A 72,089-nucleotide genomic window follows, 5' to 3' on the forward strand; every position below is an offset into this window, starting at 1 on the left:
GTACCTGTGGCATTTCATTTTCAGGAATCTCATCCAACACCACATATTCTTGTTTGTCATGTTCATGCTTCTTTTCCTGCATCTGTGCTTTATACATAACCTTCTCATTGAATATAACATCTCTACTTCTAATTATTTTCTTATTTTCAAAATCTCATAACCGATAGCCATATTCATCTATCCCATATCCAATGAAGGTACATTTCTGAGATTTGGCATCAAGCTTGGTTCTGTTTTCTTTATCAACATGGACAAAAGCTTCGCAACCAAAAGTTTTTAGAAAAGAATAATTTACCTTTTTACCAGTCCATGCCTCCTCTGGAATACCACCATCCAAAGGGGTTGAAGGTCCTCTATTTATCAAATAGATAGCAGTATGTACAACATCTGCCCAAAAATGTAAGGGCAATCCAGCATGCAATCTCATGCTCCTCGCACGTTCCATGATGGTCCTATTCATTCTCTCTGACACACCATTTTCCTGTGGAGTTCCTGTAACTATCTTCTGCTTTCGAATCCCATTTAAGGAACAGTAATCTTCAAATGCTTTGCTGCAATACTCACCTCCATTATCCGATCTGAGACACTTCAACTTTTTTCTTGTCTCATTCTCAACCAAAGCTTTCCATTTCTTAAAAGTTTCAAAAATATCTGATTTTTGTTTTAGGAAATATACCCATGTTTTTCTGGTTGAGTCATCAATAAAAATAACATAATAACAAGAGCCACCAAGAGATGATACCTGAGCCGGTCCCCATACATCTGAATGTACAAGCTCTAACTTCTCACTCTTCTTCTCTTTCCCAACCTTGAGAAATCTGACTCTTTTCTGTTTACCATAAACACAGTTTTCACAGAACTCTAAATCAATCTTCTTTAGTCCTGGCAATAGATTTTTGGAGTGAAGGATTTTCATCCCTTTCTCACTCATGTGCCCAAGCCTATGGTGCCACATTATTGAATCTGTTCTTGCAACATTTATTGTTGTTGTCCCTGCAGTAACTTTATTTGTAGCAGCTAAGGTAGAGTAAGTGTTACCAGTACACAGATATAATGTGCCTACCTTCGCACCTTTAGCTACTACTAATGATCCTTTAGTGACCTTCCACATACTGTCTGAGAAGGTAACTATGCAACCTTCACTACCTAGTTGTCCTGCAGAAATTAAATTTCTTCTTAAATTAGGAACATGTCTTACCTCTTGCAGAAACCAGTCATTACCATTCTGCAACTTGATCTTTATCTTTCCTTTTCCAACAATTTGACAGGGCTCATCATCACCCAAATATACTTGTCCAAAATCACCTTGAACATAATCTAGAAAATATTTTCTATGGGGTGTAGCATGAAATGAAGCTCCAGAATCTATTACCTAGGAATCATTAACATTATCCAAACATAAAATTAAAGCATCTTGTAAAGTATTACTTGCAATATTAGCTTCCTTACTGTCATTTTCATTTTTGTCTCCTTTGTTTTTCCGAGACCAACAATCTTTCTTTAGATGACCAGGCTTTCCGCAGTACCAGCAATCTTTCTTTCCTCTAGATTGAGAGCGTCCTTTCTTTGACTTCCCTCGTGACTTCTCATTCCCAGGGCCTTTTCCTCTTTCCTTTGATCTCCCTCTATTCTCCACATTCAAAACACTAACCGATGATGTTGGAGTCTCACCTGTGCTTTTCCTTCGCATTTCCTCGCTTAGGATAACACCAACAATATCATCAAATACCAAAGTATTTTTACCAGAGACAGAGTTACTTACAGCCATAACCAAGCTATTTCAGCTTTCTGGCAAAGAACATAAAATCAAGAGAGCCCTAACCTCTTCTGCAAATGTAATTTTTACCGAAGACAATTGACTGGTAATTGTATTAAGTTCATTTAAGTGCTCCGCTACAGATCCTCCCTCACTCATTTTCAAATTAAACAAACTCTTCATAAGAAATACCTTATTCGAAGCCGAGGGTTTCTCATACATCTTAGCCAATGTTGCCATCAAATCTACACTCGTTTTTGCTTCTGTTATATTGAATGCTACAGACGCCGCAAGGCACAATCGAATGGATCCCAATGCCTTTCTATCTAAAATGTCCCACTCTTCATCTGATATTGTGGTCGGTTTCTTTGCCTTTCCTTCCAATGGCCGCCACAAATCCTTTTGATACAGGTAATCCTCCATCTGCATTTTCCATAACTGATAATTCTGGCCATTAAACTTTTCGACCTTGAATTTGGAATCCTCCATTGCTCTCACTCAAATCTGAAAGTTCTGCCAATTTACAGAAAACCTCGCTCTGATACCAATTGTTAGGGTTTCAAGCAGATCCGAAGCAAATATGAACTAACAATTATATGTAGATTTAAATACAAAAGATAAAAAAATAAAACAGGACACAGATAACATAGAGATTTAAAGTGGTTCACCCAGAATGGGTTACGTCCACCATACACAGCCGTCCAATCTTTCTTATTATCCAGCAAAAAATAGTACATCAACATTACAATGCCTTAAGCATCCCAGCCGCTTATAACATGCGTTTTTAGGGCAACAAACAAAGTCGGCCTTTTTTAGGGTGTTATTACAATGTCGGTTTTCATCAACAAAAAATGGCAAAAAAAATTTTCTCGGGGGCTGCCGCCCCCGAACCCCTGCCCGAGGCCCAGCCCGACCCCAAACCCCCGCGAGGATACGTGCTGAGTGTATAGTACTTTGCTGATCAATCGCCACATTTCAACAAAAAGGAGGTCGTATGAGCTCAAACAAGGCCTTTGAAGTTGCAGAATTAAGGATTGGACAAGTACAGCTGAGAGAATCTAAAAATTACGAAAAACCTGTGCACAAAAACAAAAAAATAATCACACCACTGCGAAGAGCACAAAAAATTATCCCAAATCAAAAAAAATTGCACCCAAAAAAGAGCAAAATTGAGCAAGTTATGGGCCTCAAAAGTTGACCAAAAAATCCAAACTGCTCAACAGAGAGGGGTCTAAAAATTTCCAAAGAAAATGTTGATTGGGCGCTGACTGGGTGCTGCTGACTGGGCAGAAGGTACAGATCCCAAAACTAGTTTTCAATTTTTTTTATTTTTTTTTTCAAAAAAAAATTTTCAAACTGGAAAATAATTTTTTTCTTTTTTTTTGAAAAAAATCCGAAAATTTCGTACCGTACCGCCCGAATTGGACAGAAAATTTCCTCCACACCCAAAAATCGATTTTTGCCAAAATAGGTCGAATTTATACTCAATTTTTATGGAAATGGCCTCCCGGATGCAATGGTGAGGTCAAAAATGCTCCAAGATGCCTCCAAAAAGTGCAGTTCCTCAGATCCAAAAATAGAAGCCTTCTACGATGTCTCCAAAAACCAATCAATGAAGCCCCAATGGCTCAAATACCATGTGAGATTTTGCTAAGATCAAGGGCATAATGAAAAGTATTAAAATAGAGACAAAAGAATGACAAGAACAAATTGTATTCTCATCAATATGAAAATGATCAACTGGATTCACCAATACAATGAATATAGGCCTGCTTATATAGGCAAAGCCATATGGATGTACGAGCACACAATCATGACATGTGGCTCAATGAGAAACAAGGGTAGGTAAGAAATACTAGGGGTAGGTAGGAGAAATAATATAATATTCCACAAGAGGTGGATGACCCACCGAATGTGGAGTGTAACAGCAAAATAAGACCACAAAAGGTGGAATTTCTCCTACAACCTCTATCTCTATGTGCACACTTTCCTAAGTGTCTCAAATCCAAACTACGAAGAGATGCATTATCCTAAGTTAACTTAAGTAAAGTGTAATAATATCCATAATGAATATTTATTTACACCAACAATCTATATTTTCAAAAATAACTCTAAAAACTCTAACTCCAAACCCTTTCCAAATAAGATACTCACAAGGTGTGCTACGACAAGGAGCTTCATCATACAAATATGGCAATAAATCACACTCATTAAGATGAATGATTATAAAATCATGCCATTATTGATAATTTCCCTTTTCCAAAATAATTAAAAGAACCATGTTGACAACTATAATAATTCTTCAAAAAATCAAAGATAGTGCCATCAAAAATAACTTCCCCCAAAAAAAGATAGCCTATAAGACTAAGAAACCTAATTTTGCAGAAAAATATAGGGCCTTTTAAGGGCGAAGCACGACGCATGATATGATTGGCAAGCAAGCCACACCAATAAGCCAACACACCAAGAGCCCACGATCAAGGGCTCAATTTAGGCACAATATGATTCAGGAGACAATATAAGCCACCAATTACAGTTGCAATAAAATGGTCCCCACACTAATCGTGCTAGTCTCTGAATGGTAGATCTTGTATAAGACAATTCAATGTCGATGAGTAAAAAAAATGCAAGCGGGAATGACCCTACACTACAACGGTTCGCTGCAAGCCTCCTACATGAAAGGTCTTAAGTTCAAATCTCAAGAAAGCATTGTTCAATATAAAACAAAAAAAATTAAAATTTGGCAAGCAATCTTTGACGAGCCCACCACTCCTTTCCACGATGCAAGAAAAACCTAAATCGCAGATAGTTGGAAAAACTCCATAATGGTATAAAGTTTGCAAAGAGAAAATAGAAATCCACGGTACCCAAAACATAGATCTGCTGGAATAGATGGAGTTGTCAAAGAATCAAGCTAGATTGTCTTCCAAACACTGCATGAGATCAACAAACCAAGGCGCTAGAGAAGTCGATGCCACGACTACAAAGGAATCATGCAAAGAATGCACTAGATCTACTACAGAAAACAGCAACACAAACCACAGCAAGTGCGTAGCCTACAAATAAAGATGCATACAGATTTGGGTCTGCTAAATATAATACACAATGGAACTCAAGCCGAATACCTCCCTCAAAAATGCCAACAACGAACAATACAACTGGCCACCAAAACAATACTTCTATCAAAAAGCAATATGGTCAAACTTGAGAGTGCGTTGTCCAGATAAATAAAGCATTGTCCAAGATCTCGATCAAGACAAGGAAAAATACGTGAATGGAAAGAGCGATGAGTGGGCGCCAGTAAAATGGTGCACCACACAATCAAATCAATACCAAAAGTATCCACAATCTACAATAAAATAGGGTGGTGAGCTTTGATTATGCTATCCAAAACTTCTATCAATGAAAATAATGCGGATACCATTCACAACCGTTCCAACCTGTGATAAAGATGATCATGCACAGTACAAGGCACAAAAGAAAGATCCAAGATATCAAAAAGAATGTCGATCAATGAAACAATCTTGTCATAGCCAAGAGACTCATGCGAGCCAACTCAATCTTAGACCCTCTGCCACCAGTGAGGTACAAGGAAGGCTAGGGCCAATTCACCACGGCCCATGCATATAAAGATAGCCTACTGCCAGAAATGCAACCCACGTTGTGCACCTATACACAATGGAGTGCTGATTGAAACTATGGCAAAGAATCCGCAGAATGGACAATCTTTGTCCTGATATAGATGTGTTCAACAAAATCTATCAGTAAATACTAACTGATCCAATATCAATGATCCCTCAAGACTACTTCAAAAGTCTCTAATCTGCAAACCATGCAAAGATAGCGATTAACAAATCAAGATATATCGGACAATGAAAAGCCAATACGAGTCATGTACAATCATTGGCAGGGACAAATAAAATCCACAATCTGCAGCGAAGAGAACACGGTCACCCAAAAAAGAATGCAAAATTTGTTGTTAATCAATAGAACAACAAATGAAATAGGCCAATTTTAGAATTGATGCTCCACTTAAAGTGCAACAATCTTTACAGCCAAAAAGTTGATTACGGACTGAGAATCTTTCAAGATATATGCAAGTTGCAACTTTTGCAAACTAATATGGTGTCTCCCAAACCCTAAATTGCCCGATCCAGAGGAAAATTGATCTGCACGCAGAATATCTCATTGGTCAATTGAAAATCACTCACAGGAATTAGACACAGGTTCACGATCTGGCACAGATGCAAAGAAATAAAGATCGTGTTATAATTGAATCGGTCAATCAAGGAAACAATGCTAAAATTCGCCTCCTAAGGTTGCTCACAACACAGTTGACAATAATGTCAATAATGTTGACTTAAAAAAGCATCAATCAAGGCTATTATATGCCCGATTTGGATGAGACCGCCAACCTATGCAAAATAATATAAGCCGAATAGACTTGCTAAGCACAGATCAGTACCTAAATCACTCCAATCACAATGAGCACGAAAATCATCATACCAAGTAATCAATATCAATCCAATCTATTGATGTTGATAGACCAAGCCCTCAAACTGGAAATGAGCTAGACAAGAAAATGATTTTGCTAAAATGGCAAATTAAAGAAGATTTTTCCATTTGTATGTGAATTTCATGATGGTTGCTATTTATCATCTCATTGAGAAGAAGATTTTATTTAACTTTCCAGAAGATGTTCCGATTAATGCATGCCTTGTTGTTTGTTTTCGCCGCCTTAACCACCACCAATGTGTACATCAGGGCTAACAATGCCTATATGTTTCCAATTTCCTGGCAGATTGTACTTATGTGGCCTTTAAATTGTTTTCAGCTATTTTTCATCTTTTGGATTGACGCATGGATTGGTCGACTAAGGTAAGTGGTCGTGGCATTCTACAGTTATGTTCGCTAATGACACAATCCATTCGGTAGGTTGATTCTGGAGCATCATACTGAGTTTTCCAAACAAAGTAAAAGTTTAGATATTTGAAGTTCAGATAACAAAATCAAATTATAATCAATACAATTAAAATCTTTTGATCTTTATTGAATGTAAAATTGTCCTCAATTTCATCCTCTCCTTTACAAGTTCTTTCCTATTGCTGTACTTTTTTTCTTGGCCTTTCTTTACAAGACATGATCAAGTTCCTTTCCTTGTGTAGTATTTTACATCTCTTTGTGTAATATTTTATGTCATCTTGTTATGTGCTTTATTTTAATCATTTGTCTTTGAGGGTCAGTCTTAAATCACATACAACATATTAAGCCTAAAAAATGTCAGTCAACTATAAATGTTTAACACTTTTAAGCCTAAAAGTATAAGCTTAGTGTGTGTGGTTTAAGCCGTTCCATCTTTGAGCATATGTCTTTGCTTGAAAGCTCTGCTCATGCTGCACATTTTTTAACCCCAAGTTGGGTCTGCACACTCGATCCAAACACAATTGACTCTGTCTCTCCCTATGCCACCAAGACCTTTCTTTTTGTTCCTCTACGCCTGGTAACTTATCTCCTCTCACACTCAACACTCCTCTCAGCCTCCAGTTATAGTTCTGGTCTCTTACTAAGGTTTTTTTTTTCTTCAGCAACCTCTACCCAGAGCCCAGAATTTACCATTAAACATGTTTAATAATTAATTGAAAAAAAAAAACTAATTATATTTTAATTTTAAATGATTTAAAAAACACGATCAAATGATAAGTCTGAGTGCTCCATAGACAATAACCAATTCTTCTCCCTTAAGTTTCTACCTATATCTGCGCTTCTTATCTTTTGTAATCATCTTTTAATAATCTCAATGTTGATTCTATCATTTCATCTTTTGAATTCCAACCGATGGCTCTGGCTTTTCGGTTTTAAGCTTGGGTACTTGTCATCTCTTTTGCATTTGTCCATTTTGTGCAGGTTTAGTCGCAACATACCTCTCGCTATCTGATGCAGCCCCCCAACCATTGGTATTCGACTCTCATCCCACCCTTTTTTGAAAAATATCCTTTGTAATAAAACTAGAATTTTTTTCTGCGATAGCTTGATGGTTTTGTTCTGTGAACTTGTGATTTGGCAAATGCATTTGTGCCAAGGTATCTAAAGCCTTACTAACAATTTCATTTCCTCCAATGAATGTAGTCCATGGCACAACATTTCTTTGAGGCATTTTGTCAAATAGTTCACGAATCCTGTCCATGCTACCAAGACATTTAGGCCGCGGTATAAGAGGATTGGTTTCACACCAATCAGCTATATTTGATTTTGCACATAGTTCATGAGCCTTGTCTATGTTTCCACTCTAAACTCTCGTCAAAATAATATGGAAAAAATAATTACATATTTAAGAGGTTTAGGTGCTGAGGAGAGATGTTTATTGAAAAGAAATTTAAACCAAAAATTCAAGAAATAAACTGAAAATCTTTTTGATGTTACAGATCATCCATTCACCCATGTGCTCCTGCACCATAATATGACTGCTAAATTACTGAGATCTATTGGAATCTATGTTTGTTGACCATTGGAGATTTTTTATTTTTTTGGAAATGAATAGGGTCATCACTGTTCAATATATCTATTATTAGTTCATTAACTATAGAAAAAATAATAATGGTCCAGTTCATTAACTGTAGAAAGCCCTAGTTGTACCTCACGTATCAATAGATGCAGATCTAGCTTCTCACAAGGTTAAAAGTCATCTTTACTACTATGTAAATCATATGTATGTTGGTTGTGCATTATATCAAGTCACTTAGTAAAAAATAGTTTTATGAGCCTAAATTAATAGAGACTCTAATTGGGTGGTATATAAGTTTGAGATTGGATGTTTAATAATTGTTTGATATTTAATATTTTTATTATAAAGGTTGTAAAGATCCGGCTTCTAGATTTTTGAATCAATTAGATTTCAAATCTACTTTTTGTTTATTGTGAATATATTGGAACAAAAGTTGTAAGCAGCCTTGGTTTTGGTTTGTTTCATTTCAAAATATTTTTCTTTTATAAGGTTTTGTTATATTTTCTTGCAAACTCTATCCATTTTTCAGTAGTTGTAGGGAGCTTGGTTTCGGTTTGTTTCATTTAAAAATATTTTATAAACTCTATCCATTTTTTCTCATCAGCATTGTTGAAAGAAAAATATTGAGGTAAGTCCCTTACCATGATTTCAATGAGTTTTTTGGGGATTCATTTCATTCACTATTGTCTTTCTAATTTTTTTCCTTCACTTAAACTAGGACATCTTCTTTATAAAGAGAATCTATTTCTATTGAAACTTTTAAGAGTACATCTTTGCATATCCTAAAGCAACAAGGTGTTTGGCTCCATCAATGGCAGTAGCTATACCCACAACACCAACTGCAACAATACCCACATGAAAGTACATGGTCACTTCATATAAATTTAAAATAGAAAAGAACAATAGCAATGTTCCATTGCAACGTCTAGATTTCAGTTCCAAATCAAAATCTTGTTCTACCAATGTACATTTCAATGTCAGTAGCCAATATTTGCCTTCAACACATTTTCTTTTGGAGAAATATAATATCAATTCTACTAAGGCATCTAGAAAAAAATGTATAAGAAATGTGAGAAAATATTTATCTATAGAGACTCAAATAATGATTGAAAATAGGTAAGCCAATGTAGAAACAATTATGAGAACAATTGAGCTCATCTTCTGGATAGATGAGTTAATTCCCTTGGTCTTTTGATAGTTTACGTTTTGTGAGTTTAATGCATTTATGCTATGTTTGCCATGGTACTCAATGGTGTAGCTTTATATGTAATCACTTTTTGTATGTCAATCACACTAGAAGAGATTTGGGCTCACTTCCTTTACTTAAATGGTGTTCTTGGGTACTGCTTTAATTGCCTTGCTTATATATTTATATGGATACTTATATCAAAAGAAAGAAAAAAAGAATCAAGAGAGACTTGTAGGGATCCATTCTATTAATGGTCTATTCTTCAGTAAATAATTTACTTTGACATATGTTATTAATACTCTACAAACATCATATATCATTTAAAGTCAATGAGAATCTGTTTAACATAAGTTATAACATGATAATAACTATCTAGCGAACCATCACAATTTCATAATTAACATTGTAGATTGAAATTTATTTATAACATTTGATATTTCTAGAATATGTGAAATTCAAATCTTAAATTAAGCCAAAGATTTATTTTTTACTCTTTTTGTTTTAGCTTTGAAAGTATGCACACTCTACATGGAGCTATCTCATACATAATCATGTGCTTCCAAAGAGCTTATTCATGAGCTATCTCATTCATAAACATGTGCTTCCTCATGAAATACAAACATTTTATGGAAGATTTGTTGTTGAACGTGCTCGTTATTTAACTTTTTTCATATATATTTGTTTCTCCATTTTGTGTAAAGGCAAAATTTAATGTTTGTTTGAGAATAACATTGGTATTAAAGATAGTAAAATGTACTAGGTAGAGATAAAATGAGTCAATCACTCATGGATTTTAATTAGATGTCAGATCAATCATGTAGTCTGATAAGAAACTTTGTGACTAGATCCAAATTAGAAACCTGGCTTAAATAACATTATCTTGGTTTTACAAGTTTGATAATATTTATCATAAAAAAGATTAAAATGCTATAAATCAATTCCAATATGTGATGTTAGTTATGAAATTGCGATAATTAGCCAAAAAATGTTAACAAGTTATAACTTAATTTAATACAAAAGTTGTGGAGTCAACTAATAAGATATGTCAAACTAAATTGTTTCCTGAAGAATAGAATATTAAAATAATATATCTTTACATGTGTTCCTCTTGTTTTTTCTTTTTTTCCTTTTGATGACTAAATCATATAATATTGTCAATACACACACCTTTGCCTTAATATTTTCTTCTCCCTAAAAATTGCCAACTAATCTTGGTCATTTTTTGGGTCTCATTCAAATTTACACATTAACATAATTTAGTTTTGTTTCTAACAATATATCTTCTTGAATGGTCAAATGAAAAATCTTGTGTTCTTCCTAAGAAAGCTCATGTTATGATCAAATTTCACCCATCGTTGTTTATTGTTGCAATAGTCTACACAGCTCAATGTGCTTTGAAGAAGGCGCCAATTCGAAATGATATACTTACATAGTATATAAGCTACTTTGAAGCAGACCTCTTGTGATTGTTTTTGTTCCTTGCCTTGTTTTCTAAGGGAATGCACAAAATTGATGGTTCAATTTCACCATAATTCAATAGAAGGCTCTCACAAAGTAGTTCACAAGAAGTACTCTTCACTCCAATTTGGTTGTGTAGCATTTATAAGTCTTACAAAGCAACCAGTGTAGGTTTGATTTGAATTTGTAGAAAAAGAAGCTATCAAGTAATAACATAGAAGTTACTCATCTCATTGCAACTTCAAGAATTGATGATTATTATGATGAGAGTTAAAGATGATCTCCATCCTTAATAATACTTTTGTAAATTTTATTTACATTGTAAATAGTATCAGAATTAAGAAGCATAATGCTATAAAATATAACAAGTTTTCAAAATTTGAATCTTCATGCTTCTTCATCATATATTTTCATTTGATTTTTGACATAGATGTCCTCACTTGTCTAACAACCAGACTTTTGGTGATCATAATAATTTGGTATGTGAAGCTTGGAAATTTGATATCATTTCTTCTTAAAAGGATGTCTAAAGAGAATAATGTTATTTTAAAAAAAGCATATTGTAGGTACTTTTTATTTTCCTCTAAAATATTATATTAGTGTGGGAAGAATGCCAACGTGTCTACTTTTCAACTTGAATAGAGTGAAACTTTCCTAACTACAAAGGATGGAAGCCTTGGAAATACTAGAACCTGCAACTTTTCACCATAAAAGAAACCCAAAGTTTAACAACATTGGAACTCCATGATATTGGAATTATCGGAATGATTAGATTTTCTTTGTGCATTTTAGTATAAATAGTATGCAAGAAAGATTATAAAATTCTCATATTGCCTAAACAAAAATGCAAAGAACAACCATACTATCATATATCCTAATCAACATAAGCACGAGAGTATGAATATAAACAATAATGCTAGATTTAGAAGAATAGTATTATATAAACAAATTCTAATTTTAATTTTCACCCTTAAATTTTAAGATCATTTTTCAAATTAAATTTTCCACATAATACCAATCATTGCTTTCAACAACAAAAATCTTTAAATAAAATAATTAATCTTAGCTTGAAATTCATTGTGTCACACCTCTTGCAAAACCAAGATTTCCTCAAATCATCCTGCATGACCCACAAAAGTGTGAGAAAGAACTATTAAGAGCAGTTACAATATTAGTAATTCTAAATATTGTATTGACTCAATTTGCAAAACTCAAATTTGAGCAAAAGATCTCTTTCTCAAGCAAAAGAAATAAAATTGCAAAATTCAATGCAAAAAGAAATATTGCCATCTGCATATGCAAATTCTATTGCTTTCATGTAATATTACTAATTGTACACATCTAAAAATAAATAAAACTCAATGTTAAATGACATATATATTGATATTGATGTTAGAGCTTGAAATTAAACAATTTTAATTAGCACTCCAAATATTTTCTCTATCGTTCCAAAATAGAAAACTTGTACCAAATAGATTTCAAACAAGAGTTGCATACAGCTGGAGTCCTTGCCTTTTGCCGAGATGGGAGATTGGTCTATGTGATATGCATTTTCTATCAAAGTTGTTCAATGCTTGCCATGGTTCTTGCAAGTTTTATGCAGAGATGGTTATGGTTTTGGCAATACTATTTTAACTTTCCTCCATCTAACTGCTACACTTGCCACAAAAGAAGATGGTCTCAAATTATGAATTTTGACTTGTCATTGTGCAAACAAAGTACCACTAGTCATAGCTTGTAGTGGACAATTTGAACTTTTTCTTGCACAAAAAATTGTTGGTCATATTTTGTGGTGGACTATCTACACTTTTTCTTCACCAAAATTTTCTTGCATATCTACATATCACAAACTATTCATGTGCAAGACTCGGATATCACAAGAGCCATACTAGCCCTCAACAACTCCTTTACATCAATTCTTTTCATGCCCTATTATTTGGACAATACTATCAAAACTCAACACATTGCCCTTGGTCTAAAGGAGACACATATAGATTTTGGTGTGCTTAAAAGACTCTTAAACATGTTTGTAATAGGAGAATGAGTGTGCAATGCTATCCTCCAGGAATTCATGGGAGTTTTGTTCATAATCTAGATGATTCTAGTGATACCTTTATATATTTTTTTCATGTTTAAAATTCATAGAGCCATAACACATGTAGATTTGAGTATTGTGAGTATACTAATGTTGGTGCTCATTAAATTTTAGGTAGATAGCTCTCAATAAGTAACATAGGATACAATATAAGGAGACACAGTAAATATAATCTACACTATGTAGTTTGCAAGAAATTGGAGCACATAAAAATAAAATGACCTTGCAAAACATGTGGGGAAAATATCTACTCATCTCATATAGTGGTGTATCAATGTTAAGACTAGATGGAAATGACTCATTAGTAATTACTTGTTCAATTATTGCATGTAACCAGGTAAGAAGACACCCCTCAGTAAGTAAGTAGACACCTATCAATAAGCATTCACATACAGATTTTGGTGTGCTTAAAAGACTCTTAAACATGTTTGTAATAGGAGAATGAGTGTGCAATGTTATCCACCAGGAATTCATGGGACTTTTGTTCATAATCTAGATGATTCTAGTGATACCTTTATATATTTTTTTCATGTTTAAAATTCGTAGAGCCATAACACATGTAGATTTGAGTACTGTGACTATACTAATGTTGGTGCTCGTTAAATTTTAGGCAGATAGCTCTCAATAAGTAACATAGGATACAATATAAGGAGACACAATAAATATAATCTACACTATGTAGTTTGCAAGAAATTGGAGCACATAAAAATAAAATGACCTTGCAAAATATGTGGGGAAAATATCTACTCATCTCATATAGTGGTGCATCAATGTTAAGACTAGATGGAAATGACTCATTAGTAATTACTTGTTCAATTATTGCATGTAACCAGGTAAGAAGACACCTCTCAGTAAGTAAGTAGACACCTATCAATAAGCATTCACATATAGATTTTGGTGTGCTTAAAAGACTCTTAAACATGTTTGTACTAGGAGAATGAGTGTGCAATGCTATCCACCAGGAATTCATGGGAGTTTTGTTCATAATCTAGATGATTCTAGTGATACCTTTATATTTTTTTTTCATGTTTAAAATTCGTAGAGCCATAACACATGTAGATTTGAGTACTGTGACTATACTAATGTTGGTGCTTGTTAAATTTTAGGCAGATAGCTCTCAATAAGTAACATAGGATACAATATAAGGAGACACAGTAAATATAATCTACACTATGTAGTTTGCAAGAAATTGGAGCACATAAAAATAAAATGACCTTGCAAAACACGTGGGGAAAATATCTACTCATCTCATATAGTGGTGTATCAATGTTAAGACTAGATGGAAATGACTCATTAGTAATTACTTGTTCAATTATTGCATGTAACCAGGTAAGAAGACACCTCTTAGTAAGTAAGAAGACACCTATCAATAAGCATTAGAATAACTGTAGTATTATGTCAATGAGTAACATAGGAGAAGACAACAATAGGAGATATAGTAAATAGAATGTGCTTTCAACTACTTTCAGGAATACATTATAGTTGAAGCAAACTTTAAAGAGAATTTCTAGACAGAGATTAAACAAACAATTCCATTAATAATACTCATGAGCCTTACAAAATCTTGTATATTTGTAATGTATTTAGGTAAAGAAGTATGTAAAAAATATTGATGTGGGTACAAGATGTCATATCGAAAACAGTATGATACAATTTCAAAATAGCACACAATTGAAGGTCTTCATGTGCAAGCAATACAACTGGAGGTCTTCATTATCAAAGATATGGTGTGTTTCAACTAGAAGCTCCATGTATCTACAAGTAACTATTGAATCAAGAGAATGAACGGCTTAACCTACTAAACCATATGTAGAGGGGGGGATTTGCTGTACTGTTTCTTGACAACAACTTAATCTCCTACAATTGTTGTTGTGAACAATTCCTTTGACGTTTGTATCTACAATTGACAACTAAAAATGATGAGTATAGTAGAAATTGAAAAGTGAGTACAAAAGTTGTCTTGTATTATCTCTTTCATCGGATATCTTAAGCATTTGTCTCTATTATACTAATATAGAGTGATTCTTATTACCTTGTTATAGATAATTGATTGTGGTCTATGAAAGTTACTTGGGTCAAAATAGAGGTTTGATATTGATTGTCATTCTACTTCCTTTTTAGTGTGAGTTGGCAAGGCTCGTGTTCAAACAAAAATTTATCTATAACTTGCTTGACTTCAATTTTAGTTGTACAAGTTTTCAACAAGGATCATGCACAAGTAATCATTGATGGAGGATCCCGGTGAGTTAGGAAATATTCCACATAGAAAGAGAAAATACCTCAATTTTACATAATAAGACTCTAATAGTAACTATGCATACTTGATGGCTAAATATACCCTTCTTAATCTTATGTAGACACTATCACTAGAAGAGAATATAACACAAGAGGTTCAAAATAGCTTTGTCTCTTAGCTTTACAAACTTAATTTATATTTTAATTATAGAATTTTTTTAACAATTAATTAAATATTGATACAAATTTTGGATAACAGATGTATTCAATATAGATTTGGGGCTCTTTCGAAATTCTTTTACAATTTATAACTGCCTTCAAAAAGCTTTTATCTAATAAAAAAAACATGATTATTTTTTCCAATTTACAAACTCCTTTGTAAATGTTATGTTTAGATAATATTATTTGCTATTGAGATGAGGCTTAAAATTTCATCAATTCAAAACCTTTTCTGTTATTACAGAGATGGTGCTTTGGAATACAATAACATTTACATTAGAAAATAAACAACAAAAATGAATTCTCTCAACTATTAGGAAGAAAATATGGATCAACATAAATGATTGAGAACAAAGGAAATCAACACCCAAAAATTATTGCATATTTAATAAATCAAATTAATAATATACCCTAAAAAAATTGATTCACAAGCACTGAAAGCTACCTTATACCTTGGCTTGGAGCGCATGCGAGATTCCTTACATCTGTGAGCACCCACTATCAAATGCGATGCAGTCATCTCCTGCACATTAAATTTTCCGAGACAATAAAATCCGCTACAACCTTCATTATTAAGACAATATGCATATGAGAGATGATAGATGAACATGCACTGATAATGTCGTCAGTTACTCTAAAAAATTTATAGTCGCCCAGCTCAATTCTATCAGTGTTCCATCAATGTTTGGACTGTCTTCAAGTAAGCTGATTTTGATGGCACGTACTGTAATATTTTGTATGTATTGTTTAGTTGTTTAAAATGAAAATAAAACAAGAAAAATAATCAAAAAAATAGAATGAACATAGATAAAACTATAACAGTAATCAAGAAAATAGAACAATCATTGAGCTTCATGCTATGCTAATTTGCTTAGTAAAAGCTAAAAGAACAGGATTGAGTCAGAGTAGTGTTTGCCAAGTCCATTCCAATCAATTGCTTGTTTTAAAATGTTATTTTCAGATAAACATATTGATATACAAAAACCATGAGACCTAAAAAAGTAAACATTCATTTCAGAAAAAGCAGAAATCAAATATCCCTAATAACTCGCCCAGAAGTTCATTAGGGTAGCCCAAAAAAAAATTTAAAATAAATAAATGCCACATTCATTATATTGACAGGAATCACATAAAAACCTGGATAAGATTACCCCTGTTTGGCCCTTCATATGGATTTGATTAAAATTTCTTTAAAAACACAGTTTTGAAAAAGAGCTTTGATCTCCTCAATTCTCTGGAGAATACTTGGTCATTTCACATCTTCAGGAACAGTGTTTTCATCAATAGTAGCATCCAGGCCATGTGATTCATGGTCATGGATTTCTCTCTCTTGTATTTCTTTAGACAGATTTGACGTTCCACTCCTTTCCTGTATACCCAAATAAAAGAAAACAAAGATTTAGGGCTAAAAATATCACAAGAGACAGAACATTGAAAAAAACTCAACGTACACGGTTAAGCTTTGAACAATAAGATACCATTTTTTTGCATTTGCTTGCACACCGCAAACCATATTTCCTCCAAAAACGTGTTTCCCTGTAATAAATTTAGATACAGTTCTAACTCATCGAAGTAAAAAGTAAATGATGGAAGCATAAGAAACAAACTCAGATTTGAATGGACATAAAAATATTGATATAGCAATGATTAATTCATGTTGTTTATATTCTGATTTGCCAGTTGTTTGATTAGCGAAGTTGTATATCACTACCGGTTATAATTCGGCCTTGTTTAAAATGGTTTTTCAGAAAAAAAAATAATGCAACTAGAAAGCAAGTGGTGGAATTATGTACATCGAGTTAATTGTAGACAGTATATCAGACGACTTTAAAAATAAAATAATTATTTGAAAACTTAAATAAATTTAAAATTTGTGGGGCAGTAGCTAAAGCACTCCGGAGATGCCAAAAATTTCATGTTTCCTTCCTCCAAAAGAATTGGAAAGTCATTTTGGGATACCTAAGGGTTTGAAGCTCCTGTGTCAAAATTGTTTCTAAAAGTTTCCAAGGATTTTAGGGTTGCAAGACAAGCTTCCTTTTAGTTAACCTGGAAGGAGTCTGGAGCAGGAAAATAAATGCAGATATTCATAAAAACACGTTTGGTAATTCTCGGTTTGTTTCATCTTAATCTACTCAATTTTTTTGGAATGAAATTATTTGTAAGGTAACCTAGTGTTGCTTATTTGTGTCTGTTAACTGATAATGCAAAGACAATGACAAAACAAAAGAAGCCAAGAATAACACAAATGTAGGTGTTGAAACAAACCTACCTCAAAATCTCTTCCAGAAGTGCCCATGTTTGTTGACCGTATAGCATGCATGTATGCAAAATGTGGAAGCAGAAGCAGAGACAGGACATGTGAATTGTTTTGGGGCTGCCACGTACTGAATAGTGCCAACTTTTTTCCCTGTCCATAAAAATGAATAGAAAATCATTGATTTTCTTCTGTTTGTTGTTGATTTACCATGGAAATTGAAAAAAACCGTTGGGAAAAATACAAGGGACTAATCAGAAAAAAATGAAAAAGAAGAGAAAATTCACTTTAATTTTGTTTCTTTCAAGTTGACTAGTTTATGTCTATCAATTTTCATAGTCTATTGTAATTCTTATTTTTTTGCTTGTGGATTCCATTGTGTAGGACTTTTTTTCATCGTTCAAATAAATATATTATTGAGACTTCTCTATAAAAGGGATTAGTTTGTGTCTTTACTTTAAAAATATTTATTTTATCACTTAAAATATATTATGTAATGTATATTTCTATTGTAGTGTGTAAGTTTATTGTAATATATATCAATATAACAAGTATCAAAGAAGTACCATAACAAAAAACTAATATGTTTGGACTCTTTAAACACTTCTAAAGTAATTTATTTGAGTTTCACCTTTTATGTACTTTTATTGTGAAAGTCTTGATTTTGATGTTTATTCTTGAATTGTATACAATGGTCCAATAAGCTAAACTACACTCTTCCGACTGCCACACAAAAGCAATAGTTCTTAAAGTCTAGGGACCTTGGTCTAGAAGAGGGGAAAAACATGGTGGAAACCAGAAGAGATAACTTAGAAAACATCATAGATTTGAATGAATCAATGTCTTTGGATTTGATTTCCTTCTTCACAAGTTTTTTTATTAATACATGCATTGTTGTTCATAACCATGATTTTTCTATTATTTTTGTTAATCACCACACAAATCGTAGATAAGTTTACTAGGTTTCTAATGTGTATTGATCAATCCATCAATGCGATATAGAGTAGAATGCCTATGGAATTAGGAAATTTGAATCACAATTAGTTTCTATTACTACATTTTCTTTTAATATGTAACAAAAAAAATGTATTTTTTTTAATTCATTTCCATAATAGATCTTTGATTAAATTTTTATCTTTAATTTCTTATCCACATTTCTCTTGAACCTCCAAGGTGCAAGTGCTAGTGATATTTTTATGGATAAATATAAATAAATATTATATTATTTACCATCTTAAACAATAAAATACACCACATACACTAATAATTACTTTTGACAAATGGATTAAAATGGGTCCAAAGGATTGCATTTTTCACCATAATAAGAATTATAACCTATCTATTATAACCCAGACCTCAAAAGTTGCAGATTTTTTTATTATTTTTGTTAATCACCACACAAATTGTAGATAAGTACACCAGGTTTCTAATGTGTATTGGTCAATCCATCAATGCGATATAGAGTAGAATACTTATGGAATTAGGACATTTGAATCACAATTAGATTCTATTACTACTTTTTCTTTAATATATAACAAACAAAAAAATGTATTTTTTTGAATTCATTTCCATAATAGATCTTTGATTAAATTTTTATCTTTAATTTCCTATCCACATTTCTCTTGAACCTCCCAAGATGCAAGTGACAGTGATATTTTTATAGATAATTATAAATAAAAATCATATTATTTGAATGTATACTTTTGGATTCGATTGTGTGAGAATTGATACAAAAATTTTCACACAATAGAATCTAGAAACATACACTCAATCCAATGAATTATAAACAATAAAATACACCACATACACTAATCATTCATTACTTTAGACAAATGGATTAAAATGGGTCCAAAGATTGCATTTTTCACCGTAATAAGAATTATAACCTAGCATAACCCGGACCTCAAAAGTTGGAAAACTGTATTTCATATTCAGCGTACTTTTTGACCTATTGGCTGCTTTCTGCATCACGCCAATTGTCGTCATTCCTTCACAGATCAAACTTATTCCATCCCAATTTATCAGAAACATATATTTCCTCTCATGCCCACATAGTTTTCTTTAGAATCTACCTAGTATACAAGAACTCAAAAGCGATCAAGAGAGATGATTTCATTTGGTAAGGCCTTTTACAATGTGGGGTTTTGGGTTCGGGAGACAGGGCAAGCACTCGATCGACTGGGTTGTCGCCTTCAAGGAAATTACGTGTTCCAGGAACAATGTATGTATAAACAAAGAGTCCCATCTATCCTCTTTTTTGTCTTTGTCGTCTACTTGTCGTGGTTTTGATCTTTCTGTATTTTCTAACTTTTGGATGCGGGTTAGGGTATCTGCAATTTAGGCGAGCAGTGATATTGTTTTTTGTTTGCAGTTTTTGGGAAGGAATTTTGTTATGTGTATTAATGTAAATTAATTTGAGTTGGAATGTACTTTAGATCGTATGCATACTAAGGTCAACGAATCCACATTCTTCTGTTTTTGCAATTAGTAATTTTGAACCCATTTTTAATCGTCTGTGTTGGGAAGATGCCATGGGGCACTCCCAGTATGCAACCTTGGGCACCCTAAATATTTAGTTTTTAACTGTTTTAAATTTTCAGCTGTGCAATTTCTGTTTAAGTTATGGGCAACCTTCACTGTGGTGGAGGGGATGCTTAAACTCATACTTGACAAAATTGTACTCGTCAAAACCTAGCAGACCCAAAATCTTTCAAAATTCGACCAAAACTTTGGGACAATGCTCGGGAAAATCTCGGGAAAAAACTTGGCAAAATTCCCAAACATTCAAAAGCACAAATGAGTAAAGTAATCTTTAGAAAACATGCATAAAACTGAATTTTCAAAGGGTATAAGTGGGTTTTTTTTTCCATTTTTTTGATAAAAACAAGTTCAATTCATGTCACGATGTCATATGATTATCAATATTAGTGTTTTTCTGCGAGTTACTTGCTGAGTCTAGGGACTCACAACTGCGAGTCACTTGCTGAGTCTAGGCGACCCGCAAGTACTTGTGAGTCAGGCAAGTTTTTGTTGAGTTTGTCAACAACGTGTAGATTACATTCTTAAGATTCGTTAAACATGGATTTCCCCACAGCTTGCTCACATCTCTTTTGTTGAGCCCTACAATCATTATTTAATTTGTCCATTGAAGTATCTAGAGTATGGTTTTATTCCTCGGTATTCTGTAGACACCAAGGGATACACTCAAAATGCACTCATATGGCCTAAATATGTATTTATAAAAAATGATTGAAACTCTTGTTATGACAATGACCCCTGATACACTTGAATAGAGGTAAATATTAAACTTCTTATCTGACAGAATGACTGACATGCCTCTTGGTTGCAAGACCTTGCTCATGGAAACACGTGTACTTTTCCTTTTTATATTTTACATGTATTTGTCAAATTTAATATTTATAGAATTTTGACCTGAAAAATATCAGACATTGCCAAACTATCTATCTCAGGAGCGCAAAATGCATGGGGAATATTTCATTAGGTTTAACCCTTATTTTTGTTGTGGTTGAAGCGATGAACATGCCTTATGAGACTTGAATCTGGGTCGTCACCATTTTAATGACTCTGCCTTACCACTTATCATTGAATGCATTTTGTTGTCTTCATGTTCTTCCTCTGATTTGTTTGTATATTGGTTGGCTTACCATTGTAATAGCATTTTCTTACTTGAACATCAGCTTGGAGTTCTGGGAATTTTCCTTTATTTATTTAAATGCAAATGTAACTATTTTGGGAATTTAAAATTTGATGTCTCAGGTCACATAACTGAAACCATAATTAGTGAAATACCTGAGTCATTCTTGATTGAGATTTTTTATTACATCCTTACCTATAAACATCGTGACTAAGAGGAAGATGGAGTCAGCTTATTAATTTCTCAAACTACTACTGTCATTGACCACAGCCTGTTTTGCTTAATTGATTATTTTATTTTGGAATATTGGCTGGTCTAACCAATACGGCTACCCTTACAGGAGCAGAGGATCTCATAAACACCTTTCTTAAGCTTATGCTTGAGATGGCCTTTGCCTTTGGCACTTCTAAGGTCGTTTCTTTATTTTTCTTGTGATTTTATTTGTTCTACATTTTTCTTTTAATTATATTTTCATGTGGACTTCTGCCCCTTGTAATTTGCAGCATTGTTATACAATGCTTTCCTTCATAATTGATTTGATTTTTTTTTATATTTGTTTATGTTGGAGTAGTGCCCCTCACAAATTGTTGAACTTAATGTATCCGTCTTTCGAGCAACTGTCACACTTGCAAAGATCTGCATATAACTTTCCCTTAGTCTTTAATGTGCATATATGAATATTTCATTTGGATCAATTTCACCAAGGGCACACACCCGGTATTTTATCCCCTTAATTGACTGCATACTACTGACCATATTTTAGTCCAGCTTGAGACTTCAGAGTGGAGTTCTTAACATTGAAACAGCATCATGATCTGTTCTTACAGTGAAGTTATCCTTGATGTTGTTCTTTTGAAACAGCATCATGATCTGTTCTTACAGTGAAGTTATCCTTGATGTTGTTCTTTCGGGTCTTTGCATCTTAAAAATTCTCAATTATGATGTTTGTGACTGTCAAATTAATCACTGGCAATGCAGTTTTACTTGTTACCTCATACCAATGCCATGCAGATGTGACAGTGTTACCCTGAACATGGTCCCATAAATATTTAAGTGAAAACATGTTTTTCATGCCATGTTTCCATGCCCCCAAAAGCTTCCATATTAGAAATATTTTTTTGAAAATCATGCTTTAAAGGTTTCTGAGAATTGCCATTAGGAAAGATACAAGCAAATTAAGAAAAGTAACTACGGGCTTTTAAATCAGTTTTATATGTTAGTAGTTGTTTCAGGGACAGGGTGGAGTGGGGACAGGGGAATGAGTTATGGGTGTGGGGACAGGAGAGAGCCATTCTTTTGGGGACACCAGGGAACGGCTATTTTAAAACTAGGGAAAATTTTAAAATTATAGAAAATTTCAGATTCATATGACAGCATTCATAAGATAATCGTCATATACATCATAGAACCTTAGCACATTATATTGGAGTTCAATTGTTATTGTCATTACATTAATTGACAAAAGTCACAATGACAAAACAGTAAACATATGATAATAATTTTATATCTATTTTCTTTTGTTCTTCCCCGTTGGTCATCCATGGACATTAATATAATTTCTTTCTTTCACTCATTCTAAAGCTATAATATAATTTTGTATCTATTTTATTTTGCTCTTCCCCTTTTGGCCATCCGTGGACATTAATATAATTTCTTTCTTTCATTCATTCTAAATATAAAACTATAACATAAAAAAAGCACTTATTGAAGTTGAAAATCTGAAATTTACATTCCTGATGTCTTTGTTGTAAAATCAACTCCAAAAATGCAATAACGAAACATGAGTAAAATATAATACCTTAAATGCCATAAATTTTGGATTTAAGAGAAATCTGGCTTGAAATATGGGCAATTTTATTTTTTTCTTTTAGATATTTTTGGGTGTAAAATCTGAAATGAAGTGCAATATTTGGATGACAAAAGGAAAAATTTCAAATTCAAAACACAAGCCAAAGAGAATTACATTGCATATCAGAAAGTATTTACCAAAAACAAACAAATGTAGGGAGCTTTCACAAAAAGGTATGGATACCAACTCAGGCCCAATCCAAGAGCATATTTTTTATTTTTTTAAAACAAAAAGGAACTTTTTAACTCCTGTGCTATCGGTGATGGCTAGGGGGTGACAAGCTGTCTTCGGATGTTTTTGTGCTTTTTGCAAATGTATTCAGAAACGGGCAGGAATGTTTTTGAGGCATTTCCATTTCATCCCTTAGACATTTCCATTTCGGGACGACCCTTTTTTGGCCAGGTACGCGTCCCTGGGTTACGTAGGTTTTTATGTATCTGTTGGAAGGTAGAGAGGATTATTTAATTCCTTAGCTCTGCACAATTATAGTAGACATGTATAGATGGTTATTAAATTTGTGAGATGAGTTGATTCTTCTCCTACATCTATGTAGATGAGGCATATGGTGTTAAAACTGTTGATTGTGTGATCTCTGAATCTCTAATAATATGGGGAGCTGGTTGGGCTCAATCCAAGAAAGGTCTATTGCCCCTTTACCTTGTTTGCAAAAAATTAAGGAAAGTAGAGAAAAACAATAATTTGGGTTTGCTCGTGTAGCCACAACCTCTCAGTGTTCATGGTTCATATTTTCAAATAGGGTTACAAAATATTAGATATAATTAATTCACTAATATATTTAAGTTCTTTCAATGCAATTTATAATGAGTCAACACACATGTATATGGTATATGGATTTCTAATCGTGGTGGGTGCTTGCCTCTTGTGTAACAATTGAGGAATAAGAGCACAATTTGATGCCTTCATTACTTTGTTAAGAGTTAAACTGTAAATTCCATTTATTACATCAGGTAAACATTAATTCTAACAAGATTATCAGTGATAGAACACTCAACTTACACAGATTCCTCCGTTTAACTTTGTTAAATGAATAATTCATGGTTTTTAATGCCAAAGGTATATACGTGCAAGATGATTGCAACATTTGGACCCGTTAGATCATTTTCCACACAAATTATGGTAAACCAAAGATTCAAACGCTAATCACAATCCAACACCTTCAACCTATGCACGTTTAGGAAGAATTTGATGTTCTTGTAGAACTTAGATAAATCGTTATGCATACATTTGACTAAGCAACCAAGTCGGCCCACAAACCACCTAATTTAAAAATATTCATCGTGTTGCTTGAATACAAAGATAAAGGATTAGTGTTTCTTTGTAGAGGTGGAAGGGCAAAAGAGGAAATTAATTTAGTAATCCCATCTTACGGTATTCTTGAAGATATTTAATAGGTTTGCTTACCCTTTTATAACAGGCATTTATTGTCTTATTATAGTTGTAGTTGCACGCTCTCTTTATTTCTTCAGTTTGCTCATCTTTTTAAAATGAAATTTACCATCACCTCTTAATTAGGGTAATGAAAGGAGGTTTCGTTATTTTAGGAGATTAAGATGCAAAATTGGTAATAACCTACTTGATTGTTGTTTTTTTCTTTCCCTTATCCTTCATCCGACTCTTTCAAAGAATAGTGCTTTAGTGTTGGGAAATAAACATTCAATTGAATAAGTCATGAATCTCAACACTCTCACATCCTCCACGGAGTAAAAAGACAAGAACAAAAAAAAATCTCCAAAAAAGACCTTTGCATCGGAAGTTCTAAAAAGTGGACACAATTGACTTAAATTGTACTCACATGCATGTAACACATGTAAACGTGTCCAACAATCAAAATACCAACCCCAATTCTCCTTGAGTTAAATGGTAAAGTCAAGATTTAATATTGTTCACTAGTAGAGAATAATTGCTAGCAAATGATGTTATTTGTGCAACAAAGTTCTCAATGGAGTAGTGATAGCTTCAAATCAACCATGTATCCACTTAAAAGAATTCAAACACGACTAAAGCAAAACCTTTGAATCGGGATGATAATAGAGGTCTATGAAGAGAGAGAGAGAGAGAGAGAGAGAGAGAGAGAGAGAGAGAGAGAGAGAGAGAGAGAGAGAGAGAGAGAGAGAGATTGCAAAGCTTTAAGCAAAAAAAACAAAGACCAGCACCCATCTACTAGGAATCCTCCTTGGATCTTTTTAATATTTTATCCTATTTTGCGAGCAAGCTTCTGCCATTTGAACACGGGCAAAGCAATATCTACATCTGAAGGTAATTCTCTCATAATCCATTTGTTGCTTACAAATACGATCACCAACCTTGAGCCAAATCTCCTCAAGCAAAATCCTCAGGAAGTCCATTTAATGAGCAGGCAGGCAAAGCTAGGAAGAGAGTGTGAGATCATATCCCAAGAGATAGAAATAAGCTTTCCCAAGGAATCAATATTAGATGACAGGCTAGGGGAGAGCCAAAACTGCAGGTGGAGATTTGGCAGCCTAGCTCAAACTGGAATTGCTGAGGGCTTCATAAGAGGGATTGAACTCAGGATGCCTTGGCTTCAAACAGAGAGAAGTGTTGCCCCAAGCCCAGGGACCCATCTTAAGGGGGAATGCCCAATCAACCTTCAGCTAAACAAACAACAATGATATAATTGTGTTTGCACGGATAAATGACTAAATCTGATGAAAGTAAGGGATTTCAATGCTTAGAGATCTGGTCATGGAGATCAGCAAGGCATAGCCAGAAATTGTGAAACCTGCAGATTCTCCCTAAATCAACATAGCACTCTCTTTTTCCAAAACTTCTGGCACCAGCTTAAAAAAGAGAAATTTTAACAAATTTCAAAACCAAACTCAAGCAGAATTGCCCTCAGCTCCCTTGGACACAATGCCTGGGCATGAAACATGAACAAAATCAGAAGAAAGAGGGATAGGATCCTGAACATTGAATTACAACTGTCAATAGCAGAAACAAGGAATCCCCAGACCTAGGGGAGTACTGAGAGGAAACACCAAATCTTTCATTTCAAGACGTTATGATCCTGGTTTGAGTGAGCAGATGTTGACAAAACAAGCAACAAACATACAAGTGTTAAAATCAAGAGCATATCTACATGGTGCTCTGTTGGAGATTTGCATTGGAATTAGATTAATGAATTTTAAATATTGTTTTTGATTCTGCAAAATTTGGTCAAACTAATTCCTGGTTTGCCAAGGTTTGCCCAAGATTTATCTGGGAAAAAACTTGCAGAGGAAATGGTGTCCTGTTAGGGCCCTTGCAAAGACCAACCTGGAATCGAAACTGGGTTCAGATCTGGAGATTGCAGGGCAATAACTGGCTACTTAGGAAATTGATTTACTATGTAGAGTTTTTTTGAAGTAGCAAAAATGTCTTGAAGTCAATTAGATTCATATTTTTCTCCTTCACTCTAACATCTAATTTAAGCATCACTTTTTAACTTAATCCATATTTCTGATGTGTTGTATATGGAACCTGATTTGTTTCATCATGCTCCTCTATGTTGGAAAATTAATGCTGATAATTATCTTGCCAATTAATGAATCTTGGAGTATAGCGATGTTAACTTTAAGGGTTCAGATTTGATTGCTATCAGACTAACACAGACTTTCTTTTATTTGCAGTATCAAGGCATCGCCCTCTTATGAATCTCTATGACAAAGTTCCAAATGTAGCCAAAGATGTGTTTGTGGCTCCCAGTGCATCTTTGGTTGGAGATGTGAAAGTTGGGCAAGGGTCATCTATTTGGTATGGGTGCATTCTTAGAGGTAGGTTTGTATTGGCATGGAATGCATTCAAAATGTTTTTTGATTTCTATTTTCAGAGTAGTTCAGTTACAATATTGCCTAGAAAAATGTGTTAATACAAGATGTCATGGGAGCATTTAATGAAATGTTTGGTTTTAGATTTTGTCTTTTTATTTGAAGAGTAGACTTCGATTTTCATACTATCAATTTTCTTTTATGCCTCTATGTGATTTTAACTAATGAAATACAAACTTCTTGTGGTTGCAAACATGAATATGATTTATGTGTACATTTCCAGTTTGGATATGTGCAAATCAGTCTAGCTACTGACTGCAAGATGTAATGAAACACCCTTACAGGTGAGCATTGGTGGGTTTTGTGGAGAATTGGTATACTGTCTTTTTATCATTGTTTCAATGACTGTACCATCCTTGGCTAAACCAGCTGTTTGAATGAGGAAAGAAATGGTTCTTTTGGTGAGGGCAGCTCTTTTGTATTCCAGGAATGGTGTTTGGACTTTTCAAGGGGTGCCTTAGAACAGAAAGATCATTACCAAAGGAGGATGAGCTCTCACTGTCTTGGACATAAACTTCTGCATCCCTTCAACAGCCTCCGTCAGACCCATGGAAAAAGCCTTCAGCTCTCTGAATGAGGTGATTGAGACTAGACTGCATACTTTATACCCAGATGCAGTGGATGATGCCCAGAATGGGCCTCGGCAAATTCTAATGCAGCGTCTAAACCACCTCTAAAGTCCTCATAAATTTTAAACTCAGATAAAGCCTTAACCATTGTCATATCTTTTGTAGAGTCAAATTCAAAACAAACATTGAAGCAATGTCAGCATTTACTCTGTGGCAAACCTCTACTTCCAAAGAATTTGATTTGATTACCTCTTTAATGGAGTTCATCGCAGCCGAAAAAAAATACCTTTTCCAAGCGCTGGTTGAATTTGGACTGAGAAATGGCATCTGCGTTTTCAATGGATTAAGATGAAACATTGGTTCCGTATTTGCCTAAACAGTGGTCTCACCAGGGGTTCTGCTCGAATCAAGACAAAATCACAATGAAAATTCCATCTAATGCAAGCTGCAGAAGAAGCTGCTTTGGATGTGCCAAATTTAAGGATGGGAAGGACAGTCTATGTCACCAGTTTGAGGCACATTGAACAATGATGGCTGAATCAATGCCCAAGCCCTCCCAATTAAAAATGTTATTACTTTGAATCACACTGTCTATGTGGTCTATTACATAGTTGGCTAAGTAAACCTTGCCATTAGCCTCACGGTAACAATGTTGGAATGAATGTCATAATAGGTTGTCATGTCCCTTCCCAGCTAGGTCAGCCCAGCAGTGAAATAAAAGGTGTTTTTACACCATTATACATAAATAAGTTAATAAATATTTAAAAATAAAATAATAAAAATATAAATAAAATAGAATAAAGTTAAATGTTTGAATTTCAAAATTAGATACCGGTTTTTGGGCCCTAGTGCCCTTCATCCAACAGGTATTGATGCTGCTGCTGTGTGCTGGGCGACAGATATGGAAGTTTTTAATATGATTTTGGAATTGTTTTCCAAGTTTTTGCTGCCAGGATGCAAACCCTAGCAGACATCAAGGTTGGGATGAAACCCTTGACCTTATCCCATCAAATCTTTCTTTCGTAGTTGCATTTTCTGTTTGCAAAGTTTTCTCTTTTTAGTCTAGCTGTGATTAATATCCCAGAGAATTTATTGAATCTTTCTTTCATAGTTGCATTTTCTGATTGCAAAGTTTTCTCTTTTTAGTCTCGCTGTGAGTTTGTTAGGGTTCCTAATCAACTTAAGCGCCAAGAGTGGAGAGGTTTTTTATCAATATTCCAGAGCATTTATTGACTCTTTCTTTCATAGTTGCATTTTCTGATTGCAAAGTTTTTTCTTTTTAGGCTAGCTGTGAATTTGTTAGGTTTCCTATTCAACTTAAGTGCCAAGAGTGGAGAGGTTTTTTTATCAATATTCCAGAGCATTTATTTGAGCTGCGACTAAGGTTGCTATTATGAATGCCATTTGCTGGAGCTGCGCCTAGGGTTCGCTGGTACGGGTGCCATTTTTGGAGCAGCGCCTAGGGTTCTTAGACTTAATCAGCTTGGGAAGACAGAAATAACTCATTGAGAGGGCGAAACAAACCCCAAGGAACCAGTCTGACCACCAGGTCTGCACTTACACCTTTCACAGCCACACACCCCTGCTACAGGGTCATACAAACCCAGATCAGAGCTGCACCAGGTGATGAATACTAAGAGGCGGGGGCTGAATTAGTATACCAAAAAATACTGAACTCAAACTCTTAAACAGTTTAGTAGATAACTGGTATAACAAATTCACTAATAAACCGGTTAAGATAAATGCAAACCAAATAGCAAATAAAGCATTCACCCACAAAACCACAATCACCATAACACAAGATATTTGACGTGGAAACCCAAATGGGAAAAACCACGGTGAGCAGAAACTCATAAGTAACTCTCTGCAGAATAGAAACCAGACCGGTTAAGGTCATACAATGTTCTTCACCAGAACAGATCCTGTTAGGAATCTAGATCTCTGTTAGGAGATAAGTCCTGTTAAAGACTACCTTGTTAAAGGATTTCAGATCCACAGTTGTGAACCACCTTGTTAGAGGATTTACAAAGGTTTTGTTGGGCCTACCCGGTTAAGGGTTTCAGACTTGTCGAAGATGTGAGTAATCAACAATTGAGTGATCTAGATACTAGCACAGTATGCTTGGTTAGATCCTTGATAGCTCATTGTTAATACATTTCAACATTACTTCAGTCTTCAATATCTCCACACTCTATCTCTTCACACAGACCTAATCTTCTCTGCAAAGATCGCACATAACCTTCTCATACATCATACATCTCTCACATATGCAAACCCTAGACATGATGTCCTTATAAAGGAAACTGATTTCATGTTGGTCCAATAGGATTAAACTACAAGTTCCTAAGTTCAGTGCATCTAGACACATTTGATAACACGGCACAAAATCACCGCCAAAGTGTCAGTGGATGATAACTCATCACAGAAATACTGGTTGGTAACTCATCATAGAGTAATACCGGTTCATACAATATACCAATTACCGGTTGTCAAAAATGAAGACTGGAAAATGTTAACTACCGCTTTGTTCCTTCGTACCGCTTGAGATCCTCGAAACGCTTGAGGTCTTCATGCCGCTTTGTGACCGGTAAACATCTTCTGCAAAACACCAATAGTCTAAAGACTATAATACATAATACCGGTTGGAACAATTACCGGTTGAGCATAACTCATACATCAAGAAAGTGTGTGTCCATCAATGACAATCAAAACATCATCAAAATGCCAACACCAGGCGGATAAACTATAAAATATTAAGAAGTCACCAATCAGGCCTGCATTTCATGCACAGAATGTTACTATCAGAATTGTTGGAATTTCGAGGCTTCACTTCATTAGGGACTCTTTGTACAGGGGTGATTTGGGTCAGTCATATACCTGTAACAGATTGTACAGATCCTCTATTATTGTCGACCATTACAGACCGTATGTGAGCTTTTATGCAGCTAAAGTTAAGAATGTTGGTGCTATAAAATTCTGATCTGTATCTTGTTCTTGTGCATTTTATATCTCAATTCAGATCTACAAATTTGTTTATGAAATGATCATCTTTACCAGTCAATAAGGGTGTTCTAGTGGCATACATATCATTAACTGCAGATCATATGTTTGAAAATTCTCCGTGCTTTCATTGAAATTGGTTGAGTTAACCAGAAAATTGAGATCCTAGTGGAAAGGATATTTCATAGGCTGTCCAATAAGGGCTATATGTTATCAATTTTTTTCCAGCTGTGAAGGATTTCTTATTTCTAATTACATAAAAAATAACTATCAAATCACCCTCTATAATGATAGAGGATATTTTGAGATTGGTGATCATCTGAAGACCCATTAAGGGGTGCCTGGGCCTTGTTTTTGATTCCCTTAATTAGTTTCTTAGATACTGTGTGTATCAATGCCCCATAAGAGTTTCTCATAATGCAGACAGCCTTAGATAACCTAGGGTTTCCTCTATAAACTAGGGATTCTTTGAGAAACCCCGCTGAAGTTCAATTTAGAAGATCTAGTTGGGGGTGGCATCAATTTGGGGGTTCTATCATTAATATCCCCAAAGGAATATATTATATGATATTTGCCCAAATTTCAATCCACTTCGATAAATTCTCAGGATTAGCTTAGTAATCAAATTTAATATTATTGAATGCTATTTAGTTGTAAATTGTAATTAAATTATGTATACAGCAGTTATGGAAATAATATGATTTAGTCTGAAGTGGCAGATTAAGGAATAGCACTCAATGATATGATATGAATCCACAGCCAGAAATTACAGTCAATTCCACATTCTCTTGTGCTGCATTCTTTATGCATTTCCTTCCCTTTATATGCCACCAAATACGAGGTGGCTGTTATACAAGAGGCTGCAATTAAAACTGGTATAAACCTTCAGCAATCACTAACAGCAGAAATCATGGTATGATATAGATTCATTACATCTTGCAGTAAGTTATTGCTTGAAGACTCAAATGCAATTGTTATGCACAAGGGTTTCTATGTATGTTGCGCCAAATGTATTGGATCTGCGATTATTCTTGGAATTTATTACTACTTTCCTAATATGAATTTGTTTATCCACTTCAGATATAGCGATCAGATTTGCTAATGAATAGCAAATGTTATTAACTCAAAGTCTTTATTGATATCAGCTGGAAAATCAATCAATTCTGCACAAGGGTGATTGTTGTGTGAAATCATTCCAATTGTGAGTTTTTGGCCTCCAATTGCAGTCCTAGAGGGCTTTTGTCCTCTTGTTAATTGAACCAAGGTTCTATACTCCAACTAGGAGTAAAATGCTTGATCAATATGCTTTCCTCTCCTTGCTTTGCCTCTCTTAAATAGAGTTTTCCTCCAAAAGACAATCGTTCAAATTTCTTTGATGACCCTTGATTCATTATATAGAGGAATTATTTAAAACAAACTTTAATTATAAAAGACCTCTATGTTACACATTTTAACTTTACTCGAGGCACTCCTTATGATACTTTTATTTAATAATATCACATAGTTACAAGAATCTGCCAGAATCGCTGAGTCTTGCCGATTCCCGAGGTGAGGCAGTCTTGTAGAGTCTAGGAGCCTCGAGACTTGGATTCGCTGAGTCTAACCAATGCTAGCAGAGTCTCAGCAAACTTGCTGGGTCTGACCAAGACTAGCAGAGTCTCAGAGTTTGACTGTGGGTGCATGAAACAAGTTTTAAACTCTGTTCCAGGGGGACACATCCTCGGGCATGGAACCTCCACGCTGTACTGTAGACAGAATGGGGATGAATTTTCACCATCTATTGTCCTTTTCCCATCCGTTAAAAATAAGGGACGTTTCCTGTAGGGTTCGGTAGACATTTTTGAGCTTCTGGGGCTAGACGTTCCTGAGCTTCTAGGATGCAGATGTCTTTTGCCCTATTGATGTTTGTTAGCTTCCTTCTACAATTGACAAATTTTCAAAGTTACCCCGAGTTTCCGGAACGGGGACGGGGACGGCGGGGGACAGTGGGACGCGTTTCCGGGACGGCAAATTTTTTTGCCAAATTTGGGGACGGTAGGGGACGGCAAAGGGGACGGCTATATAAAATATAGGAAAAATTTAAAATATATAGGAAAATTTTGAAATTCTAAATGTTCATATGAAAACATGGATAAAGCATGCATATATACATTATATTCATATGAAAACAATAAAACATGGGTATAGCATGTGTATGATACTATGAAAAGTTGAAAACATTTTAGAATGTAAATTCTGAATATACAACATTGTTAATACTCAATAGACAATATGCAATTATGCATTCATAAATCAGAATTTCAATTCATTCACATTGTCAATATGCATATCAATAGAAATTTTCCCTACTTCTATCGACGCAGTTTCCCCCAATATTTTTCAATGGGGGTTTGGGGGCAGCGCCCCCAAGGTGGGGTCAAGTGGCATCGCCGAGTTTGGAGATTTTCTAATCTTAGTGTCAAAATGCCCAAAGGCTACACTACTGCCATAATTATGAATGAAATTAATAAATTTAAAATTTAATTAATGTTATCTTTTAATTTTTTTTATTTTTAATAACAATTTGAATTAACAAAGGGCCTCTATTAGAAAATTAAAAATACAACTTTTTAACTTTTTTTAATATTTTTTAAGGGCCTTAGAATGGGGGATGTCTGGCCATCCCCGGGACGGATTGGGGACGCCCCAATCGTCCCCGAGACGTACGAACGTCCCCCAGAGCTAGGGCAGGTGTCCCCCCATTTCGGGGACGTCCCCTCAAAAAACAAGGCAATTTGGGGACGAGGGAAACGTCCCCTAGCCGTCCCCAAGTCCTCGAAACGTCCCTAAGAGAGGGAAGGGGGTTTTCAAGTCGGGGACGCGTCCCCAGGTAACTCTGCAAATTTTGCCCATTTTTGTCCATGGGTTTGAGCTATTCACTGACTCTGTTCACGGATAGGGTATGAATTCAGAAATATACAAGTGAGGAAGTATCACTGTATTGCGGGTGGATTTATTTTATGTTCCATTCAGTTTTTAGATCTTTTTTTTTTTTTCTTTTTAGGTTTTATTTTAATTTTAATTTTGTGTTTTTTCATTTTATTTTACATATTAGAAATTAACGAGTTAAACATTGTTTTTATAGTGTGTTGGGATTTAATATTTTAAAATATTTAATTTAGATAATTAATTATTAATATATTAAATTTAATATTTTAAAATAATAATTTTAATTATAATTATTTAATATATTAAATTGAATATATTCAATATTTAAATTATAATTATTTATATTTTAGTATTTTTTAAATTTATATAAAGCAGTTTTTTTTTTAAATTTTATTGTTGTCGAACATGAACAAAAATTTGAACCTTGTGACGTAGATTGAATAGAGAAGACCTTTCTAAATATTCCTCTCCTACACACAGTAGCTGGGAACACGTATCCCCATATCCGTTCCCATTTCCAAAACGGATATGTATCCGATATAGCCCAGATACACGTCGAATATTGTACCCAAGCATGCCCAAAAAACCTTGATTTCCAACCATGCTAGATACTATGTGATTTGATTTTTTAAAAAAATTGATGTAAATCTTCCTAAATTTAATTTAAAAAAACTTCATTAATGCATTTTTTAAAAAAAAAATTGATATTAACAAAACCTACACCAAATGAGAAAGACAAATGAAATGTTTTTCTATTTCAGTGACCCATTTTTAGGGTTATCTTCCAATGCAACTCTATTATTTTTGCATATTGTAAAATGTTAATTCAACTTATCATTATTTATGTAGCAATTATGTGTCTATATTGCTTTTGAAGTAATGAAAATCTCCTCGAACAACTTTGAAAATTGTGTTAAATATATGTGTATGTGTTTTTTATGAATGACATATCCAGCCGTATCCATATTGGGGGTCTTAAAAAATGGCCGTATCCGTATCCGATACAGTATCCGTATTTGTATGCGTATCCATGTCCATTCAACTTTGCCTACACATGAAAACAGAGAAGACTTTACTCATCCCCCTATTTTTTTAACAGCCATCCCCTAAAAATGGCCCAAAAGTACCCTTGTACCAGAAACACGTCTTGCTGTGCCATGTCGTCCCAACCCCGAAACTCCATGGAACATAGGTTTTAAATCCTTAAAAATCCCTGAATTTCTTGGGTTTTTGAATTTGCCTAGTTTGGGCACTGAGTTTGAGTCCAAGTCCAAAATTAGTTTTCCAAGTCCGAGGTGAGTCCGAGTCTTGTAACACTGTAATATCATATGGTGACACTATTCCTAATTTATTATTAAAATCCCATTTCCCTAGTGCAAAATTCCCAAAACCCATGGAAAATGTATGAAGGGCATTTTAGGTTTTACTTTGGTTTAATTTCAAATCAGTACATCAACCATCTCTATGCTTGGCATAACCACTTCGGAGAGCCATTACCAATTTTACCAAAAACACATCTTCAGTGAGTGCCTTATCTTGAGAAATTCATTTGGTTTTCTCTTTCCAAATGTGCCTGATTAATAGCAAGGGCCTTGTTGTATAGCTGGCTTGCTTTTGAAAACATCTAACATGGTGTCTAGAAGGGCCCCGACCAATTCAAATTTGTACACAATTATGACCAACGCTTAACTGTAAAGAAATATCCTAGTTAGTTGATTCTTTCGCTTCAAGGCAAAGGCAACTTGAGGGGCCAACAATACCATTTTTTCTTGAGTTTGTCAGTTTTAAGAACATTTCTGTGCAATGTTGGCTAAATAAGGGTGCCAACTTTGGGGAGATTTTTGAAGTAAGCCAATATCATATACCATTAGGAAGGGGGAGTAGAAGCAATTGTAAATCATAGCTTTGTTGAATATCTTTTTTTTTCCTTATAGCAAGCCCATCTAGTCAAATTGTTGCCCACCCTGACAGAAAATTTAAATTTTCTTTTGAGAACTTATTCCTTGAGTAAGTGTTTTGGGGTTCTCAAGAAACAATTTCAACCTCAAACCCATTGATCAATTCAAAGTTCAGAAAAATCTCTAATGTTTGTTCCCCAAATAATAGAATGCATATTGTATCCCTATATCCGGGGTCACTTCATTACCTTTATGCTGGTTTGCAATATTTAGGGTCAAGTGCCTAATTAAAGCAAATAAATTAAAAATAATCTGTCCCATGAAACATGTAAATGTGACTTTGGATAGCTCTTGTTGCTGTTGTACATATTTAGATATGGCATTGAGTAAAACTTACTTCAAGACACAATTGTAATGGTGGTGAAAAATAGGATTCACTAGCTTAGCTATGTAAACAATTGAATTTACCTATTTCCAAGAAACATTACATTAAGGAGAGATGGGATCAATGGATTCAATCCCAAATGTGTGAAAAGGGCTGAATGCTGATTGGACTCCACCTCTCTTTGTTTGAGTTGAAATGGATATTGCAAAGATGTAAATTGAATGCTAGATTTAGGGCTAAAGATGGAAAATTGACATAAATTAACATGAACAGATAGATACAGATTTGATATGAAGACATGGATACAGATCTGGAATGAGGAAGATGAATAGAACCTGTGATTGGTATCTGAGCTTGAAAATACAGGACAAGGATACTCCGAACAGCCCTGGTTTTCTTAAGAGAGTGGCAGTTATAAGGCGTTTCAGAGGTTTATAATTTGCGAAGGTTCTGGTGTCTTACGGTGATAACACCCTTTCAAATTTTTCATGGAGGTGGTGTTACATGTGAGATCAATTGAATGCTTTTAGGGATAAAGAAGGGTTTTGTGTTTGAAAAAAAAATGGAGATGAGGTTCATCTTTAACTTGTTGATAAGTCTGACGAAGCTGTTGTTTTAGATTTGTAATATCACATCATCAATCCCATTAACAAATGAGGAGAAAGTTGTGCTCCAAATGTCTGGGCATTCGTTTGCTAAACTTTTTGCCAATATGTGGACCTAAGGAAGATTTTTTATGTGGTGATTGAGAGCGAGGAGATATGAAAGATTCAAGAGAGATTTCTGACTCTTGGAGCTGTTATCAAGGAGGCTCATATATGGTTGCTAATTTCTTCTGATGCTTTTTAGACTGTGTAACCAAATATTTTTTGTTAAAGATGATGCAGGCTCTTGGCATTTCAGAGCTCCTTAATACTATTGCCATGCTTTATGTTGTTGGTGGGTTTCAGTTTCTCTGGAGACTGAAGTTGGGGCTCTGTCTCTCATCATGTTCTAGTTATTGTACTACTACTTTTAGACTTTTAGTTATTGTTGACAATGTTTCCCTCTCATTCTCTAGACGGTTTGCAGGGACCATTAGATGCTCTTGCTTGTTTTTGCAAGCTTTGCCAAGTAGTGGTTAACCTTGGTAAAACTAAAGATGTGGTCTTTAAAACCACTAGTTTCCCTAGAAAGGTGAACCAATAGATATTACAGCTGCCTATACCTACTTGGGGCTCAGTTTTTAGTAGAGCTTTCCAATTTAAATCCTACTTTTATGGTCCTGAATTTGTAAAGGATATGCTTCTCCCTTTGTTTCTGAAAATCGGTTCTTTCAGGTACATATCTAGGGTATCTCTATAAATGTACATCCCTTCAATGTAGCAATTAGAGCTGTTGTTCTTTAAGGATCAGAAGGTTGTGCTATAGTCCAGGGTCTGATGTCAGATATACATAAGAGGGTACAAACCATCTTGCTGTAATTTATGATCCGTTGTAATCTGACAATCCCTGGATTTATTGTCCAAGCTGAATTTGTTGACCATCATCTCTGTCTTTAAACTCATTTTTTTTCTTAATAATTATTTTACTTGGTGATACAACTTCTGGTTAGGAGAGATCTCCATGTTTATGTCTTTGTTATTCAGGGAGGTTTGCCTTTACTTTACTTAATAATTGCAATTGTTGGTATCTCTCTGTTTACTTGTTTATTGGCATCTCCATAAACCATCTTCCTCTATTCAGATTTTCCTTGGACGTTCCTCCTTGCCTTGTTCCCATAAAGTGTGAGTGAGGTTAATAGACTTTTCAAGAACATTTATCCACAATAGGTGTGAGCCACTTTTGGATTATCCATTCTACACTGTGTTTCAATTGATGCACATCAATAATGAATATTGTAAGATACTTAAGATGATAAAGGACAAAGGTCTGTCTGGTTGCAGGTATGTGAGAAAATGCTTGAAGTTAATGTATTTATACTATCAACCAAATAATGTGCGAGGGGAACTTAGTTTTGAGTCTACCATGTGGCAAATGTTTCATACCCTCTTTGCATTGCAAACTTAAAAGAAATAAATGCACATCTTTGCAGATTGGACAACATGGTGATTAAATATTTTCCACCATCTTGCACAAATGACTGGCCTATATAGAGGTGCCTTTAATTATTTAAAAGTAGCATAAGGTGAAGCCCACATGTTCTCTCATGGTTTGCCATAAAAACATTCAGTTAAAAACCCATTACTCACAAAAGTAGGCTGTCATGCAAATGCTGTGGAAATGTTGCAGAATACAAATATATAAATACCAACATTCTATATATTTTGATTGGTGTTTTGCAATATCATGTGTAGGGGAACCTATAAGACTCTTTGTTAACTGAATAACAATATACTAGTGTGGAGTAGGGCAATAAACCATATTATTTGATGGTAACATAAATAACAAGCAAATAGTTGTTTCCAACCATCATAACCTGAAGACTTGTTATGTTTTGGTTCTTATACAAGCAGATTCACCTTGAGTTTGGAAGCATAGTAGGCAGAGTAGAGTCGCATCTTCCTATGGAATCATTTAGTCTTTTTTATTCTTTACATGTTTATCCTATCTCTCTTTATGTGAATGTTATGAAACCTTACTGTACAAAAGGCATATGCCTCAAAACAACTAAATGATAAATGTTTGATAAATTGATACTATACTTGTATATATGCACAAAAATGGTATAAAATATGAGATAACATAGTAAATCATATCAGTCTTCATCAATTTGGGAATCTCTTTTTGCTTTTGTTATGGGACTTTTTCCCGTGAAAGAATTTTTAATAAAAGAATATATAAATCAAAGCAATTAAAAAATATTATTATAATGAAAGGGTGTGATTTTTGGTAAACACCCTTGTGAAATTATATAAACCTATGAATTAATAGAGAAGGGGGATATGGGGAGAAGAAGAGAAGAGAAGGATAAATTAAAGGAAGCTTAAGAGAGGGGATAGTGAAAGGAAATACAAGAGCAAAGAAAGAAAAATAAAATCCAAGAAAGTTTATTGATGAAGTAAATGTTACCAAGATAAATGCAAAAACCTTGGAGCAATCACCCAAATGTGAAGGAGGCACAAGAACTTTTGAAAGGGGAAAAGCAAAGAAAAACCCCTTGTGATATTATGAATGAGGCAATGCCTAAAATGAGAGAGAGAGAGAGAGCAAGAAGCTCTTTACAATATTGTCATTAAGAAGAAATGAGAGAGGAGACATCTCTTAAATAGAGATGAGGAGAGGAGTTACAAAGTAACTCCCAAATCTATGAATGCCACCATTCATAAAATGTGTGTGCCATGTGTCCACATCCTCTTATGGAGGAAATCTAATATTCCTTAATAAAGGAAAATAAAAGAAATGACTTGTCCTCACAAATGTACTAGAGGACAAATTACATGTAGGAATTCCAAAGGAATATCCTAAACTAAATACAAATAAACCTAAGCTAAGTAAAGATTAAATATTCTAACAGATAGTTAAGGTCTGGTGGGTGGGCAATGGGCATTGGAGAAGGGGCATACAGTGTGTGTCCAACTTGGAGTACAACGTACATCCGGGAGTGTCCTGGCCAGGGCTATGTTTATTTCATGCCGTAAAGGCATGTGGGGTTCTGTGTAAGAACCGTGTTTATTTCATGTCGTGAAGGCATGTGAGGTTCTGTGTAAGAACCGTGTCCTCCTGGAGTGCTCCCTTGCTTGGAAACCCTATACCTATAACTAATCCTCTGCGTGCAGGAAAGCAGCATCTCCGTGATTTACAGATATGTATTAATCAATTTCATATTGTCATTGCCCTAATATTTCATATGTTATCGTAGGCAATTGCAGAAATGAATGGATATATTTAAAGGAGTTTTAAGTGAAAGCAACATCCATTTGGATGAGAAGTATTACAAGTCTCGTGGTGTAATATGTAGAAGGTTAGAATGTGATGTCTCTATGAAAGCATATATAACTGGAAAAGATTGGAATGACACGTTATCTGGAGTCCTGATTGTTCATCGCTATGCAAGAATGCATTGTTTCAAGAACAATGCACTGTTTCAAGTTCAAATAGAAAATGGATTTGTCTGAGGAGCTCAATTTCCTCACAGGCTTTATAAACTTTAAATTTCTTGCCAATGTATCTCTGGGAAATGATTGTAATGGGCTTTACCTAGAGAGCATGTTGGGATATTATCATATACCATAGCAAACTAGCAATTTCTTAAATTTTGAGAAAAATATATTTTGCTGTCCTTTAATGTTTCCTTAGCCTTCTGTGCAAAGTTTATTTTCCTACAGAAAGTTAAGTTTTCTAGACAAATGTTAGAATTCCAAAATATGAGCTAAATGCTGATTTATTAAGAAGGTGTAGTTCTGTAAAACTGAGTATCTATTATTCAATATGAAATTGCTTTGCAGGTGATGTTAAAAGCATTACAGTTGGGTCCAAAACTAATATACAGGACAACACCCTGGTTCATGTGGCAAAAACAAATATTGGTAGAAGTGTCCTTCCTACCGTCATTGGTAGCAATGTTACCATTGGTAAGGGAATTCTCTACCATCAACATTGGGTGCCATGACTAATTACTTGTCATTTACTGATATGTTTCCACATATTTGCCAATATGTATTGCTTTTTTGGTCCAATGTGTATCCATGGCATCGTTGTAGTGGTTTATGAATGATGCTTTTTTAATTTAAATGTGAATGGATGATTTAGACAGGTCACAGTGCTGTATTGCATGGCTGCACTATTGAGGATGAGGCGTTTGTGGGAATGGGTGCAACTTTACTTGATGGAGTAGTTGTAGAAAAGAATGCAATGGTTGCTGCTGGAGCGCTTGTGAGGCAAAATGCCCGTATACCAACTGGCGAGGTCTTGTTTTTTCCCTATTTCATATAAGGAATGCTGATTGAATTGAATGATCTTCTGAGTTTTGACAATCTAGTTTGCAATGTCCATATGTACACTTCCATGAATTTATATCAATTAATTAACAGCTGCTTTTTATCTAGTTTGACATTCATCAATATGAATGGTTTCTTGTTCCTCATGCTTTTCTCATGTGTAATACCCTCAGTCATGATGAAAATTGAATTGTCTAACCGACTCTAAACCTTTTTTTTTCCTTTTTTTCAGCAGAAGATATCAAATATTTTGATTGGTTCATCTCTTTAAAGTTGCAATCAGAAATTTTTCCCATCGTCTACTTGTACAGATGTAAATAATATTTATAAATATGGTCTGTATATATTGTATATCAAACTTAGGTTAAAAGCTTTAAAAATTGAAGTATCTTTTAGAGTAAATGCTGTATCAGTTATATGATTAATATAATCAAAGTAGTTGTATTACCGTACAGAGTTGTAATGGCCTTTTTTACTTGCCAGTTGTCACAAGAAAAAATGCTCAACAGCCATAGGTGGCTGTCAAATTCAATGTCTTTGGTTAACTTTTTGTATGCTTTGTTCAGAAAAGAATCTATTTTGTTTTTTCATCATCATTCTCCACTTCAGTTGGTAGATATTAACAACAGTGATCAAAGATCAAGCGATTTCATGTGATCAATACTTAAGTTTTTGGAGTCAGACATCAAGAATAGATTCAAATGTTATTATGTGGGGATTTTTTTCTCATCAACTCTCCTTTCTTTGTTTATATTTAAAAAATTTAACAGAGCAATGACTTACTCTATGAATAGAATACCAAGAAATCACCAGCATCCAAAGTATTGACATGGAAAGCATAAATTTAAATCCATGATGTATATGAAAGTGTAGTTAGGAGGATGGGACTGTTTTCATGATCTATTAGTGAGGGAATTGCTTGTTTGTTCCTGATGTTGCATCTATCAATACAGGTGCTATCTTATTTCTAGTTGTAATAAAATTTTCTTTAAATCTACTAGATAAGGAACTACAAGTTTGTAATAGAGTGCTGTTCATAGTTGCTAATGAAGTTTGTAATACAGGTGCTATCACAACCATGTCTACAAGCACCCTATTAAGGTGTCAGCCATGAGCAATCATATTGTGACACTAGCTTCAACTTTCTTACTTTTGAACTATTGCATAGGTTGAGATAGCCCCCAACAGGGTTCTCGTGATAACCATCAGTACATGATCACTAGAAAAGAACATCTAGAGTACAGGAATCACTCAAAATATTTGATACTGGAACTTTTTTCGTGTACATACATCCAGAAGTGATGAGACAAATCTCCAAAAACCAAGCACAGAAGGTCATCTAAATTGGATTAAACAACTGATATAACTCAGAACTAAATAACAGAGTTCTATGCATCACAGTATTTACTTAAAGAGAGGTGATCTCACATGGGAAAAGCAGCACATGGCTGTCTTTTGAGAGTTTGGAATCGACAAACAGAGTTACTACCCGCTAATTTATTGAAATCTGAATTACTTAGCACAAAATATAAAACTGGGCATGGTTCCTAACAAATTATATTGAGTAAGCAGCACTCTCCAAAATAAATACTCTACTTGGGTAAGGTGAATCTAGCAATTCCTTGAAGAATAAGGGAACATCATAGTAATTTTTTGGTATTTCTCTAAAATAGTTGTAAAGCATATCCACTACATGCCAGATATTATTGCACTATAAATACAAGGCACATTAAGTCCATCTATACAAAGGTGGGTTTAGTTCCTAATAACTTTGATCGAGTGAGGTATTTTCAAAATAAAAATGTTACTTGGGTAAGGTGAATTATTTAAAGCACAAGAAAGTGTCATGGTAGATTTTTGTGATCTCTTTCCTAAAGAAATTATAATCCACATCCACATGTGAGATATGGGAACTCAGGAAAGGACAGATTTTCCTACTAATATGAGACCCCTATTAAATTACATCTGGTGTATTATTAGCATTTATTGAGAATTCATGCATCACATCTAAGGTTGGCAGTCTCACAATCAAAGTGGATGCCTTAATATCCAAAACTTCTTCTACATGCTATTTCTTAAATTTCTTATATTGATTTTCAATGCTTTTCAATATACTTCTTCATGCTATTTCATTCTCTTAATGAATTGCTGGTGGTTCATTTGGCATGACAAGAGTAGGCAAGAAAATCAAACTTTTAGTTATAAACCAGCAGTCACAATAATTACATCAAATGGTATTTACTATTTATCCATGAGATGGTCGTTAGTACAAATAAATGGTTCTAACACCTGTCAGTGACGATAGCCAATCTTTGGAGATAGTTATCTTTGTAAAAAACTGTTGAACTGGACATAGAATGACAAATACTTGCACTACAAAGAAATAGGAGAATAAGTGCATTGAATTTCTTTCTGGAATTTGAGACCACATATCTAGGTGCCCTGTATTTATCTGGAATGTTCTGGATGTCACTCCACGATAGAGAATGCTCTATACAAAAAATTCTTTCAAAGTAGTCAGGAGAAAGTTCATTAGGATTTCTAACAATAAGATTTGAACTTGTGCATTTTAAGCCATTTTTTTCATTCTCTTTGCTGAGATACCGTTTTATCTTAGCTTGATTCCTTTTAAGATTCTCTCTAGATATGCCCCAGCCATCATAACAGTAACAACATAGATCTGGTGGATGCATTTCCAATTTTCCTTGTATCAACAAATAGACAAAGGAAGGCTGACTTAATCAAGTTTTTTTTTTACCTCGGGCCATAGAATCCCTGGACTAGATAAAGTGTATTGACCTCCTTTGAGCCTTATGGTATAGGTCAACAGTGAACTTATGGTATCTCGTGTTCAAGCTTGTAAGCAGGATTAAAATAATGCTAAGATGTTTCTCAATTGTTACCATAGAGCATGTTAACCAGTGTAGTACTGTAGTTTCATTCTGTTGATTCATCAATAAACATGTCTTATGAAATTAGGCGTGTCCTATGATCGTTTATCTCCTTGCATATATGTCTAATACGATGGACGGGGATATTTCTTTTTTATGTTAACATGTTTTTATTGCAACTTTCTGAGCCAATAGGTTCTGTGTCCCAGCTATCTCCCAGTCATTAGCTTTTGTTAATCTTTTTTATTCATGTTTGTTGGAACTTCTTTTTATCCAGGATGATCACATTAATGAGCCATATATTTTTCTAAGAGGCTAACCAATCTTATATTTTGGCCAGTTGAACTCTTATTTTGATCCAATGGTTTTTATGTTGCCATATAATTTTCTGTCTAGTTCAGCACCTTAAGTTTGAAGGTTGAGAAATATCCAGCATTGCTTATGATCTGAGTTATACCAGTTCAGGTTTGGGTATGCTGCCATGGCAATTTTTTTGGGGGGTTGGGCCCATCTGTACAAAAATATATAAAAATCATAAATATTATTTCGAATGGCCTGAACTTCTCTTTCTATTGTCAAGGTTTTCTGTTCCACTGTATTCTTTTCATCAATATTGTCACTGGATAAAAAAACATCTTTCCAATTAGTGCATTCATCCTGAATGTAGAAACCTTTATGGGCATATTTCAAACTTCTGAAAATACCATTTACATTTTGGCAACGTGAAGTTAGTGATTTGTTGCTATCCCTTAAGCTGTGGTCTAATAGCAATGTTTGTTCCTGTAATGCTGATAGATCACATATAATACTGATGTATCTAGGCCTTTTAATCTAATGGTTTTCTCTACAGCAACTGAACTACTATGAGAAGTGTTGCCCTATCTGGCAATTTGTTTATCGACTTGCCGATGAAAACCTGATCTTCATCTTTTGCTTTAGAAAGTCTGTTAAAGGATACGTGATGTTTACTTTATTTTACTATATAGAATTTCACGTTCATGTTGTGAAGCCAAGGTTTTTTCGAGTTATGCATGATATTTCATGTAAATGATCTTGTATTTTATTCTCCAATAGGTCTGGGGAGGCAATCCTGCAAAATTTCTAAGGAAGCTCACTGATGAAGAAATTGCATTTTTTCCTCAATCAGCATCAAACTATTCTGATTTAGCAGAAGCACATTCAATTGAGAATGCTAAAAGCCTTGATATTACTGAAGCTGAGAAGATCATGCATAATGGGCTTCCAGAGAGAATTGATGAGGGCTCTCCTGAATTGCTTAGTTCAGAGGCTGACACAAAAAGCACTTGATGAAAACTGCAATGGGGAATTCCTGAAGCAATAAAATAAGTGGAAGCATACTTTCCAACTATAGAGGGTGGCGTCTTTGCATGGACTGTAAACAAATTTGTTTTGAATGTGTTTTTCATGACCCCTCTGCATGGAACATGGTGCAGCAATGAAGATTCATATTGTGTGAATTTTGGATCTCTCTTGTACTTACAAAAATCTTAATGGTTGGCTCATTCATCTCTTTTTCATTTTGCTCTGCTACATTTTGATCTCTGATAATATGAAGAATTTTACATTTTTGTTCCAATTTATCCTTTTCATTAAGAATTGTAACAGATTTTGGATGTCGGAGTATTACTTCCAATTCCAGTCATTTATGTCATTTTAAATTTTCTTTCCTGCATCTCTTAATCGTGGCATTTTTTCTTAATCTGCAAACAATGGATTCACAAGATGTGAAAAACTTTGAATGAAGTGGAAAGACGAAATGTATTTACTTGCAATATTTTTTTTCTACCTGCAAACAGTGGATGCTTGTATCATTACCACTCTGTAACAATTTTTATGCACAATTTCACATATGGTTGCCACCATAACTTTACCGTGTCAAATCTTAAATGAAACAATTAAACTCAAATTATTTATAATGATTTTAAACTATTGTAGAAACAATCTTCTAAACAACTAAGAACGCTTTCTAGGTACCAGGGACCGCTTTTTTATACAGGGTGTTGAAAGTCATCAAATTTATGCATTTTATATATGAATCAGCACTTTTAACCCATTGTTTCTTCTTCATTAACATCTTAACAAATTTCAAGTTGTGTACAGAGAAACAACAATTGGCCTTTCTTGGTAAAATATCTAATGTTCGTATGAGGAATATTTTTAGTTTTGATGATCCAATGTTTTTTCAAATTATTAGAATAATGTTGGGAGAATTATATGGAATCTGAGTCCTGTTATCACACTAATGTAGATGTTTTGTTAATGTACATTGGCTTGGTGTTTGGAGTCTGGTAGTAAAGCAAAAGCCAAATGGATTATGATGTCGTATTCAGTGTGAATGGTGTCGGTATGGAAGAATTTCTTGAACTCGCAATTCCTAGGAGAGGCTTTGATGCATGAGAAGGTCAACAGGTGCATGTTGCAGAGTATGATCCTCCCCTACGACCATTCATTCTATGGAGGGTTGGGAGCTCCATTGATGATAGGTGAGCACTTTTGGGATGAGGAGGTTCAAAAGAAGGAAAAGTAAATCCAAGTTGTAGGTTTTCTGTTTTTTTTTGTAATGGGTCACTATTATTAGTAAAATCCAAAGACCCAGTTCAGTTTTTGATCAAGACAATAGATGGTATAGGATGTTATAGTTGCTGGATTACTGGTAGGAGATGGAAGACAGTTAGATTGGTAGGTTATTTTTAGGGTGTCGAAGTTTCAGTAGTTTTTGTCTCATACCTTGAAGTTAATGTATGTTTCTGTTTATATTATTAATACAAATCTATATTTTAACCGATCATTTTTTAATATTAATTATAATATTATAATATAATAAACTTTAATATTAATTACAATATAATAATATAATAATTTTTAAGTGGAATAATGAGTAAATACAATATCTATTTATCAACACAAGGGGTAAAAATTTATAAATTAGAAAGAAGAATACAAAGTAAGAAAGGTCAAGAGACCAACAGAGGACACAAAATTAACCATGCCTATCCTCCTCAACCAAATTACCTAACAAATGAGACAAATCCACCCACAAATTCTCCCTTTTATAATATTTCAACCTTCCAATCCATCAAATGTCCACTTTGCTAGGGAATCTACGATGCGATTTCATTCTCTAGGAATATGACGAAAAGTAATAGAGTCGAAAGATCCACTTAAACATAGAATTTGTCAAATAACCACAACTACCAATTAACACCATCCAAGTGCTACTCATTCAACATATTCATTACCACTGGTTAACTAATCTATTTCCAACCAAGAGCACAACCTCTCTCTATTGCATACAAGATGACAAGGGCCTCCATGAAATTATTAGTATGAAACCCTTTATAAATGGAAAAGAGAAACCAAACAACACTAGAGCTATCTCTGCCAACAGTACCTATACTTGAATGATTAGGATTCCCCCTAGAGGAGTCATCAATATTAATCTTTAAAATTTGTCGAGGAGGAGGGAACCATCAACCTACCTGATCAATCCTCCTCTAAGATTGGCAACCACTGGATTGCTTAACCTGCTTTCTTCTCGCATCACCAAAAAATGTAACCTTTGAAGAATACCTACATCTCCAAGATCCACTGCACCAAAAAGATTGCACTCAGTCAAGACTATATCCTGAAGAGTATTAGCAATTTTCTTCCATAAGTGTTGAACAACTAATTTTGCATTCTAAAAAATCCTATGATTTCATTCTAACCAAAGATGCCATATAATGAAAAAAGGCCCCATAAGCCACACAACCTGAAGAAAAGAAATATTAACAGGAGGCTAACCCAAGTGGTTCCATAATTCAATCAAAGAGGAGACATGCACACAAGCATGATCCAAACTGCCCACTAGCAATGCCAAATCTCCCTAGAGAAAGAACACTAAAAGAAAAGATCAAAGAGGAGACATGCACACAAGCATGATCCAAACTACCCACTAGCAATGCCAAATCTCCCTAGAGAAAGAACACTAAAAGAAAAGATGAGAAGTACATTCCTCACTATAGAAGAAATCAAATAGCATATATTTGAATTTTTTAAACTATAAGAAGCATCAGATAAGGAGAAGGAAAAATATTTACTTACAATTTTATTTCAAGAGACATTATACCAACATTTAGGACAAATTTTTATTTAGGATCTTGTCTATTTACAAAACATGGACTTAAATTTTTTTGAGGATCTTGTCTACTTTAGAACATAACTTTATATTTTGTTTTCCATTTTTTCATTATAAATTTAATATATTTTCTATAAACAAAATAATCGCTACTCTTAGACCTATGGAATTAGGCAAACTAGACCATGCAAGGATAAGTTCGTGCATGCAATCTTATCTAGGAAGGATAAAACTTTATGAAATTAGATTGATCATGACTAAGGTGATTGCTAAAGTAGATATAAGTGATAGGTTCAAGGTAGAGTCAAATAGTGCATCAAATGAACCAAAATAAGTGTAAAAATCATACATTAATGATATTTATACAGAGTGACATAATTTTTAAAGGTAAGAATGCAATTCACACTTTTATCCCTTATAAAAACTAATTGAACCTAACTCTATAAATATCAAAACCTACTTTTACCTTTAGAGTCCATTATCCTAAAAACACAAATATGTAAAATATAAATAAAAATCAATCCTAATTTTAAAATTGAGTTATAGAAGTCTCAAAATCTATGTTTTCCTTTGGAGTCCTTAATCACCTAAATACAAATCGATTTCCTTTTAAGATTTGACTCTAGATATCTAAAAAAAAGTTGTTTTAAAGGTCATTTTTATTTATAAATTTATATACCATAGTCAATAAAGAGTTTAAGTTACACAAAGCAAGTCATATCAATTGAAACAAACTATTAACTTCAACACATGAATAGTAGGACAAATAAGATATCATTCAGGGTTTAATTATAATCAACACTTAAATTGATTCATCAAAAGAAGTACTAGTCCTAAAAATAGTTAAGTATCATATCATCAATTAAATAATATTGAGTACATGTCAAAACATCAATAACCAATCAACACATGAACCATTCTAAGTTCATCATTCAATACTTTGTAAAATCTAATCTTAACAATTTTTGATGTCATAGTCAATAATGATCCTCCTTTTGTCTTGGCACACCTCATAACTCCTAGCTTTTCACAAATACCGTAAAATTTCAATGATGAATTAACCATGATCAACTTAAATCTTTAATAGAATTTCATAAATCCAAACAAAAAATTTAATGCTAAAAATCATTATTCTACTATAACAAACCATTTTTAACAATCTTACATTCAAAAAACAAATGAACAACAATTTCAACATCATTGCAAATAGAAAAAACATAAACCATAATATTGATATAATTAAAACATCATTTTTTTCAAAATTTAACCACCACCCAAAAAAAAGAAACTTTTTTGTTAGATCGAAGCATTTAAACCAAAAACAACCAAAATAAAATATCAATTTTGAAGAAAAACAAAGGTTCTACATAAGATTACACAGTCCAAAAGAGAGTCTCTTAGAAAGATTTGGGCCTATCAAGAGAAGCTCCACAAAAGGTTAAGAACATAAAATAACTCCCGTCTTCAAGATCTTTAAAAACTAGCAATTTCATGTTTTTTGTCCGTGCAATGGGGCGTCGACAACCTGGCTATGTTTGAGCAGTTGTGACCAAACAAACAAAGGCAAGGAGAGGAAGCAAAAGTAATTTTGAAATGCAGAAGAGTGTGAAATGCCATAGACAAGGTAAAAAGTGTTATTATTATTGCATCGAGAAAAGGACATCCATAAAGTCCAATGATGCCCAAAAAGAGCAATTTGATGCGCCTATAACAAGCTCTCTGGGTTGTGTGAAATGGTGAGTGCGAGACATGGGAACCTGGAAACATAAAACAATGAACTAATTAGTGGAGGCATTGAGAAAGTAAAAAGTGCATCACAAAAGAAGTATATATTTAAGAGAATGCAATAAAGTAGACAAGTCGGGGAAGCGATGGAAATGCTTACATTTGATTTTCGGGAAAGTATGTAACTGAAGAGTAAATTGTGATTGACAACCAGCCTTCTTATCATGTTCCTCTGTTGCTTTATTGGGAGCCTGAAAAGGTTTGTAGCAGAGGAAGCCCTACAGGCCCTGGAAGGGATTTCCGTGTTAAGTAACTGAAAACCAGTCAAGAATATATGCAAGCAAACAATTCAAGGACATGTAATAAGAAAACAACATTTATTAACTTACAGAAGCAGCTAAACCCGTTAAGGCAAAGAACCCAAGCATTGGAGCATAGAAAACACTATCTGGATTGAAAATCCAAATATATGATGGCAATCTAAAAAAAGATAGTTTAAAATGCACTGAGTGTAGACTTTAGTAAAGTTGAAACTGCACCAAAAAAGAACATGAAGCAAAAAGAACGACTTCGATTCACAGTTATGTACTCAAACGAAGAAGGGAAATCAATGCAAGGGGAAGCGTCAATGGGATGTTGCCAACTGTACCAAGGATGTGATTTTGCTAGTTTTCTCGAACTCTCAAAGAGTTGGTGCAACTGTTCATGAATACAACAATTCATTTAAAGTAAGAATAAGACACTTTTCATACATTTAAAATTATTGATATAGCATATTTCAAAAAGATAAATTTAAATATTATACTTGTCATGATTAAACACAATGGATGTTTTGAGTGAAAGGGTCATTGCCTTAAGCATCATATCATATGAGAACAAGGATGAAACCAACTTCTACATTGGTGGTAGGATTTCAGTAATAGGAAATGGGAAACTTTGAAAAGGGGACTCTGAAAGAGACAAGAAATACGTCAAGTGAAGGTGGAAATAACATGCAATTGGCTTGCGACAGGTCTATTAGAGCCTAAAACTTGTATGAATAAAATAACTTGACTGAATATAACCGATTGAGACATGCAAAAACATATACTGTATAAAATAATGAGGAAATTAAGAACGAAAACATAAACTCAGAAGCCTTTAATGTTAGTTATAATAAATGTGATATAGAGTACCTCTGTAATGGAAGCCAATTGTTGATATAGCATATTTGAAAAAGATAAAATTGTAAATTATACCTTTTTCTTTTGTTGAGTTATCATGATGTCCTTTGTAGCAGGCATGTGCATGACAACAATCAGAATTCAAATCAGCAATCGAAGGGGTCCAAGATAAATTTCTTGGACCATCACTAAATGGAACATAGAAGATGTGTTGAAAAATTCAAGGTTGGAAAAGAAAATGATAGAAGAAATCAGTATCGGTCAAGGAACATTGAGAAGCTGGAAATGTGAAATGGGAAGTGAAATATATTAGTATTCAAGTGTATTTACCTGTGCAATGCTAGTGGACAAGTAAGAATGGTTGTTGTTGTATGACAATTGTGTGACGTGGAATGAATTGAAGCAAAAAGAAGTCTCCAAGTAATTCATAGATGTAGATTGCAATGTAGACACATAGATGTTTGGCTAGACAGTTGTTGCAAGCGAGCTTCTTCTTTCTTTCTTATGGTGGTAAAAACACTTTTTTGCATTTTGGCATACCTTTCAAAAGAGAAATGTGGATCAATGTGTATACCATCAATTGACTTGACACTTGAAATAGTTGTAAATGTTAGTCCTTTCTTTTCACTGTTACCTATGTCAATTGTAATTTTATCCAATGTAAGTCCTTGAGATTTGTGAATAGTTATGGCCCGGGCCATTGTCAATGGAATTTGTGTACGCCTGCCTTGGGTAATTGGAGTAATGGGTATTTAATTTGGATGCAATGTATCCTATGGAGGGCCTTTATAATTTTGGAACTGCACAATAACAAATTTTGGCAAGTCTGGTGGTCTAGTATTGTTTTCATAGATAATTGCTTTAACAACACTAATGGAGCCATTTACAAGGCCAACTTGAATCCACGAGTTAGCTAATAACATCACTTGTTGATTCACACATAGTAGTATCTCTAATGGAAGTTGTTCATCATTATCATAATCAGTATTAGTCTATTTCACAATTTGTGCAAGACTCTGAGCAATGGGCAAATTTAAATCTTTCAACATTCTTTTGTTGTGCAATCTTGCAAATTCATTTGTTGCAAACAAATGGATTGATGAGTTTAATTTCTTTTGTTGTTGAACAATTAGATTTGTATTTGTCTAGTTCATAAGGAACTGCCAATCATGTTTGATTGGTTGTGCATCTCTTATGTTTTGGAGCAGACTTTTGTATTGTTGTTGTTTAATAGAGGCACCTTCTTGGTAGAAAACAATATCTAATGTTATAACTGTTTTAAATAAATGTCATAAATTGAGAGATGTAGAGAGCGAAACATATACTAGTTTATCAATTATGGGAGGAAGTTGCCCAAGATTGCCCACAAAGATTATAGAAACCCCACCAAAGATTTCGTGTTGTTTATCAGGGAATGCTTGGCATAGCTGACTATCAATCTTCAATAGTAATTTTGGGCCTAAGAAGATCATTTCATCTATTAAAATATATTTAACATTCCTGAAATGCTCATGGAATGTCAACAATGCTTGTCCTGTCAAAGGATGCATTTCTTTTATAGGGATTTGAAGACCTACATGAATTGTTGTTCCTTGAATATTATATGCAACAACACCTGTAGGAGCAAGAATCAACAATGGACTTGCCTTCAAGCCTAGAGAGATGCTCATCTTTTGTCTAATGTAATCTATTAAGAATGATTTTCCAATGCTTGTTGTTCCTTGAATAATCATTCGCAAGGGTGTTGTTGCAACTTGTTTAGAATGATGTTGTAGAATTATGTCAAGTGCAAGTCTTTGTTGAGAGGAGAGATGGAATTTCTTCATGTCTATACCCGAGACTTGGATGCTAGGTGGTTGAAATCCAAATTTACTTGCAAATATGAATTGGACAACAGTAGACTCTAATTGCTCATCTACAATATTGGTGGGCCACAAGTAGTTAATATCATAATCACGTCGGCCTAGCATTTGCAACTCATTTTGGGTAAAGTTATTTGTAGCTCCCATCTATGATAGCAATTCCCACTCATATAGATTTGAGTCTTCTTAATGTTGACAATCATCATTGTCACTATCATCTGCATCTTGAGGTGCAAAAGTATGTATAATCTAGCTATCGTACAATAGACTGTATCTGGTCATACTAAAGTCTTTCCAATTGGCTATAATTTGATCTTTTGAAGTCCCTATTTTTGCTGGTATGTCACGGAATGGTTTGTACAACAACATTTCAGACCAAAAGAAAATCTCAAACTCGTCACTATCTTCATTGGGAGGGTCATGAAAGTGTGCATATACATTTACGATTGCTTTTTTCTCTCTAATTTGTCATTTTGCTTTTTTACGTTGAGGAACACATGAAAAGTCATGTGTAGATTGCAAGAGAGTTGTTACATTTAATTCAGATTGACGTTGTATGTAAGCATGGATATAACTTGTTGATAGGTCGGTTTCATCGTTTGATTTTGTGATACGATGCAGTACGTTCCTGCCAACATTAAGAGAAATAAATTGTTGGCTACAACTAATGAGTGGCAATTTTTGTAGCATATGACAAGTCTCTTGTGCGCTGATATCATGGTTTGCTATTATGCCCATCATAAATTTTTGGTATGTTGATAAGAAGCTATCTTCATAGTTACTTGCATTTACAATAGTTTTCGGCATTTCAGTATAAGATTCAGATCTTTTTTCAGATTTTGAAGCATACTTTGAAATGTATTGAAGGACAACTTTTCTTGAAGTTATAGGTTGGTAATCAATGTTAGCCCTCCATATTGAAAGCATGCAAGGATTGTGAATATTCAAGTGGTCATCATTTCTTGTAGCTGTATAACATGGATTCTTGTCGCTATCAATTGTTAATGTAGATGTCTCTTGTTCTGGCCATGGAGCTTTGTAATGACATTGTAATGCATGGCCTTTTTTCTAAGACATGTATTTTATGTGCATTTTGTGTGTCTCTGTAAAGTATTAACTAATGCCTCATAATCCAATGTAGGGCCCATCGAGATTTTTTTTTTCTATCGGCTAAGCATGGATCATCCATTGCAGTGTAGAAAATTGTATTAGTTCGGTTAGTTGTGTTGCGAGGGTTCCAAGCAGATACATATTTGTCAAAGAAATTTTTAGCCATTTGGACTTCATCATCATTTGTCCAATCAATGATGTCCATATTTGGTGCACCAAGAAGCCATAGAAAACCATGAATATGCCCTGAGCCATGATGTTGCCATTCATATCTATACCAATGGTCTTTTGCTTGGAACAATTTATGAATAATTTCATCTCAAAATATTGTAAACTTGTTGTGCAAGTATAATGTTGTTATGTGTTGATTGTGGATTACGTTCTCTATAAGATGTTTTCTTGTAAATTGTATGTTTTGACCATCATTTTCATGGAAGAGGCTATGCAGATTAGGTCATTTAGTATCGGCTGAAATCAATGTGAAAAAAAGTGTTGGTGTTCCCAATTGGGAGATCATTGTTGTCAGGTCTTTTCAAGATGTATTCCAATATGTGCGGGTGCCTCTAAGGGTTGCACCAAATCGTAGCAGTTGTTTCGGTAACTGGTCAACAAGAGTGTTTTGTAGTCGTTCACGTAGTGCTTGCAAATTGGCTGGCAAGGCCTCTTCCATATTAGTTATAATAAAGATAGTTGTAGATTGTTGTGAATGGTGCCTCATAATTAAATTATGATGTAATACCGAAACCTAACATATTGTCCAAATCTTTGGTCAAAGTATCTTATTAAGTGGAGTGTATACTCATGCAAATGAACATGTTTGATGTGTGGTTGCAACGAAAGAGAAACACCATTCGGAAAGAGTGTAGGGAATGTCATGCTTAATAAACCTTCAGTGTTATATTAATTTATCAGTGAGAAGTCTATTTGAGGCTAGGATATAATATTATCTTTATTAGCATCTAGTTGCAACGCGTTTTTAATGGCATCTAGTTCGCAAGTTGCAACAGGCATTTATGGGATAGATGTTTAAATTTCTACATCGTACTCGTCACAACTGTCAAAAATATCTTCTACTATTGGAACAGTTGGTTCATCGGTATTTTATTCTAAACAATGTAGCATACCTGATACATTTGTTGTAGTATTAGGAAGTAACTTCATAGCATCAAAATCTATGACAACTTCCTTGTAGTATTGGTCATGTTGAATTTTATAAGTCAATGCATCCATAACATGGAATTTATTTACATAGGAATCATATTTCTTGCCTCAATATTGCTTCTTCGAATAATGAGGACTTCCAAATGTTGTAATTTTCATCGCAAAACCTTTGCAATTTTCGAGATGTCTTGAGGGAAACTTATAGTGTGACCAAATTATTTCTATTGGCCACCTTCTTTTGCATGAGTCACTTGCAACACAAGAGAAACCCGAGCAATAAGCATCTCCTCTACTTGGGTAAGCTTCTTTAAGACAAGGGGTTGTTCACTTGGATCTAAGTTATTAGTCAAAGAGAACCGATGAACACCTCTTTCAGCAAAGCATCCCGAACAAACAATTTCAAGTTGGCATTTGCGTACAAGCATTCCAATATATATTTCCTTACAAATACTACATGTTCGAAGTATTGACAATGCATCAATGCAATTGCGGAAGGATTTCATTGCTTGAATGTAGTCCATAGAAGAAAAACAATCTATTGTAGATTTTTGTGCACTTGCATTGTATAATATTCTATGTTGGTAGATAGACTGACTTTCTTGTGGTGCATCTCTTTTATGCCTTTTCCTATTATGCAAGGAAGTTTTGTCCATTTTAGCTGAAGTAATGTTGGGCATTACATGTGATATAGTACGGATTTTGTTTGATATAACTGCTAATGGTTATTTTATTGTAAGGGATGCACATGATGTTTGCAAAGGGGAAAGCATTTGGCAGTTGAGACGTTCCAACCAACATTTTTTGGAAATATCTTCCTTGTGTTTTGTGTAATAACGATGATTTTGTTGTCTTCTTTTAGTTTTATTTCCATTGAATTCTTCTATAGCAGCCTCCATTATTATTTTAGAGATTTTGAATGGCTAGAGTGTATTAGATTTTGAATGGGGATGTAGTGTCCACCCTTGATTTGACTTAATTTGACTAGAGTTGACTTTTATATTATGCTTGATAGACTTATCTAGACTATATTTTGATGATGATTACTCATATGCTTCAGTGACATATGATTGATGCTAGACACTATTGGACATATGTTATTTTGATTATCTATATGGATGTTGGTACTATCATGATTGATCATGTGATTTGATGATATATGTACTCGACATGGATAACTTTAAGAAACCACCCCCAAGCAAAAGTGTAAAATCCTGGTGAATCAGAGATTATTTTTGGGGCTAAAATTTCAAATTGATGGCGATTTTTTTTTCAAATTTGGAAAAAGAAATTATTTGTATTGGCGATTTTATTTTTAGGGTTTGAAAATTCCATAATATCCTGGCGAATAATTCATTATTGGGTGGGGAAAATAAATAATGGAGGAGGCGAATATTTTTCATTTAAAGGAAAAAATATATGTGTATGGGCGAAAAATTATACTCCGAAGGAAAAATTATTTAAGTGTAGGTGATTTTCGTTATCTATTAATAACCATTTTTGTTATCTAATTAATGCAACATCACGTCGAGTCCATAATCTACATGATGTATTGATAAGTGCGACTTCATTGACACGTCACACATACCTAAAATCCCTCAATGATTTAAAACTGTTCAATGATCGCATATCAATGGCTGAAGTTTTATTTCGGCCCAAATTTCTGAAGAGAACTTAGTTCTCCAAAAAGTCCCCGGAATGGAATTGGAGACAGTAGGCATGAATCAAATCTTATCCTAATCAAGTATTGACATTTATTAACGTCTTGTCACTGACATTCTCTAACTGCGATCCACTTGGCACGCACGACTTCCAATCTAGTAATTGGTAGTGGTTTATGGTTGTTTCCAATTTCGCACACTCATGCATTTATGAGAAAGATTTACTAAGAGATACGCTTTTGCAAAATAGCAGGTGAATTGATTCCTCCTAGCCAATAAATATTTATATGGCTATTGGCGAATTATGTTCATCTATTAAGACAACCTCAGAAAGTGTAGGCAAAAATATTGAATTTACCGTGTGGGAAATGTAGATTCTATTGGCGAAATCTTGATAGAGATACAATTAAATACATAAAACAATGGGCGATTGGGCCATGCATTTTATGAATATTTATAAAGTTTGGGCGACATGGCCACCCTCGATCGATGCAAAATATTTGCCATTTTCTAGGTTGCCGACGTGAAATATTCACCATTGGCGAATATTCGCCACTAAAGTAAACCCTAGTACTTGATGGATTTTATATGCTCACTATGTGATGGATTATTGATAGATTAGATTTATCATGGTTTCATGATGATTAAGATTACGCTAACCATACTTCATGATTACATATGATGAGATGTTTATGAGATGTGTTTGACTATTGTTTGACTGTCTTCATGATAGAGACGATTCCACATCACTCATTGTGAGTGGGATGTGTCATCGCAATTCTTTATCACTTGCTTGTTCTATATATGTATATGTATATGTGGTATTGTCGTTTTGTGGTTGCAGGATTTTGCAGGTACCAGACATCGACTCCACCTGGCTTCACAAGTCTGAGCATGTCTTTAGTTCCAATTGCTTATGTGGTTCGGAGATGGCATGAGTTCCCTTCACATACTCAAGGTCTAAGTTGTTCACCATGAGTAGTCAGCGTCTTGGTATAATTTGCCATGTCAGTTAGTAAGCTTGGTTCCTTGGTATTGTGAATTTGGTTTATGTCGGTTGATTTACTTGTTTATGTTAGAGTAATTATGTGGCTCTTGATGTGTAATTTTATATTTGGTAAATTTTATTTTAATGTATTTAATTTATAAGTTTTGAATATTTAATTATTTGATATTTATATTTATTTGATAATTAATGTTTATTGATTTTATGATTATTTAATATTTGATAAGCCTTATTGTTGTTTAATATTTATTTAATATTTGTGATTTAATCTTTAATAGTATTTGATTATTTAATTATTTATTTGACCTTCTATGGTTTGATATTTATTTGATATCTTACATTTATTTGGTTCTTTAATTTATTTTATTAACTTTTGGTTTATTTGATTTTAATCCCCATTTGGATTATTTATTTACAACTTATGTTTATTTAATAGTTTGACTTCTATTCCTAAGTGGGGTGTATGAACACATTAAATTAAATAAAGAAATAAAACAATCCCACTTAGCTAGATAAGAATATTTTATTTACTTTACCTACCCTTCACTCTCATTGGTTAAATTCAAAATGGGTGAATAAATTATATTAAATGGTGGTTTCGTAAAATATACTCCAAAATGGAATATTTTGATTGGTCGAGATTGAGGCTAGGGTTCTGGATTATTGTTGCTTTTTATTTTCATTCCCGTGAGGTTTTTCGGGTTGGTTGGCTCTTCTCTGGAAATTTCTCCAGCAAGTTTTCTTCTTGGTTTTGGATTTCTCCTCTCTTGGTTTTGGCTGGAGCTTGGATTGGATTTGGTTTGGCTTGTGGGAGCTCTTCTTCAGCTTCAATCCATTACTTCAAAGTTGCATGTTGAAGTTCTTCACTTTGCATTTTGTTTTCAATGGCTTCTCTATGTATGCATTGTGTCTGCAATGTTTTGGGTCTGGTTTGAAGTATTATTTATTCTATAGTTTTTAATATTGTTGAAGGTTAATATTTGGGGAGAAAACTTTATATCATTTGGGTTTTGTATAGTTGTTGGAAAATATGTATTTGGTATTTCCTATGTATGTCGTTCCTGGTTCTGTGAAATCTCTTGTTCCTAGTTCTGTGAAATCTCTTGTGAAGTCATTTGATTTAATCTTGGTTTTTAGTTTGGGTTGATTTATTTCGTTTATACCTATGTATTCCTTGTTTCTAGGTGTCTCTTTTCATATATTTTTTGAGCCTTTTTGTAAAGTTTGGATTTTATTATTTTACCCGAAAGTTTTCTAAGTTTTCTGTAAGTCTTGTGCAAAAGCATTGTCTTATTGTACAAAAGCGTTGTTCTGTATTGCATTTGTGTTGTTTTGTGCAGCATAAGCGTTGTCACAGAAAGCATAAGCATGAATCTGGAAACATAAGCGTTGTTTTAGGATGCATATGTGCAATTCTGGAACGCATAAGCATTGTTTTTTTGGCAAAAGCGTTGTCATGTCTGGCAAAAACGCTAACTTGTCTGTGTTTTGTATTTTCTCAGTTTTGGTCATTTTTGAGGTATTTTCCCAAATTGATTTTTGTACCAGAGGATTTATTTGAGGTCTGTTAATATTTCCCAATTTTGGCTTTGATCAGTTTTAATGCATTTAGATGGTTTTGAGTATATTTGTCTCTATGCGTTGTGAATATTTTAGACTCTCTTCAATGTGAATAGGCCATGGATGATTGAGATGATTACTATGTTGTTTTGGACTAGCAAGTGAGTAGGCCTTGCTATGATGTTATCTTTTACTTGATGATAGCATTTGATGGCTTGATATGCCTTTGTTTATTGGTAGCCAAGAGGCTCATTTTTCTATATAGATGTTGTTATAGCCTTGCTTATGTTGTAAGAGTATGTGTGGAAGTTGTTGGCTGCATTGAGTACTATTTTCATGTAATTATGTTGGTAGAGCCTCTTGTGATTTATTGTTGGGTGATGTTAGGAGGAGTGGGATTCCTTGTGATGACCGGGGTCACGAGAGATAGACTTGCATGAGGTTCCTTGTAAGGATGCATGAAGTCTAGACCACCAAGGCACAATGGAGTTTTCTAGGATTTGTAAATAAGTGAAAATGTAATAATTGATGGGTTGGGTAGTTAGATTAATTAATAGGATGATAAATTGATTTGTGCCTCATGACTTAGTCCTAGGGAGGATGTTTTAGGATAAGCATGAGAAGGCCATGAAGATGGTAATCTAATCTCCCTTAGTCTCTCATAGGTTGAGATGGATCCACATGTCCATTAGGATAGTGCCTTGTGTTATTATGTTATGAGGATGGCATGTGATGACACTCCACTCCTACATGTGTTTTCCCTTTACGATTTATGATCATGCTTAATGGATGCATTTATGTCTTGATGAGTTTTACACCTCTGAGAGTTCATTCTTGTTGTATGTGTTTGTTCTTGCTTGAGATTCCTTATGTGGTTAGTCTCCTTGGTTATAGGTACCAGCTTAGGTTTAGAGTATGTGTTGGGACCTTATGTCATCTCCTAGCACGGGGGGTGGTTCCTTTGGTTCCACATGGTCGGGAGGTTGCTGCTTTTAGCCATTGGGATGTTCTCTTGGATTCTTCTTGCATGGATGTGGATTCATCTTCATGATGTACTATGGATGTACCTTGTATCAGACTTATGTCAAGGATAAGATGGAATGTACGTAATGTAATATTTTTGTATATAGTAGATGGAATCTTGTAGTAGAAAGAGCTATGCTCATAGTGTATTTAATGTACTTATATTTGTAAGATGAATTGTAGTTGGAAATTGGAATTAAGGCATATTTGTATTTGTACTATTGTAGAGATGTGATCTTATGAATTATGGAAATAAGTGGATTATAATTGGAATGGAATGGATTTGAATTATGGATCAGTTGTATTATTTCATGGAATGTTTAGAGGATGGTTAGAATGTTAAATAATCTTGAAAGAGGAATATTCGTAGATTAATAAGTGAATATGTTAGAAGATGTTAATTGGATCTATTAAATAGGAATGATTCACATAGATGCATTGGTAGAAAGGAAATTATGCATATCATGAGGAATAAGTAATTTTGTAGGTTGCATATCTCATGGTTAAAGAATTAGAATATGATGCATTAATAAAGGTGAAATATACCTATTATGTGTGTAGTATGTTATTGTGGAAATGAATTAAGTAATGATGTTAAAGTACCCTAGAGAAAGATTATTGATGTTGTGTTATTTTTGTTTGTGTTATTTGATGAAATGAGCAATGATGTATGTTCATATTGGTTAACCATTTAATGTATGTAAATAGATGGAGAGGTTATATGTTGCATTAGTTCTTATTAGATGTTAATTAAGAAAATAAAATTATCTCCATTTGTATATTATTGTTTAGTTTCTTTAGGGTATTTTGGCGGGCATTACAACTTGGTATCAGAGCCCATGTCCAACACTAGGTACTCTAGCTTCGATTGAGCCCATTGTGCAATTTAGCATTTGGCATGGGGTAGCCCAACAATTTTATCCCTGCTATTTATTTTTCCCTGTTATAGTTCTGTTAGATGTTTATCTTATTGTTTCCTTTGCATTTTCTTAGATAAGATGCATGTTAGGGGTAGAGATCATCGTCATGTTGGTTGCATGGGTACTCGTAGGAACCCTCAAACTGAGGTTTATTAAGAGTCGTACCATGAGGAACAGGAGCAGGAGCAGCCTAGAGATGATCTGATTCCACAGTTGGTGAATGTGCTTCAGGGGCTTCTTGGTCACCTAGGACCGAGACAGGAGGAGAACCAGTAGGAGGGATCTCATCATTCAGAGCATTAGGAGAGAGCGTTTGCGTTCTCCTAGGAGGAGAATGGAGGTGGATCAGGAAGCACTTGCATCTACTCACATCAGAGATATGAATAGGACTCATCCTCCTACCTTTGATGGCTTAGGTAGTGGCATGGAGGCAGAGAGATGGTTATTGGACTTAGGTAGGTGTTTTGCTATGCATAAGTGTAGCAGTAACACCAAGGAGAGATGTGTGATTTTGCATCTTCGTGATTTTATGACGACATAGTGGCACATGGAGGAACAAAAGTTGCATTTGGACATAGCGACGATATCTTGAGAATTATTCTTGGAACGGTTTCGTGCTATATTTCTTTCAGATCATTGGAGGCAAAGAAAGGTCGATGAGTTCCATGATTTGAGACAACAAAGAATGACTGTGAAACAGTATGAGTGCAGATTCTTTCAGCTTAGACAGTATGTTGGATATGCAGATGATGAGCCGATGTTGATTCAATACTTTGTTAGAGGTCTCAGTGATCGTATTGGTGGAGAGGTTCGGATGCATGGACCTAAGACCTTAGAAGCAGTTGTGGAGAAGGCGAGACTAGTAGAGGAGAATCTTTCATTAGCATCAGGAGGAGAGACTGGAGGCCAGACAATTAGTGCACCTATTACAAGATCTATGGTGAGAGGACCACAACAGCAGTCTTCAAGATATGCTAGGAGCCACCCTTCTTCTTTCTGTGGTGTCAGCAGTTTAAGAAGAGGTTTTCTCAAGGGCAGAGCTTTTCTCGAGGTGCCAGATTTCATGTTGATAGGAGTCACAATCATCAGCGTGACAGGAGACCTACTCCTTCTAATCCAATGCAGAGTTCGTAGCCAGCTTCTAGTAGAGGCAATGTTCAGCAGTCGAGTACAACACAAGGTAGCAGAATGTTTGTCAGGAGAGATTTCTTTGCATGTGGATAGCCAGGTCACATTGTCATTCATTGTCCTCAACGTACTTCTTAGATGTCAAGGTAGCAGAAGCCAGCTACTTCTGAGCCTATAGTTGGAGATGCAGGCAGGTCTCATCATTTTTTTGTGGCGGTTGATAACCATCAAGCTGAGCATCAAGCCACCGTTGTAGAGACATCAGGTGTGATAGGTGGTATCTCTTGTTCATTGTTATTTGATTCTGGAGCATCAGACTCTTTTATTTCTCCTTTTCTAGTAGAGCGATGCAGGCTTCCTACGGCAAAGAAAGATGATAGGTGGTAGGTAGAGTTAGCTACGAGGTCCAATGTGGTAGTGGATTCCCTTGTGCTCAATTGTCCTTTAATTTTAGGAGATCGCCATACTTTTGTGGATCTTCATGTTATGTCTTTGGGATCTTATGATGTGGTTCTTGGTATAGATTGGCTTGGATCTCACCAAGCATAGATAGATTGTAAAGGTAAGAGAGTGCAATGGAAGGATGATAGTGGGATGAGTGTGGAGATTGTAGGTACTCAGACACCTATTTGTCTTCACATGATTTCTTCTATACAGATGAAGAGGTGTGCGCATAAGGGTTTCTAGTTGTTTGCAGTTAGAGTGAAGGATGTGGACGAGGGAGTTGGCTCAGAGGATTTATTGCAACAACATCCCATTCTTTAGGAGTTTGCAAATGTTTTTCCTAGTGAGATTCTAGGTATGCCCCCTCGGCGAGATATAGATTTCAGGATTGATTTAGTGCTAGGAGCTAAGCCTATTCTAAAGCTCCCTATCAGATGACCACGTAGGAGTTGAATGAGTTGAGGGTTCAGTTGGAGGAGTTATTGGCAAAGGGATTTATTCATCCTAGTGTGTCCCCTTAAGGTGCACCTATGTTATTTGTGAAGAAGAAGGATGGATCTCTTCGATTATGCATCGATTACAGATAGCTTAATAAGGTGACGGTGAAGAACCAATATCCCTTGCCTCGGATAGATCATTTATTTGACTAGATTAAGGATGCCAAAGTCTTCTTTAAGATTGAGCTTATGTCCGGTTATCACCAGTTGAGGATTCATGAGGCAGACTGGTGCAGGGGCACCTAGGAGGACAAATAAACACTTGAAGATACTAGAGACTAAGGAGGATGTATTGACATCAAAATCAATCAATTGGAGTGTCTTGAAGCCTATTATGGCCATATGTAATCATGAATGTAATAAAATGTATAAATGTCCTATTGGTTTTGGTAAAGGCCTTAGGACTAAAATGTCATATAAATGAGTTAATGATGCCTAGAGGTCTAAATAGGTTGGATAGGGGTTTAATATGCTAAAATACATTGAGTAGGATAGGTTTTAGTTGGAAAGGTGCATTAGGAATAAAGTTGAAATTTAAAATTTGAATTCCAACGATTAGTATGTAAAATGGTGGGAATGTGAAAATCATGCTTTTAGGCGTTGTTAGTGCCTTCTAACTGATTTGGATCGGTTATGGTGGTTGTTTAGATGCCTATAAATTCTGTGCAAGCATTAGTGTATGTGAAGAAGTTTGGAAGAAGTCTATGGGAAGTCTGGGAAAAGTCTGTTGGATAGTTTGCAAATCTGGGACAGCAATAAGAAACTTTTAATTTCCTGCATTTTTTGTGTATGGTTTGTCTTATTTTTGCTTTAGAAGTAACAATATCATGTCTACCATGCTCTGAGGGTTCAGTTGATTGATCAATGCATGATTGAGATGTTTTGAAGTTCTGAAATTATATTGTTTTCATTTTGTTGTTGTCTGTCTCAGAAAAGACAGTGAGGGTTTTCATTGGTTTTAAGAGTTTTTAAGGATGTTTGGATCCATCCTTTGAATTCCTATTCTGATTATCATAGGATGGATTCAATCTCTAACATTTACAATATATGTTCCTAACAGTTTGATGACAGGAAGTTTGAGTTTGCAGGTGTACACTGAGATAGATGACTGAAAACACATGGTTTTGATGCCAGAGGTGTAGTAGCAGAGGATTGGCCTTAAGGAGGTCATACTATTATGATGGAATTAGTAAATAAATGTTAAATTTTGGGTGAATCAACCTTTGTTTGATTCTAGAAGTGAGTTTTGAAGTTATTTTGAGCAAGCCCTTGGTTTGTGGGTGATTTAAGGAGGGTTTTCGAGTTTGGGTATTTAGGAATGTAACTGAACCTTAATACCTTGAAAATCCTTGTTTGGAATCATAATTAGAGAATGTACAGAAGGGTTAGACCTAAGGATGAGTTTGAAGGGTAGTTCCTTAACAAAACAGGCCTAATTAGCCCTCACGATGAATGAGGACAGCAGATTTTTGAAGGCTTTGTTCCAAAACAAGAATAGGTACAACTTTGGGTGTTGATAGGGGTTGATAATGGGTATCTAAAACAGTCAAAACATTTGTTGGTGTTTTGGGAAAATTTCATGAAAAGGGCATAAAACAGTCCAGGCAGGGCTACTAGACAAATAGGCCTAGTGAAGGGCTAAAACTGGATTTTGATATCAGCTGAAGAGTTAAAGGTTTGAAAACCTTAGGGACATTTTTTTTGAAGTTATTTGATGTGTGTGGAGGTGGAGACAAGTTTTGAGCCTATTGAGGTACTTTGAGCATTTGAAACACCATAGGAGTGTTGGGGTTTGGGTCCATATTCCATTCTAGTTTACAAGATTGCAACTAAATCCTCCATCCTTTGCATCACAGACATTCATTGCACAACTTTTCGCACTAGATATGGTTATTATGAGTTCACAGTGGTACCTTTGGGTCTCACAAATGCACCTTCGATTTTCATAAGATTGACGAATGGTGTATTCAGTTTGTATTTGGATAGATGTGTATTAGTATTTCAGGATGATATTTTGATTTATTTGAGATCGGTTGAGGATCATGAGGATTACGTGAGGTAGGTTTTATAGTATCTTAGGGAGAATCAGCTATATGCCAATTTGGCAAAGTGCGAGTTCTTCCAGACAGAGGTAAGGTATCTTGGTCATGTGATTTCTGGAGAGGGTACCACAGTTGATCCCTCGAAGATTTAGGTGATTGTCGATTGGCCAACACCCACTAATGTGGGAGAGGTGTGTAGTTTCATGGGTTTAGCAAGATATTATCATAGATATGTTCAGGATTTCTCCAAGATAGCTCATCCTATCACTTCTTTGTAGAGAAAAGGGAAGAAGTTTGTTTGGACAAAGCAATGTGGGATAGCATTTCAAATCCTTAAGGAGCGTTTGACTAGTGCACTTGTTTTAGCAGTACCAAATCCTTTGGGGAATTTTGTGGTGTGCACAGATGCTTCTTTGGAGGATCTAGGAGTAGTGTTGATGCAGGATGGTCATGTTATTGCATATGAGTCACGTAAACTCAAGAAACATGAGTAGAATTATCCCACCCGTGATCTTGAGTTAGGGGCAATGGTTCATGCTTTGGTTAGATGGAGGCATTTCGTTCTTGGACATAGATTTGAGTTGCATAGTGATCATCGTAGTTTGTAGTACATCTTCACGTAGCCGATTTTGAATGCTAGGCAAAGGCGTTGGATGGAGTCCTTATGTGAGTACGACTTTGAGGTGGGATATATTCAGGGCAAGGAGACTGTGGTAGTAGATGCATTGAGTCGCAGGAGGCATGAGATTTTAGCAATGACTCTTAGTGTGGATTTGAGGAGCCGTATTTTTAGTGCCCTTCCTTCAGATGTATGGTATCAAGAGATTATTGCAGAGGTTGCCGCAGGTAGAGCTCTTGAGGGAAGATATGCAGATTACTTAGTGGAATCAGATGGACTTCTTAGACATTTGGGATGTATTTATGTTCCACCATCAGATGGTCTTCAAGATTTGATCGTGTCGGCCGCACATCGTGCACCTTACTCGGCACATCCAGGTGTCAAGAAGATGCACGCGGATTTGAGACAAATATCATTGGTTTGGCTTGAGGAGAGATATTGCAGATTTTGTGGCATCTTGCCTAGAGTGTCAGTGAGTGAAGGTAGAGCATCCGCATCCCGCAGGATTATTACAATCACATTTGGTTCCAAGATGGAAATGGGATATTATATCTACGGATTATATAGTTGGATTGTCCATGTCTTCACGTCGTCATGATGCTATTATGGTCACTGTAGACAGATTGACCAAAGTAGCGCACTTTTCTCCAATCAGGTCCTCGTATACAACAACGACAGTAGCTCGGGTTTTCTTGGAGGGAGTTGTGAGGTTGCATGGTATTCCTCGGCGGATCATATCAGATCATGATCCAGTGTTCACATCAACATTTTGGACAACTCTTCAGCATGATTTGGGTATGCAATTGAAATTTAGTTCAACTTATCACCCCGAGACAGATGGATAGAGAGAGTGAGTGAATCAGGTTTTGGAGGATATGTTGAGGATGTACGTGATGGATCAATAGTCTCATTGGGAGGATTATCTCTATTTGGTTGAGTTTGTGTACAATAATGGTTACCATAGCTCTATTGGTATGTCTCCTTATCAGGTGTTATATGGTAGACTATGTCGCATACCCTTGAATTGCGACCTTTTAGAGGATAGAGTGTGTATTGGATCAGAGACGTTGTAGGAAATGGAGGAGTAGGTGGCTCACATTAGAGAGCATTTGTTAGCCGCTCAGGATAGACAGAATAAATATAAGGATGCTCATCAAGTGGATGGGCAATTCTCTATTGGTGATAGGGTATTTTTGAGAGTTCACACGTGAAAGAGTCTGATCCGTTATAGAAAAGGCTCTAAGTTGGCGCCTCTATTTGATGGACCTTCTGAGAATTTGGAGTGGATTGTTCTTGTGGCTTATCGCCTTGCCTTGCCAGCTAGCTTGTCCTGCATCCATGATGTCTTTCATGTTTTAGTTTTGAGGTTATACCATCTTGATATTTTGCATGTGTTGGATTGGAATGCTTTACAGGTCGAGGACAGGCAGCTTTCTATGGAGCCCATGTGCATTCTTCAGCACAAAGAGATGTCCCTCAGAGGTTGGAGCATAAAGTAGGTAAGGGTCCAGTGGGATCTGATTGATGATTCTTCAACTACATGGGAGGATGCAGTGCAGATGAGAGAGATATATCCCTATTTGTTCTCAGACTTCTAGGAGTAAGCCTAGGCAAAGCGGGGGAGGATGTAGTGTCCACCCTTGATTTGACTTATTTTGACTAGAGTTGACTTTTATATTATGCTTGATAGACTTATCTAGACTATATTTTGATGATTTGGATGATGATTACTCATGTGCTTCAGTGACATGATTTATGTTAGACACTATTGGACATATGCTATTTTGATTATCTATATGGATGTTGGTACTATCATGATTGATCATGTGATTTCATATTATATGTACTCGATGGATTTTATATCCTCACTATGTGATGGATTATTGAAGGATTAGATTTATCATGGTTTTGATGATGATTAAGATTATGCTAACCCTACTTCATGATTACATATGATGAGATGTTTATGAGATGTGTTTGACTATTGTTTGACTATCTTCATGATAGACACAATTCCACATCACTCATTGCAATTGGAATGTGTTGCCGCGATTCTCTATCACTTGCTTGTTCTATATATGTATATGTATATGTGGTATTGTTGTTTTGTCGCTGCAGGATTTTGTAGGTACCAGACATCGACTCCACCTGACTTCACAAGTCTAAGCGTGTCTTTAGTTCCAATGGCTTATGTGGTTCAGAGATGGCACGAGTTCCCCTCACATACTCAAGGTCCAAGTTGTTCACCGTGAGTAGTCAACGTCTTGGCATAATTCGCCATGTTAGTTAGTAAGCTTGGTTCCTTGGTATTGTGAGCGGTTTATGTCGGTTGATTTACTTGTTTATGTTAGAGTAATTATATGGCTCTTGATGTGTAATTTAATATTTGGTAAAGTTCATTTTAATGTATTTAATTTATAAGTTTTAAATATTTAATTATTTGATATTTATATTTATTTGATAATTAATGTTTATTGATTTTATGATTATTTAATATTTGATAAGCCTTATTGTTGTTTAATATTTGTGATTTAATCTTTAATAGTATTTGATTATTTAATTATTTATTTGACCTTCTATGGTTTGATATTTATTTGATATCTTACATTTTTATTTTTTGGTAAGTGCTATTAGCTGTGGGGATAGCGCCTTATATTAATAAAAGAAAATAAATATATAGTTATATTATCACATATCCAATTTGATATCTTACATTTATTTGGTTCTTTAATTTATTTTATTAGCTTTTGGTTTATTTGATTTTAATCCCCATTTGGATTATTTATTTACAACTTATGTTTATTTAATAGTTTGACTTTTATTCCTAAGTGGGGTGTATGAACACATTAAATTAAATAAAGAAATGAAACAATCCCACTTAGTTGGATAAGAATATTTTATTTACTTTACCTACCCTTCACTCTCATTGGTTAAATTCAAAATGGGTGAATAAATTATATGATATGGTGGTTTGGTAAAATATACTCCAAAATAGAATATTTTGATTGGCCGAGATTGAGGCTAGGGTTTTGGATTATTGTTGCTTTTTATTTTCATTCCCGTGAGGTTTTCCAGGTTGGTTGGCTCTTCTCTAGAAATTTCTCCGGCAAGTTTTCTTCTTGGTTTTGGATTTCTTCTCTCTTGGTTTTGGCTGAAGCTTGGATTGGATTTGGTTTGGATTTGGTTTGGATTGTGGGAGCTCTTCTTTAGCTTCAATCCATTACTTCAAAGTTGTAGGTTGGAGTTCTTCACTTTGCATTTTGTTTTCAATGGCTTCTTTGTGTATGCATTGTGTTTGCAATGTTTTGGGTCTGTGTTGAAGTATTATTTATTCTATAGATTTTAATATTGTTGAAGGTTAATATTTGGGGAGAAAACTTCATATTATTTGGGTTTTGCATAGTTGCTGGAAAATATGTATTTGGTATTTCCTGTGTATTTCGTTCCTGGTTCTATGAAAACTCTTGTGAAGACATTTGATTTAATCTTGGTTTTTAGTCTGAGTTGATTTATTTCATTTATACATATGTATTCCTTGTTTCTGGGCATCTCTTTTCATTTTTTTTTGAGCCCTTTTGTAAAGTCTGGATTTTATTATTTTACCCGAAAGTTTTCTAAGTTTTTCGTAAGTCTTGTGCAAAAGCGTTGTTTCTGCAAAAGTATTGTCTTATTGTGAAAAAGCGTTGTTCTGTATTGCATTTATGTTGGTCTATGTAGCATAAGTGTTGTCACAGAAAGCATAAGCATGAATTTGGAAACATATGCGATGTTTTAGGATGCATATGCGCGATTCTGGAACGCATAAGCACTGTTCTTTTTGGCAAAAACGTTGTCCTGCAAGGCAGGAGTGCTAACTTGTCTGTGTTTTGTATTTTCTCAGTTTTGGTCATTTTTGAGGTATTTTACCGAATTGATTTTTCTACCAGAGGCTTTATTTGAGGTCTGTTAATATTTCCCAATTTTGGCTTTGATCAGTTTTAACGAATTTAGATGGTTTTTAATATATTTGTCTCTCTATGCATTGTGAATATTTTAGACTCTCTTCCATGTGAATAGGCCATGGATGATTGAGATGATTACTATGTTGTTTTGGACCAAGAAGTGAGTAGGCCTTGTTGTGATGCTATCTTTTATTTGATGGCAGCACTTGTTGGCTTGATATGCCTTTGTTTATTGCTAGCCAAGAGGCTCATTTTGCTATATTGATGTTGTTGTAGCCTTTCTTATGTTGTAAGAGTATGTGTGGAAGTTGTTGGTTGCATTGAGTATTATTTTCATGTAATTATGTTGGTAGAGCCTCTTGTGATTTATTGTTGGGTCATTTTACGAGCAGTGGGCTTCCTTGTGATGACCGCGGTTACGAGAGATAGGCTTGCATGAGTTTCGTTGTAAGGATGCATGAAGTCTAGACCACCAGGACACATTGGAGTTTTTTCGTGATTTGGAAATAAGTGAAAATATAATAATTGATGCGTTGGGTAGTTAGATTAATTAATAAGATGATAAATTGATTTGTGCCTCATGACTTAGTCCTAGGGAGGGTGTTTTAGGATAAGCATGAGAAGGTCATGAAGACGGTAATCTAATCTCCCTTAGTCTCTCATAGGTTGAGATGGATCCACATATCTACCAGGCTAGTACTTGTGTTATTATGTTATTATGTTATTTGGATGGCATGTGATGACACTCCACTTCTATATGTGTTTCCCCTTTACGATTTATGATCATGCTTAATGGATGCATTTATGTCTTGATGAGTTTTACACCTCTGAGAGTTCATTCTTGGGTTATGTGTGAGTTCTTGCTTGAGAGTCCTTGTGTGGTTAGTCTCCTTGGTTATAGGTACCAGCTTAGGTTTAGAGTATGTGTTGGGACCTTGTGTCATCTCCTAGCATAGGGGGTGGTTCCTTTCATTCCACATGGTTGGGAGGTTGGTGTTTTTAGCCATTGGGATGTTCTATTGGATTCTTCTTGCGTGGATGTGGATTCTTCTTCATGATGTACTATGCATGTACCTTGTAGCATATTTATGTAATGGATAAGATGGAATGTACATAATGTAATAATTTTGTATATAGTAGATGGAATCTTGTAGTAGAAAGAGGTATGGTCATAGTGTATTTAATGTACTTATATTTGTAAGATGAATTGTAGTTGGAAATTGGAATTAAGGCATATTTGTATTTATACTATTATAGAGATGTGATCTTATGAATTATGGAAATAAGTGGATTATAATTGGAATGGAATGTATTTGCATTATGAATCAGTTGTATTATTTCATGGAATGTTTAGAGGCTACTTAGAATGTTCAATAATCTTGAAAGAGGAAGATTCATAGATTAATAAGTGAATATGTTGGAAGATGTTAATTGGATCTATTAAATAGGAATGATTCACATAGATAAATTGGTAGAAAGGAAATTATGCATATCATGAGGAATAAGTAATTTTGTAGGTTGCATATCTCATGGTTAAAGAATTAGAATAAGATGCATTAATGAAGGTGAAATATACCTATCATGTATGTTATTGTGGAAATGAATTAAGTAATGATGTTAAAGTACCCTAGAGAAAGATTATTGATGTTGTGTTATTTTTTGCTTGTGTTATTTGATAAAATGTGCAATGTTGTATGTTCATATTGGTTAATTGTTTAATGTATATAAATAGATGGAGAGGTTATATGTTGCATTAGCTGTTATTAGATTTCAAATAACAAAAAAAAATTATCTCCATTTGTATATTATTGTTTAGTTTGTTTAGGGTATTTTGGTGGGCATTACAACTTGGTATCAGAGCCCATGTTCAACACTAGGTACTTTGGTTTTGATTGACCCCGTTGTGCATTTTAGCATTTGGCATGGGGTAGCCCAATAGTTTTATCCTTGTTATAGTTCCCTTAGATGTTTATCTTATAGTTTCCTTTGCATTTGCTTAGATAAGATGCTTGTTAGGGGTAGAGATCGTCATCGTGTTGGTCGCATGGGTACTCGTAGGAACCCTCGCTCTGAGGTTTCTGAAGAGTCACACCATAAGGAACAGGAGCAGGAGCAGCCTAGAGATGATTTGATTCCATAGTTGGTAAATGTGCTTTAGGAGCTTCTTGGTCGCCTAGGACCAAGATAGGAGGAGAACCAGTAGGAGGTATCTCGTCATTCAGAGCATCGAGAGAGAGAGCGTTCGTGTTCTCCTAGGAGGAGGATGGAGGTGGATTAGGAGGTGCTTGCAGCTAGTCACATTAGAGATCTGAATAGGACTCATCCTCCTACCTTTGATGGCTTAGGTAGTGGCATGGAGGCAAAGACATGGTTATTGGACTTAGGTAGGTGTTTTTATATGCATCAGTGTAGCAGTAACACCAAGGCGAGATGTGTGATTTTTCA

The 72,089-nt window shown here is 34.7% G+C and overlaps 1 protein-coding gene across 2 annotated transcripts; it reads left to right on the forward strand.

Moving 5' to 3' along the window:
- The first annotated feature begins 19,662 nt into the window (after positions 1-19,662).
- On the forward strand, positions 19,663-45,335 carry LOC131079270 (gamma carbonic anhydrase 1, mitochondrial). 2 transcript variants are annotated; one of them, XM_058017178.2, is made up of 5 exons: positions 19,668-19,929; positions 26,860-27,003; positions 40,265-40,390; positions 40,573-40,724; positions 44,722-45,335. In XM_058017178.2, the coding sequence occupies exons 1-5, from the start codon at positions 19,815-19,817 to the stop codon at positions 44,953-44,955; spliced, it is 771 nt and encodes a 256-aa protein (XP_057873161.2). In that variant the 5' UTR covers positions 19,668-19,814; the 3' UTR covers positions 44,956-45,335. The 2 variants fall into 2 exon arrangements, with proteins under 2 accessions (XP_057873162.2, XP_057873161.2); XM_058017179.2 differs by lacking the exon at positions 40,265-40,390 and having other exon boundaries at positions 19,663-19,929.
- The last annotated feature ends 26,754 nt before the right edge of the window (positions 45,336-72,089 follow it).

Source organism: Cryptomeria japonica, chromosome 4, assembly GCF_030272615.1.
Source record: "Cryptomeria japonica chromosome 4, Sugi_1.0, whole genome shotgun sequence".
Taxonomy (NCBI): domain Eukaryota; kingdom Viridiplantae; phylum Streptophyta; class Pinopsida; order Cupressales; family Cupressaceae; genus Cryptomeria; species Cryptomeria japonica.

Excerpts from the sequence above, each read along its gene's own strand:
- LOC131079270 (XM_058017178.2), top strand. The coding sequence starts at position 19,815 with ATGATTTCATTTGGTAAGGCCTTTTACAATGTGGGGTTTTGGGTTCGG. Across the intron at positions 19,930-26,859 it reads TTACGTGTTCCAGGAACAAT|TATCAAGGCATCGCCCTCTT; the intron begins GTATGTATAAAC and ends TTTTATTTGCAG. Across the intron at positions 27,004-40,264 it reads GTATGGGTGCATTCTTAGAG|GTGATGTTAAAAGCATTACA; the intron begins GTAGGTTTGTAT and ends ATTGCTTTGCAG.